At 41.8% G+C, this 72,089-nt stretch overlaps 2 protein-coding genes across 3 annotated transcripts; both read right to left on the bottom strand.

Annotated features, from left to right (window-relative positions):
- Positions 1-28,053: 28,053 nt before the first annotated feature.
- fbxl16 (F-box and leucine-rich repeat protein 16) lies at positions 28,054-59,469 on the bottom strand. Its single transcript, XM_084676585.1, has 7 exons — positions 59,134-59,469; positions 49,685-50,387; positions 47,727-47,969; positions 46,757-47,022; positions 34,609-34,693; positions 33,164-33,227; positions 28,054-29,197 (listed from the first exon to the last, which is right to left on the bottom strand). The coding sequence occupies exons 1-7, from the start codon at positions 59,223-59,225 to the stop codon at positions 29,049-29,051; spliced, it is 1,602 nt and encodes a 533-aa protein (XP_084532711.1). The 5' UTR covers positions 59,226-59,469; the 3' UTR covers positions 28,054-29,048.
- Positions 37,470-41,079, bottom strand: LOC146253688 (uncharacterized). Of its 2 annotated transcripts, none has more exons than XM_084678233.1 (5): positions 39,557-41,079; positions 39,250-39,448; positions 38,968-39,104; positions 38,643-38,846; positions 37,470-38,274 (listed from the first exon to the last, which is right to left on the bottom strand). In XM_084678233.1, exons 1-5 carry the CDS (start codon positions 40,175-40,177, stop codon positions 37,924-37,926), a joined length of 1,512 nt encoding a protein of 503 aa, XP_084534359.1. In that variant the 5' UTR covers positions 40,178-41,079; the 3' UTR covers positions 37,470-37,923. The 2 variants fall into 2 exon arrangements, with proteins under 2 accessions (XP_084534359.1, XP_084534360.1); XM_084678234.1 differs by having other exon boundaries at positions 38,643-38,768.
- Positions 59,470-72,089: the final 12,620 nt, after the last annotated feature.

Genomic DNA, 72,089 nt, shown 5'->3' with positions numbered 1-72,089 from the left:
TACAGTAGAGGCGCTACAATAGTTTTTCCTTAAATTGTCATTGTGAGTGGCTCCGTAAGTGGAATCACTTGTGTTTTCCCAGTAAAGCCTACAGTTCGGATGGATGAACTTGAGAGGGGGAGATTTAAGCCATTTTTTCCAATGCATGAGTACGTCGCTCCTGTATCCACCATGAAGGCATGTTCTCGCCCTTGCACTGTAACTGGTATGGTGGGTTCTTCTCGTGGCTGTAATGAGATAACTGGCGACATCGTTTCGCCCTCAGCCTTCTCTGGGCACCTCTATTGCCAGCCTGCCGCTGGCCCCACGGGCGGGTTTGTTGGACAGTCTCGTTTGTAATGTCATTGTTGTCCACATCCCCAGCACGCAGTTCGTGGATGATTGTTCGTCAGATTGGGGTTGGACTGTGTTTGTCCATCTTGCTGTGGGGGTTGGCCTCGTCCTCCTCCCCCACGGGGTCTCCCTCCACGTTGCATAGGTACACCTCTTCCCTTCCAGGACCGATAGTTGTCATCTGAGGGTACGCCATACCCTAGGATTGTAGGCAGGGTGGTATCTGGGGGGTTGACTGGTGCTGCCTGCACTGGTCCTGGTGGAGCAGGAGGTTGGGGCTGTGGCGGGAACATCACTGGTCCTGGTGGAGCAGGAAGTTGGGGCTGTGGCTGGAACATCACTGGTCCTGGTGGAGCAGGAGGTTGGGGCTGTGGCTGGAACATCACTGGTCCTGGTGGAGCAGGAGGTTGGGTCTGTGGCTGGAACATCACTGGTCCTTTTACCACCAGTGGGCAATGCTGGATCAGGTCATCTGGATCCTCTGTTCTCCTCCCATCTAGGTTGTCGGTTAGGCTGGATCTTCTCCCAAGTCTTCCTCCATCTCTCACCCAACACTGTGGTTGTTCTTCATGTGTGTGATGACTTGAGTGCACGGTCCCTCTGCCGCTGACCCGTTGCCATGCGCTGTGGGGGTTCTCGTTTGGTCTGATTTCAGGTGTTGGCCAGTTTGTGGACATCTAGTCACTGTGGTTTCGTAATTTTGCCTTCAGGTTGTTTATTTCATACTCCATCCTTTGTATTGACTCCTCCCAGTCTTGACATTTCTGATTGATGTTGTCCTCTTCCAGCGATTGCTCTCTGCTGCTTTGTTTGGGGCATGCCCCTAATGTGCAATCTGTTGATGGTTGCATTGAAGGTGCTGCGTCAGTTTCCTCACACTCCTTAGGTTGGACGTCTGGATGGTCATGTTGTCCCAATGATAAGACCCTCTTAAGTTGACTCCACTTCCGTTGTCTAAAAGTGAAATATCCCTGTAGCTGACCTGTCATTGTCTCTCCTTCAGGACCTGTGTTCATGAACGGATACTGTCCTACTCTGAATGGGTTAGTCTAAATATGGGGGTGGCTCCAATGGCCACGCTGGTGCGGTGGGGCTCTGTCCCTGTGCTTCCTTTATTCCTGTCTCTGTTGGATTGGTTATTTTCTCTGTCTTCTTTCATCACTTCGTATTTTCTGTCTTTTTCTTGCCATCTGCTGGCGTCTGTGTCCTTCCTTTCTAACCCAACCTATCACTTCCTTTTCCCTCGTCTTCTTTCAAAACTTTTATGGGACTTTATGTTGACCTCCACCTCCTCACAGCACGCTAAATCAAAGGATCCTCCTTTCGGCCAAACTGAATTGCGAGCATGCCATTTCGTCATGAACTGTTTAATTAACTTGTTGTCGTCTGGGTGGTATCTTTATTTTGTATTACCTCCATTGGAGCTGTCACCTGGCTGTCCAAAGCCTTCCCACAGTTTTTCCCACGAATGATCCCCGTATAAATGTGTTGTGTTCTGCTGACCAAGGACCTGGGATACTCTGGTTGGTCGTCCGTTTTCTTAATTTCTACAAAATAGCTCATTAGTTGTCCCAGTTAGCTCACTGGAGCTAAGTTGGGGTCCTACACCAGCCTCTTTTGTCTATTGCTTAGGGAGGTCTGGTAGTATAATCCTACCTTCCTATCCTCACTTAGCCTACTGGGAACAACGGTGATACTGAGAGATGGATATGTGACTGGCCTGTCCCACACTACTATTGTGTGCCCTACTGGCACTTTTAGATGGAAGTCACTAGGATAGTGGCTACTGTGGTCTGCTCCAACCTGGGCCCGACCTGTAGAGTCAGCCAATTGTGTTACTGTTAAGACACGTCAGGGACAAAATTTCTTCTAGGGCAGAATTTGTTATTAGGCAATCTGCCATGTTTTTAAGTTTAACAGCTGAGCATTCTGTCAATTCTCAGTTTTTTGTTAGTTTTTTTAAATCAAAAAATACTACTGTGTCTGTGTGCACTAATCAAAGTAGAATAAGTAAGAAGTAGTATTTTATATTGCTGTTATCTTGTATGCCAATTTATAAAATGTCACTGTATTCAAAACTGGAACTCTGGGATCCTTAATGTGTTCGACATTAACTTTACTTGTTGTTACTGTTCTGTGTGTATTTTACAATAATCACAGTCCCCTGATACTTCTGATTGCCGTCAGTATTACACACAATCTCTAGTGCTTCTCTTCCTGTCTATCAATGGAGCCGCTTCCTGCTTCATGCTCACACAACCTTGCTTCTAGTTATGAGAGCAGTCGTTCTTTTATCTTTTGCCGGTGGCGCTACTCCCCGCAAAGCCCGTGTCTATCGTTCGGTAACTCAAACACAACTCAGCGAGTAACAACAAGGAATAGAGAGTCACAGAGAGAGGGTGCGAAAGTGTGTGGCAGGGAACGAGAATGAATGTTTGTGTGTGTGTGCGTGAATGAGAGTGAGTGTTTGTGGAAGTATGTGTACGTGTTTGGCACACTCATTAAGGACAGTCCCCTGGTCCAACTTACCAAGTTACATGCCTCCCATTAGACCACTCTAGCGCCACCAACGGGTCAAAGTTGGACTTGTGTTTACACACGTAACTTTTGAACCGTATGACTGATTGTCAAAAATGTACCCTTGGATACCCAAGGTACCCTTGGATCCAAGAGACCCTTGGATTCCCTGGATCAAGACGAGTTCAACGCACCCTATGACGTCAATTTCCGGTTATATAGATTTACCGTTTGCCCGCTACAGGCAATCAAAATGTGCCATTAAGCCAGCAAACAAGAAGTTGGGTCGTATTTTAGCAAATCTTTGATGGATTCACACCAAACTTGCTGAGTGTACTCGATACCCTCTGGTTCGCAATTTTTGGAGGAATCCGCCATTACTGCTTGCAGGTATATTTAGGATTCCTCCGTAAGGAGGAAACCTATTGTTATTGTTAGTATTATTAGGGTTCCTCCGGTAGGAGGGAACCCTATTGTTATTGGTGGTATTATTAGGATTCCCCCATAAGGAGGAAACCTATTGTTATTGGTGGTTTTATTATTTGTAATTCTTGTACCATGGGAGTCAACGGCAGCCCCTAGAACCCTTCGATAACTTTTTGTGAAATTTGGCACACTCATTAAAGACAGTTCCTTCTATACCTACACCAAGTTTCATGTCTCCCATTAGACCACTCTAGCGCCACCAATGGGTCAAAGTTGGACTTGTGTTTACACACGCAACTTTTGAACGGTATGACTGATTTTCAAAAAGGAGGTACCAATGGATTCCCTGGATCAAGACGAGTTCAACGCACCCTATGACGTCATTTCCGGTTTTATAGATTTTCTGCCATTTCCGGTTTTATCAAAAACCTTTGAAAGCCTACTCCTCCTACAATTTTTTCCAATCTTCCCCAGAATTGGCACACATCATCATCAGACCAACCCACACAGAGGTTATCAAAGGATATTTGATTTTCAAAACCGTTTGTCCGGTACAGCCAATCATAATCGGCAACAAAGCAACCAAACAGGAAATCAGATCAAATCTTGGCAAATCATTGAGATGTCAACACCAAACTTGGTAAGATGACTTGGAACCCTCTTCTGAGGATGTCCACACAATTTGGTGTCATGTGATCACTGGGCGTGGCCGCAAGAAGCAAAAATGTGTTTGAGCCAATGACTTTTGATTTGTTTGCCTTTATTAAGTGATTCCTTTGTCTCATGATATCTTGGGACATCCTGTATGTGACTCATAATAATTTGTGATAATAGCCGAATTGATGCGGCTGCCATTTTGAATTCATTGAAAAAACGTTTTTTTCTGTACTCCTCCTACACATGTTGTCCAATCTTCACCAAATTTGGCAGAGATTATCTTCAGACCAAGCCTCATACAAGTTATCACATGGTTTTTTTTATTTTAGAAAGCATTTGCCTGGTACAGGCAATCAAAATGTGCCATTAAGCCAGCAAACAGGAAGTTGGGTTGTATCTCATCAAATCTTTGATGGATTCACACCAAACTTGCTGCTTGTACTCGTTACCCTCTTTTGAGGATGTCTAAAATGTTTTCTGGTTCATTTGACTACTTGGCCACCTCATTGCTGCTTGCAGCGATTTGGTCAGATTTGGTATCCAATTGGTAAGTCTGCGGCATTGGTTTGTCTATACAGTTACAATTTTTCAAGAATATACATTTTTCAATGGTTCGCAATGTTTGGAGGAATCCGCCATTACTGCTTGCAGCTATATTTATTGGGTGTGCTTTGCCTTCGGCAAGGGCACAACCATTGTTATCTCACATATATATTATTATTATTATTTCTTTATGCCCCCCTAAAACTTTGTTAATATTTGGACTACATAGACAACCAAGGTGTCAAATGTTAAGTCTTGGTAGCCATGGAGTTGCTTGTATTGGGATTTACGTTCCGTTGCTGGTTTAAGTAGAAATTACGTTTTTGTTGGCGAAAAGTGAAGCTAACGGTGGCTAACTTGCTAGCCACAGTCACTGATGCCACTAACGTCACAAACGTCACAAAAACTCGCGTGTCTATCTCTAGCAGAACATTTGTTTAGCAGCTCGTTAACTTCTGGGAGATGGCTAGGCTAACTGCTTTACTGCACGGCAGCTGCAGAAACGCCACAAGCAAAGAGGCCTTGGTGATAACTATTTGCTCATTTTACTTTGTGATATGACATCACTATTGTGATGAGTAATGTACAATATAAGGTTATATTATTAAGGAAGTACATCTACTTTCGGAAACAGTGTCTACTATTTCGCTGAAGCATTAGCATCATGACATTAGCCTCTGTTTCCCGGGCAACACATACTACAGCGGTTTATGATGCATCTGTTTTCAATCGTTTAAATAAACATTCCTCACAAATACATTTTCGTTGTAGGATTTATTATGACATTAAATTACAAGTAAACGATGTGTGGGTGAAATTATCATTACCTGTGGTTTTAAACCAGTGTACAGTAGCTCACTGCAACACTGTAGCCTAGTCTAGTAGCTAACAAAAACATACAGGCACAGCCGTTTACAGGAAGTTAAACAGCGGTTCATAATCGACACTACCCTTACTTAAAAAGTCTTTCAATAGGTGAAACTATCTGACAAGTGACTTCTAACCTAAACTCCATTGCCACAGTCTAAACTTGTCAATCTGTTCATGAAAATAATGCATTTCAGCCTAAACCGTACAACGGAACGTTAAATCGAATTCAACCAACGCAATCGCTACCGAGACGAAGTACTCGGTAGTACTGGACTGTAGCTAGTAGTACTACAATTTACCAGGGCAGCTTCTCCACGCAGGGCTATTTCGCGTTTTTACTGACAATGATCACTACCACTGAGCTTTTTGAATGAGGGATTTTCCCCTAAATAAATGTCAAGCTTATTTACGTTTATGGGGGCATATTTTTCAGTTAGCAGATGGTACTATTTGAATCGCGATCCAATCTGAGATAGCTATATGCCCGGTAACGTCGTTGTTACAATAAGCTTCAAAGGGGGTTCTTTATTAATGAATGAATGCAACATGAGTAGGCTAAATGCCTGACAATATCACAAGAAGGGAACAACTTAAAATTATGTTTAAATCATAGAGATTAGGTCCAGTTTTACACTGGTCTGCCAAATGTATTCGTTTTGATTCAACTATGAGGCTTATTATTCTAGAACCATGGAAGTCATTGGCAGCCCCTTTCACCCTTTTTGTGAAATTTGGCACACTCATTAAGGACAGTTCCTTCTATACCTACACCAAGTTTCATGTCTCCCATTAGACCACTCTAGCGCCACCAATGGGTCAAAGTTGGACTTGTGTTTACACACGCAACTTTTGAAACGTATTACACATTTTCAAAAATGAGGTACCATTGGATTCCCTGGATCAAGACGAGTTCATCGCACACTCTTGCGTCAATTTCCGGTTATATAGATTTTCCGCTATTTCCGGTTTTATCAAAAACATTTGAAAGCCTACTCCTCCTACAATTTTTGTCAGATTTTCTTCAAAATGACCACAGATTATTTTCAGACCAAGCCTCACAAAAGTTATTGAAAATAATTTTAATCCTCACAACCGTTTGTCCGGTACAGCCAATCAAATTCGGCAACAAAGCAACCAAACAGGAAATTGGATCAAATCTCAGCAAATCTTTGAGATATCAGAACCAAAGTTGGTATATCGCTGGAAGACACTACATCATGTTACCATGTGAAAAATTGACTTAATATCTTAAAAAATGAAAAATCGAATTGATCGCTAATGCTAAAATAATGCTTTAAACATCCACCGGTCTAAAACGGATACTCTGATACTATCACTAGTTCATATGAAGACTCTTGAGAATGTTCAGTATTAAAATCTGAAAAAAAGTTGAATGTAAGATGAAAAGTAGTTTTTTAGTGAATATTTTAAATATACATGCTTGGCTAATTTCTAGAGCTTTTTTGCTAAATCCTCTCTCCCCTCCTCCTGCCCGCGCGTGCTCCAAATCCCCACACTCAGCCTTCCTTTGACACATGCGCAGGCTTGACAAGACGCACACGCAACATTTCAAGTGAGTGTGGGCTGACCAAGCCCCCACTCATTCCTTAGTCTCTAGCAAAGGTCTTGTGGATCTTGATGGTATTTTATTTCTGATTTTGTATGCCATGGTAAAAAGGTCTCCAAATGCATAAACATTGATACTGAAGGCAAAGAAACACTTTAACAAAAGCTGATCTTGTAGGTATTGCATTTCCGATTTCGTATGCAATGGTAAAAAGTTATACAAATCCTGAAACATTTATATGTATTTATATGTGTATATATATATATATATATATATATATATATATATATATATATATATAAATCTTTATTTCAGACGCCAAGTTCCATATAAAATAACAGACATAGAGCTATAAAAAAGGGAGAAAAAAAAAAAAAAGATAAAACATAGATAATACAGTGCATTAAAAAGTATGAAGACTTTTGTGCCAATGTCGTCTTAAGTTCCAAGTAAATCGATAGCAGCTCTTTAGAAGGTTGACCAGAGCCTCTACTATTCACTTCTCAGACTTTTCCTGTCGACACATGAAACCATACATCAGTTGTCTCAAGAGTGCCTTACAGGTTGGTACGTGCTTAGACACAAACCACTGACGAGCACTATGCCACCTAGGCACATTAAATAGCAATCTAAAAGCATCATTGTAGGCTACTTTCAGTATCTGTATACTCCTTTTCCTGTACATAGACCACAAATGAGCAGTGTACAATGGTGTTATGTAGGTTCTAAACAGGGAATATTTAACTGAATCTGAGCACATAGAAAACTTCCTTAATAACATATTGGCCTGAGAATATATTTTACAGCGCTGTCGATATATATCGTTTTCATCTGTCCAATCATCAGACATGACCCAGATATTTGATTTCCTCACAAACACCAAGGGGATTGCCAGATAAATAAAAGGTAGGGAAGGTTAATTTCCTGTCCTGATTACTTCTGACTATCATTATGTGGCTTTTCTTTGCATTATATTTTATATCATGATCTATGCCATACTGAGAGCACACCCTCAGCGTCTGTTGCAACAGGCTGAGTAGGACCAGATCATCTGCGTACATCAGATGATTGACAACAGATTCACCAACAAGACAGCCTGTATTTGTCTTATTCAGCTGGCTTGATAAGTTGTCCATATACACATTAAACAAAAAGGGAGATAAAATTCCTCCTTGTCGAACTCCGTTACCAACATGGAAAGGAGCTGATACAACATTGTCCCATTTAACATGAAAAGTTTGATTGGCATACCACAACACCAAAATCCTCACAAGAGGTTTAGGGACACCTCTCGCTAGCAGCTTCATAAACAGTTTTTCATGACAAATTCGATCGAAAGCATCTATAAAGCATAAAAATACAGATGAATTAAGACTTGTGTACCTAGAGACAATCTCCTTCAGAGCATAGATACAGAGATCAGTACCATGTTTTCTTTTTAAACCAAACTGATTGTCTGCAGTCAGAATATACATTTCCAATTTCAATAAAATAATTATCTCAAACACTTTAGACAAAATACTGGCCAATGCAATGGGTCGAGTATGCTGTTCAGTTTACCAGCCTTACCTTTAACAACAGACACTAACAGTACTGACATAATAGAGTTCGGTAGAACACCATGAACCATAATTCCAGTGAGACACATGGCTAGTAATGGACTGAGTCTATAACTGACATTTTTTAGATGCTCTGCAGAAATGCAATCCATACCACAAGCTTTGTTGTTGTCTAGCATGTGGATGGCATCATAAATATCTACTGATCTAACTATCAAGTCTGCAGAAATACCTTTACCTTTAGAGATACAATTCTCACTGTGTTACTTTTAACACAATTAAATAGTTTACTGTAGTGCTCATGCCATAGATCAGCAATCTTCTCTGGACAACTGACCCCCTCGATATCACAAGGGAGTGGAGTTCTGTTATTATTTTTGATCTTGACCTCCTTCCAGAAGTCAGTAAGATTGTTATTCTGCATTTTTCTGGCCAGCGAGTCTGCTCTCATTGTGTTTTCATTTCTCTTAATAAAACAAGTGCATATTTAAATCTAGCATTTGTGAGTTTTTTGTTATCAAGCAGCACTCCCTGTCTGGGTCTGCCTGCCTCTGACCAGACTCTGAAGGCTTCTCTAGATGCAGCATGTTGCTCAGACACAAACTCATTCCAGCCAGGCCTTGTGTTAGGGACCTTACTCTTATGACTAATAAAAGGTTCACTGGAAGCATAAAGACATTTGACAATATCATCATACATGGCACTGAGCTCTTCAGCATGATGTTTATCCTTGCAGTTCATATCCGTGCACATTAGGGCATCCCTAGGCAATTCAACATTCCTAAGTAAGCTGTCAGTTAATAGAGAATATCTGTGCATAACCTCTTTGGTCAATTTTAACCAGTCCAGTTTTCTTGAGGGAGCAGCATTACCCTTGTTGGCCACCAGCTATCCTGCCACAAACCATCCTCATGCTGAGATCGGTAGTGGACTTTCCAGTACCATGAAAGTTCTTGTGTAGGGAGTTCAATTTGTCCAGATCTTGCTTGGCCATCCAGGTTTCTTGACGGCAGACAATGTCACTCTCATCCAGCAATGTGTCCACCACCAAACGTCTTGATCTATCAGCAGCAGTATGTCCTACTCGGAGGCCACGAGCGTTGTAGGATACAACCCGTATTAATGATCTACCACGGACCCATCAGGGCAGCTGGCCGGTAGCTGAAGCTCAGTACCCTGAGAGCGGGGGGTTTGCTCTGGTCTAGCTTTTTTGATAGTATAGACCAAGAGTAACTACCATACCACAAATGGCCCACCATTACCCATAGGTGGCGCTACAGGCCACGCCCTAAAGCACAAAGATACGAGGCTTTCTGGAATGGATAGGCTCACCAAGCCCCCTCCCTTCACTTCTTGGCTTGAAATAAAGGCCCTTGTGGATCTTGATGGTATTGCATTTCAGATTTGGTATCCCATTGGTAATTCTGCAGAATTGATTTTTTCATACAGTTACAATTTGTCAAAAATAAACTTTTTCAATGGTTCGCAGTGTTTGGAGGAATCCGCCATTACTGCTTGCAGTTATATTTAGGATTCCTCCGTCAGGAGGAAACCTATTGTTACTGTTAGTATTATTATTGGTGGCCAAGCCGCAAAGCGGCGAAGCTCAGGGAAAGTCCCCTGGTCCAATTCACAAAGTTTCATGTCCCATACTTTGGCACTCTGGCACCACCAATGGGTCAAAGTTGGAGTTGTGTTTATACATGCAACTTTTGAACCGTATGTCCCATTTTCAAAAATGAGGTACCATTGGATTCCCTGGATCAAGCCGAGTGCAATGCACACCATGGCGTCAATTTCCGGTTATATAGATTTTCCGCTATTTCTGGTTTTATCAAAAACCTTTAAAAGCCTACTCCTCCAATTTTTGTCAAATCATCCCCATAATTGGCACACATCATCATCTGACCAACCCTCACAGAAGTTATCAAAGGATATTTGATTTTCAAAACCGGCAACAAAGCAACCTAACAGGAAGTTGGGCCATATCTCAGCAAATCTTTGAGAAATCAACACCAAACTTGGTATGTTGACTCGGAACCCTCTTCTGAGGCTGTCCAATTAATTTGGTGTCATGTGATCACTGGGCGTGGCCGCAGGAAGCAAAAATGTGTTTTGGCCAACAACTGTTGCTTTGTTTGCTTTTATTAAGTGATTCCTTTGTCTCATGATATGTTGGGACATCCCGTGTGTGATACATCATAACTTGTAATAATAGCCGAATTTATGCGGCCACCATTTTGAATTCATTGAAAAACGTTTTTTCTTTACTCCTCCTACACATGTTGTCCAATCTTCACCAAATTTGGCAGAGAGTATCTTCAGACCAAGCCTCACGAAGGCCTTCACACGATTTTTTGATTTTCAGAACCTTTTGCCCGGTACAGGCAATCAAAATGTGCCGTTAGGCCAGGTAACAGGAAGTTGGGTCGTATCTCAGCAAATCTTTGATGGATTCGCACCAAACTTGCTGCGTGTACTCTTTACCCTCTTCTGAGGATGTATAACATGTTTTATGGGTCATTTGACTGCTTGGCCACCTCATTGCTGCTTGCAGCTATATTTACACATCTTCTTCTCCCATTGGAGTCTATGGCAGCCCATAGAACCGTATGGTAAAAAGTTGTGAAATTTGGCACACTCATTAAGCACAGTCCCCTCTTTATATTCACTAAGTTTCATGTCTCTCATTGGAGCACTCTAGCACCACCAACTGGTCAAATTTAGACTTGTGTTTACACACGTAACTTTTGAACCGTATAACCGATTTTCAAAAATGAGGTACCGTTGGATTCCCTGGATCGAGACGAGTTCAACACAACCTTTGGCGTCAATTTCCGGTTATATAGATTTCCTGCCATTTCCGGTTTTATCGAAAACCTTTGAAAGCCTACTCCTCCTTCAATATTTGTCAAATCATCCCCATAATTGGCACACATCATCATCAGACCAACCCTCACAGAATTCATCAAAGGATATTTGATTTTCAAAACCGTTTGTCCGGTACAGCCAATCAAAATCGGCAACAAAGCAACCAAACAGGAAGTTGGGTCATATCTCAGCTAATCTTTGAGAAATCAACACCAAACTTAATACAATGACTCGGAACCCTCTTCTGAGGCTGGGCAGTTAATTTGGTGTCATGTGATCACTGGGCGTGGCCGCAAGAAGCAAAAATGTGTTTTGGCCAATAACTGTTGATTTGTTTGCCTTTATTAAGTGATTCCTTTGTCTCATGATGTCTTGGGACGTCCCATGTGTGACTGTAGGGTAGTGTGGCTCAAACGTCCAGAAAATGTGGGAGGCAAGCAGACTCGGTGGACTCAGGAGATTTGCAGGAATTGAGCATTTAATAACGAGGTTCTTCACTCCTCGAACCATCAAAACAAAAGCAAAAAACAAAATACTTAGCAGGTTCAAATCATAATCAACCAACACAAAATTACCTCGTCGTGGCAGCACCACCTTCCCCCTCATCAAGCAACCCTTCACTGACTTTATAGGGTGGGTCCCCTACCCCTAGCCCTCTTCAGACTGCCCAAACCAAGATGCGGGTGATCTCAGCCATCCGACGCAACAGACACATACATGAATACACACAGTACCCGCCTCCACTTGGTTCAACCCATGATGTCATCTCTGACATCACCTCCACCATAAAATCAGGAAGTGCTGGGCGGCCCCCTCCCAAACCGGAGTCCTGAATGGTGGATCTGAACAAAGAACTGTGAGTGTGCAGAAATGAAACAACATTTGTTCTGTTTATCCTGCAACATAAATAAAAGGTATCATTACGAAACAAAGATTGTAACTGTGTTTGACAATAACTGAAACCAAATACTCCAACCTAAACCAAGTACAGTATGTACAAATGTAACTGGTAAGACTCACCAGACCTCATGGCCCCAACGTGACATGTGGTGAGTCCAGGCATGTTCTCACCCACTTTGTCACAGTGACCCATCATCATTTGTGATAATAGCCGAATTGATGCGGCCGCCCTTTTTACATCATGATTTTGAATGAGCCTGTACAAAGTGTCTGAAATATGTAACCATAACAACAGGGACGCAGTCAAAGCCTCCGTTTACAATTTTGAAAGACTTTAACAAGCTAACATGTACTTACAACGAGTGACTTCAATATTTCTTTTAACCTATTTGGAAAATGTTACTTTTCTGAATTTACTGTGTGTCACATAACCGCTCATCTCACATCACATTCACTATTCCCCTCGCTACTGTAGTCTAGTCAATCTACTTCAGATAGGCTGTGGCCAACACTTTATTCTGATTATTTTGTCCGTAAAAATCTTGATTTGGGGACAATAACATGGCTGGATAGCTGGCTAGTCTTGTTGTCGAACATAGCCCTCAAATTATAACCTTTAGGAGAATATGTCAACTTTGATGCGATCATCTCACATCTGTTCACCTTGCTACACTGTACTGGCTTTCCTGGCACTGTACTGGCTCTTTAGGGCTCTGGAACTGCCAGTCTGCTGTGAACAAGGTAGACATCATCCCAGCGTTTGCATCCCAGGTTTCTCTTCATGCCGTTGCGCTGACAGAGACGTGGATCCGCCCAGAGAACACTGCAACTCTAGCTGCTCTCTCCGTCAACCACTCCTTCACTCACTCACCCCGCTCAACCGGGCGGGGTGGTGGGACAGGTTTGCTTTTTTCCCCACATATTAAATACACATCCACACCACTCTCTGTTACTGCCACATCATTTGAACACCATTATGTGATGCTAACTGATCCTATCAAAGCATGCTTAATTGTTCTTTATCGCCCACCAGGACCGCTAGCCGGCTTTGTGGAGGAGCTGGACATGCTCCTCAGCGTCCTCCCGGATGATGTAACCCCCTGATAGTCCTTGGGGACTTCAACATCCACCTCCAAGGAACGCAGGCTGTCGTTTTCTTGTCCCTCCTGACCTCCTACGACCTGACGCTGCTGAGCACACCGGCGACCCACAAGGCAGGCAAACAGCTAGACCTCATCCTGACATGTAACTGTATCACTGAGGTAACCTCTGTAACCCCACTGCACATTTCTGATCACTACTTTATCCAATTCTCTGTCTCTCTCCCTCCAACACCTCCTACCTCCCCTCCCCTCGTAACTTTCCGGCGCAACCTCCGCTCCCTATCCCCCTCCCATTTCTCCTCTATTGTAAAATCCTCCCTCCTTCCCATTCGACGAGTTCTCGTCCCACCCCACTAACACTGCCACCGACACCCTGTTAACCACTTTAACTGCATCACTTGACTCTCTGTCCAGTCAACCAGGCCTGCACGATCTTCTCCCTCCTGCCTGTGGCTTACGGATGTTATTCGTAAAGAACGGTCCACCCTTCGAGCAGCTGAGAGGAGATGGCGTAAGTCCAAACACGGTCTGGACCTTGATAAATATCACTCCCTCCTTAAATCCTTCTCTTTTCACATAACTGGTGCTAAAACCCTCTACTTTCTGAACAAAATTAACTCTGCTTCAAACCCCCACAAACTTTTCTCTACCTTCTCCACCTTTCTTAACCCACCTCCCCCACCCCCTCCCTCCACCCTGACAGCAGACGACTTCTCCTCCTTCTTTGAGAAAAAAGTCGCCAACATTAGCCATTGGGACCCTAAACCCACCTTTCCTACCCCCTCACCGTCCATGACTGACCCAACTAAATGTCTAAACTCTTTCTCTCCCCTGTCCGAGGCAGAGCTCTCTGACCTCATTCTCTCTCATCGCCCCACCTCCTGTCCCCTTGATCCTGTCCCCTCCCCTCTCTTTCAAACCATCTCCCCCTCTATCATAACTTTTCTGCTCCATGTCCTAAACGCCTCTCTTACCTCTGGCACCTTCCCCTCTGCCTTCATACAGGCCAGAGTTACCCCTCTACTCAAAAAACCCTCCCTTAACCCTGCCGTCCTCCAGAACTACAGACCGGTATCACTGTTACCCTGTTACCCTAACCAACTGTCTAACTTTCTTTCTCAGAACAACCTGCTTGACCCCAACCAATCGGGCTTCAAGACCAGCCACTCCACAGAGACTGCCCTCCTTTCAGTCACCACTGCCCTCCAGTCTGCCAGAGCGGCTTCGAGGTCATCCGTCATCATTCTGCTGGACCTTTCTGCGGCGTTTGATACGGTTAACCACCAGATCCTGCTCTCCAAACTTTCTGAGATGGGCATCACGGGCACTGCACTCCAGTGGATCTCATCCTACCTGTCGGGAAGATCCTACCAGGTCTCCTGGGGAGGCAAACTGTCAGACTCTCTCGCCAGCTCTCCACGGGTGTCCCACAGGGCTCCGTCCTTGGACCCCTCCTCTTCTCTCTGTACACCACCTCACTCGGACCAATCATCACCTCCCATGGCTTCTCCTACCACTGCTACGCTGAAGACACGCAGCTGTACCTGTCGTTCCCCCCGACCGATCCGGGGATCTCAGCTAGGATTGAGGCCTGCCTCGCAGACATCTCCGCCTGGATGACCGAGCACCACCTCCAGCTGAACCTTGCCAAAACGGAACTTCTCATCATCCCGGCTAAACCCTTCATCTCCCACGACCTCTCAATCACCCTGGGATCTGCGACGGTGACCCCCTCATCCTCTGCCAGGAACCTTGGAGTTACCATGGATGACGAGCTCTCCCTCACGGCCCACATTGCTGCGGTCTCCCGGTCGTGTAGATTCACCCTCTACAACATCCGGAAGATCAGGAGATACCTGTCTGAGCACTCCACCCAGCTGCTTGTCCAAGCACTTGTCCTCTCCAAGTTGGACAACTGCAACCCGCTACTCGCCGGTCTCTCAGCATGCGCAACCGCCCTCTTCAGAGGATTCAGAATGCGGCGGCCCGCCTGGTCTACAATCTACCCAGGTGCTCCCACGTTACCCCGCTCCTCATCTCCCTCCACTGGCTACCCATAACGGCCCGCATCAGATTCAAGACCCTGGTACTGACCTTCCGTGCAGTGAACGGGACTGCACCCGACTACATCAAGTCTCTCCTGCAGCCTTACACCCCCACCCGCCACCTACGGTCTTCTTCAGACAACCGCCTGGTGGTCCCTACGCTCAAGACCGCCTGGTCCCAACACAAGCTCTTCTCCTGCCTGGCCCCCCAGTGGTGGAATCAACTCCCCACCTCCATCAGAGACACAGACTGTCTCTCCGCCTTCAAGAGAAGGCTCAAGACGCACTGTTTCGGGAGTACAACGGTACTTAGGAATGGTTTGCTCAACCCAATGCTAGTTTCCTCAAGGATCTGAATGACTTGCTTAGACTGTTGCTCTTGTTGGTTAGTCGTAGCTGATTTAAACTGTTGTATTCTATTTTAGTTAATCCTATTTTTATTGCTTTCCTACAGGTACACTTGCACTTAGAGATTCATGTTGTTTAATTTTAACTTGCTTAACTACATGCTCTTATGGTTTCTTCCCTTTAGCACTTATCTTTTGGTTGTTCACAATATGTACTTCTTGTTTTTGGCTACCCGCAATGCTATGGGGCTATCTTGTTGTTATTATCAGTGACCTAAGCACTTTGTAAAGCTCTCTCTTGGAAGTCGCTTTGGAAAAAAGCGTCTGCTAAATGAATAAATGTAAATGTAATGTAAATGTACTATAGCCTAGTACAGTACTTGTATATGGCAGATACTTTGTTTGTGAAAATCATGATATTGATTTGGGGACAATGACATAGCTGTCCAGCAAGAATCTTCTTGTCAAACATACTGTCAAATTATTGTAATGCCCAGTACACCAAGGTTTCCCTCACTAAAGCACTGAGAATTAGTATAAAAATATAGATTTTATTATAAGGCTCAGTAGTAAATTGGGTATTTAACAAAAGCGTTTAACCGCTCCAGGAAACAGTGACATAGACCACATCTAGGAAACAAACAATTTGAAATAAGACAAGGCAACAATACAAGACATTTAGCAACCATACATAATTAAAATCATTATAGGTAAAACACATACCCAAAACACAGAAAGCCGTTAAGGCGACACAATCAGCCCCGACTACAAACCAACCCACGCACCAGTATACAACATTTACTTGCGCAGTCTTGCATTTGATGACTAACATACAACATTTTTAAGACACGTTAAAAAGACTCAAACTTATGTAACCGGGTAGCTTTAGGACCCAGGAGCTTTTAGGCAGCTCACAGCTGACATGCGGCTTCCTTAATGACGCCCGCAAAGGTTTAAATTGAGTGTACCGGAGGCTATTAATGGCTGGGCGGTTTAATGCTTTACGCATTTGCTATGGGTGGTTGAGCGGTCTCCCCAGCTGAACATTGATGGTGGACAAGCGTCGGTAGTGTGGAGCGACTGCCACTGTTTTCCCCATGTTTTCTTTCTTTGTGTTCTCATTTTTGTCTTTGTTGAAGGGGCTGTTCTGTGCTTATTGTTTTGGGGTTCTACCTCTTGTGAGCCTTGGTTGTGTGGGGCTTGCTAACCTGGCAGATACGCTTGTTGTGAGTGTTATTTATGTAATGTCTACTGGTTGTTGTGATATTTAGATGTGGCTATATTTACATCCCTAAATCTTGTGTGTTTTAGTAGTCCTCAATTTGGGAGGTCAACCAACCAGCCATTCTAGGCCCAAGACTAGTAGGCCCACAATTACGCCCCTGCCCTTAAGTGTTTGCTATTTTCATAGAGCCTACTTAAGCAATAAGCCTAAACCAGCGTAAACCACGGACTTGCGGGGCTTATTGCTTTTCTAAAACTGTTACTACAAATATTTGATATGGTTTCATCAATAAAAACTATTAGAAACAAAACAGTTTAATAATAAACCGTCATTCTTCCGCTACTACAAAGTATAGTTCCTACATAAATCGTTGCCACGCAACAGCCAGATTGACATTTTTGCCGTCTTTTTCAATTTGAAATATTTGATGCACAGTAATATGGAATGTTAAAGAATGTTATGAGGACAATCTGTGAGGTTATGCTGGATTTTACAACGGCATGGAACGCGATATAGCCAATCACAATCAAGGATGGGAACAACCAGTTTTAGAATGTCTGATAACACTGGATGTAATAAACTTTGTATATATTTTTGATACCACCGCCTCTGTAACAGTTCATTTGATTGGACAGGACATGAGTAGGGAACCTAGCCTTAAGTTACAGTATTCTCGACTGAGGGTCTCTCACCCCATTTGTGAGAGGGGCGTATTCGGAAGCACCCCGCCACATGTACATGACAAACAATGTTGCCGGCGTGCACCTCAAGTACGGATGTGACCTACAACCTCACACCCAGTTATATTGGCACAAGCCTTAGGTGTGGCCTTATCGTCACACCCTCTGGAGCCACACCCATATCACATTATATTTACAGTTTGTCAACCGTACACAATGTTATTGTCTTTAAATATTTGTAGCATAACGTTATCATTCTGGCTAATAGCTCAGCCAAAGGAAAGCCGGTATGAGTTCTAAGCAGACTAAAGATATCAAGAGTGGTTAACGTTGAAAAACATTTAGATTTTTATTGCAAAACGCATGAAAACATAAATTGATGTTTGTAAAACTAATTTGTTAGCAAGTGACCAATCTAACCAATTGACACCAAATTCACATATGAATTCATAAAAAAAAAAAATTGGGATCCAAAAATGTAAGGCTCGGAAATGCAGGTTGCTCACATATAAACAGTAAGATTTAGATCCCCAAAATTCAATACAAAAAAATTCAATCTGCAAATTCGAAGGGTGAAATTATATAGCTTGAGCAGTCAAGCCTCAGTGCCAGCAGATGATTTGCACTGTCCTAGCATAGTTTTACTCACAGCTGTTGTCACTTGTATTGAATGAGATTCCAGATGAGATCTACTCAGGCAGAGTTGCCACATTTGCAGTTTTCTTGGTAAATTGGGGAACTTTCGAAATGCGGCCACCGCATTAATGCCTTGGGTGACCTGTGCTTGGAGAGGAAAATAGCATGTTACAGTGATGTGTGTAGGTAAACACTATGGGAAAGCAAACGGTAAGAACACACCTAACCTACACACACTTCCTTTAGTAATGTGTCTCCTCACTTTCATAAAGTAATAAGTACCTCGTCTTTGTTTATACCATGGTCTGGGCAGGGGCGGACTGGAGAAAAAAAGTAACCCGGGAGTTATACTGTCAGACCAGCCCACTCAGTAAACAGCGCGCGGCCCACACAATATACAGTGCGTTGCCCACTCAATGCATCGCACGTATCGGCCTTGGCCTACTTGGAAAAATACACATACACATTATTTTGGATGATTACAAAGAAATTATATCATATATGTTTCATTTCTTACATTGAAATTCCGAGGTTCGTAAGACACTTCAGAACATTTTCGAAAAATAGGCAGCATGAGTGTGAATACAGATCGCGAGGAGGAGTATAAATATCAGTCAGTGATTGGAGCCTACTGAAGGTCTTAGAACAATTTATACGTTATCAAGATGTGTAATATGGAATAGTATGAGATGCTAGCGATGTCAGAGGGAAGGTCGGTTGGTGATGGAAGTGGGGCGATATTTTAGACCATCCCCACCCCGTCGGCCCTCCGGGGACTCCCCCTGTATCCCCGATGGCCAGTCCGCCCCTGGGTCTGGGTATTGATGGCGCTCCTACTGAGTAGTTAAAGTGAAACTTTCTGTTCACTGTTCAATGCGCTGGCTACGTACCATAGGTGCCGCTGTGCGTCAAACAGTTCTGGCCTCTCCATCGTCCCCTAACATATTTGAGGCCATTACAATAATTGGGTGGTCAAAGACAAACATCAGTTTTTTCACATCAGTAGTTATGTAAGAGGTGGGATTTCTTGAAAGGAAAAGAGGAAAGAAGGAATTGTTCTCAGAGAATCTGAACATTGCCTACTCCATTGCCATCACGGTTAACTGATGTCCTGATGTTCAAATGTTGTGTCACTCTTTTCTGACTCAAATTGCGGGTCAGGAAGGAACAATAGAAATAAAAAAATGCAGGACACAGCGTTAATTTCTTTACAACTTTTACTAAAACGGTGCAGACTGGAACCAAAACATCTCAAAAACAACAATGCTCGTCTAACAAGGCACTGCAGCCATAAATCAGAGTTAACCAAATTTCTTGTAATTAAGAAGGAAAAAAATACGTATTATTTACAGAAAAGAATGAACCCCATTCCCCGAGTCCTGCCAAACTAATCCTTTACAACCTTGATGTTTCAAATAATAAATTAATACACCAAACTGATAGTTGTTAGTTGGAGGCAGAGATGTTACTCAAAACAACATGCACTCTACAGCCAAATGTAAACCATCATTCATTTAATGGACAATCAAGGAGGGTAGAATTTATCAAATTACTGCCATGGTTTAAACTTAAGTTTTCAACATAGTGGTTAGTCAGTTGAAATTAGTTTTTGAGATTTCCCACAATTAAGAAACCAATTCATGTGTTAGACTTGCAATAGCGCCCATAGTCTCTCTTCTGCTTAAAAGTACATTTGTTATCTTAAAGAAATCTTTCTCCTGAATTACAAATATACATGCTCATGGTTATTGGCACTCTCCCATAGAGCAGATATCAATCCTTCTCGATGGCTTGTAAGTAGACATTAGGCTTCTTTTATTAACTGGTCCTTTAAATCCAGATTCACTTCATTTGGAAAAAGCACTCTTTATCAGGTTCGAATATATTACTTTGTTACCCCTGAACTCTACCACCATGAAACCCTCCTCCATAAATTTACCAACATGGTTTTGTTGTTAGTCATTAATACAATTTTACCTTTTATGAGTTGGTCTCGTGTAACGTGAAAAATACAGAAAATGCCCTTGAAAAAAAGTGAAACAATGTACACCAGAAACATAAGTTGTTTAACGATGTTAAGGTAGTGAAAGAAAGAGGTCATCCGTTTCAGCTTAGTGGCCTTAACATGGGTTATGTCAAGATTACATACAGGCTATACAGAAATATCCAGTGTCAAAATGGCGATGATGGATTTGAACTTTGGATTTGAATGTTTTTATTAACAATTTGCAAGGCAGACATATGTAGCAGATTTTTAACACAACCTTGCCACAAATTCAGAACCACAATTCAATTAAGTTAATTTGAGTTTTGAGTATCCGGAGATTGGTGCATTGAGACAAGCTCAATATGCGCTTCAGTTTTGTTTCTTTAACTTGCAGCACAGATACACAAACACACACATTACTTTGTGGTAAGCTCTGCCTTTCAGATTTTTTTTGCCCATGTCCAGTGCTCTTTAAAACCACTTCAGTATCTGAATTAAGTTTTTTTCCCACATTGATGCTAAAATGTTACAGTTCATGTAATTAACTCTGATGAAAGAAGGGAAAATGAATATCATGCCTAAATACAATCCCACCACAATACTTCCCAATTTCATCAACTTCACAGAAGATGACAGCCTATAGGTTAGGGACCGATGTGAGGATTTGATGTAGACAAAATTGATTTAATACTCAGATCTTTTGACTGAAAAGCCTCTTCCTGACAATTACGTTTTTTATTTGTTTATTTACCATTACATAAGAATGATACCAGGGGTGCACAATTGGCGGACCTCGGTCGGTTGAGTGAAGGTTCTATCTGGACCTCGACACATTTCTCATAAATAATTGTTAAATTAAATACTGATGAAGCAACCGTTTCTTTCAATGAACACATACTGCGGTGACTCAGCGCAGCAGGGAAAGTCCCAGACAGCGCTCCATACTACGATGTGTTATCCTATTATGTGCATTATTTAAATCACATCACGAATCTCAAGACAATCAAAACAAAAGTTTACAGTGCATGTTAGTAGACAGACAGTGAAAGAAGCAAAAGCTGAAGCGAGAAAAGTTGTAGAATTGTGAGCGCAAAGGTCAGTAAAGTCAATACAGAAAATCAAACTTTCAAAGAAGTGGACAGACAAATATGCTTTTATCCTTACTGCAGCGAGTGTCAATACTTTGTTTATCAGCTATAGGGCCTACATATACAAGAATGACGCCCCAAATCATATCGCACGTTAGACACAGGACTCAAGTCTCACACATTCACCGTGTTCAGACTCATGCATTTCAACCAGCTCAGATCTCACACGCCATATCTTGTATTTAAGTAAGGGATAACTCAGGGCCGGCCCGACCCAATAAACAAACTACACATTTGTTTAGCAATTGGCTCAGGGCACCCCCAAAAAAACATTTAAAAAATTGCCAATCCAAGGGCCCCCTACACTTTTATTTTTCCAGTTTAGGGCCCGCCAAAACCATAGGGCCGGCTCTGGGATAACTTGTACCGCTACATAAAATGTATGGACGAGGCGCAGGCATACAGAGGGACGTTTTCTGTCGAGTTGATAGTGGTCTCGAATTATAGTGGTCTCAAATTATACAGTCAATCAGAAACACCAGCAGTCAATAGACCTCTTTGAATTGTAATTGTGCACCCCTGGTGCATTTGGTATACTGTACATATATTACCAATGAACTATTCATTTATTACTCTTTTTGGAAATGGTTCACTGTCATCAGCTCAAAATGGTGGCAACAGAAGAGTTGAATTAATCCTGGGTCAAGTACCAGTTAGAGTCAAGTACCCATATGATTTACTTGAAGAGTTAGCATATTTGGAACTGTTACTGCAGATGTTGGTGTTCTCTGTACAGTTTACCCTGCTTTGCAATTAGTATTTCAACCATGTCTAAAAAATAAGCAACCATTCAGACCTGTACATATTTCAGAAGACAAACCCCACTGCCAGCCTGGGAAAACTAGCTTACCCATTGGAAATGTACTGGTTTGAATCTCTGAAATCGGCATACACCGTCCGCAAGACATTACACTTAGCAACATAACAAGAACAGCTATGGTCAAGAAGCAGTACAAATACAGTGTCAGTTGCTGTTGAGTCCCATGTACCCCTTGTCAAGCCCATCAGTGATGGCTGATCATTCAAATAAACTACCAAACGCAACATGCCTCAGCATTGACACAAGGTAAAAACAATGCACACACAGTTATTCTGTAACCGGTACACAGCCATCGATTAATTGTTCACTAGCCCAGAGTTGCTAGATACTGATGTCAAAGAATATGTCAAACCTTAAATATCCTTGGTCTATGAAAAACATGTGTAACATTTATGCCTCAATATACTGCTGCAGCTTCAACTCCAGCTCCACACTGAATGTGATGCCTTGTGTACCAAATGTTGGAGTGAGAATGGGTAAGAAGAGATTGTTTCCTTGGCTAGCACCAGCACTTTTTGCCTTACAACACAGAAACCTTGAGATCACTCCAGAACATTCCAAACCCATGACAATCCTGATTTAAAGCAATACATAAATCACATAAATAATTGATTTAATAAATTAATAAATAAATAGTTTAAGACAAATATGCACAAACAAATCATCCCTGATGAATGAGTAAACAAAAAAGAACATTCCTTTCACAAAAACAACCTTGCTAATGGATTTCAGGTAATTTCAGACACCAAGCCTAGAACCAAGCCAAGCATCAGAGGTGTGTCATATGCAACATAGTTAAATTGGGATTAACATTGGGATGTACTACATTTAGATCATACCTGCACCATCAACTCTTTCCTAAACATAACATATTTTTCTATTAACTGTACTTCTTGATGACTGTATGCCTCAATACAGAGTTACTCTCTTAGCCCCTTTCCTTCAGACTAATAGTGGATGCCAACAGAGTACTTAAATCCACATATCCAGTTCCTAAGACTGGCTACCTCAACAAATTCACTTTTAAGTAAATGTTGTAACTGTAACTGTTAGGTAACTGTCCCTGGACCCCTTGTTTGGGAGAGGAAAGGGACCCCTGTGTTGTCTCTACACCAAGACAGCAATAGGACAATGTAAACAGGGACAACTAAGTAACTTATTAGGTTCTACTATGCTGGTCATCATCGTGGGCAGACAACCCTTTGGTAGGAAAAGGGATGGTGACTGGACGTGTGATTCACATAATCAAAATCGAAAACAAATAAAAGAGTCTAGTTACAAAGTATTTTTCCCTTGCTATTCCTATCTCACTCTCAAGGCACCTTTCCTCTGATACACTGCAAAAAATTACTTAAATGTGATGAACACCAAGCTATATTAACAGACTGTATTTAGCTTGACAATATTTCTTGTAATAAATATTCACATTATTAATAATAAACATCTCAAATAATAAAAACAAAACAAAAGAAAAACATTAAAATGTCAGTTATTTTAACAGCTTTCAATGAACGTCTGCTTCTTTAAACATGACTATTCATTTGATATTTGCCACTTCACAATGTTCTCTGGGAAAATGTTTGCTTGATTTCAAATGTTCCCTTAAAGTCTTACGTTTGATTAAATTCAAGCTATTTCATTAAAATAGCATACTGATAAACACTTAAATATTCTAATGATGACCAAAACATTATATGCTTTACTCTATAGAACATACTTTATCAAATCGAATAATAAAAAATATACAGTGTACTGGGGGATCAAAAAAACCATATAAGTCTATAAGTCCCATTTGTAAAAGCTCATTCCAAGTTTCATTTCAAAGTAATGCTTAATGGTCAGTTTGCATTTGGCATACACACAGGTGCAGCAGACATGTGTACAGTGTGAATAAGTGACTGATACAGTGTGTATACAGTGAGGGAAAATATGATTTGATCCCTTGCTGATTTTGTAAGTTTGCCCACTGACAAATAAATGATCAGTCTATCATTTTAATGGTAGGTTTATTTGAACAGAGAGACAGAATAACAAAAAAAAATCCAGAAAAAGGAATGTCAAAATTGTTATAAATGGATTTTCATTTTAATGAGTGAAATAAGTATTTGACCACTCTGCAAAACATGACTTAGTACTTTGTGGCAAAACCCTTGTTGGCAATCACAGAGGTCAGACGTTTCTTGAAGTTCGCCACCAGGTTTTCACACATCTCAGGAGGAATTTTGTCCTACTCCTCTTGCAGGAGATGCAGATATTTTCCAAGTCATTAAGGTTTTGAGGCTGACGTTTGGCAAATCGAACCTTCAGCTCCCTCCACAGATTTTCGCCCGATGGTGTTTTGAGCCCTCACCATCGACTTCCAAGCCTGGAAGTCACGTCTTGTCTCCCACCGGCTGAGCCAATCATAGAACAGAAGCTTCTGCTCCAAAGTTTGTCAGTTTAAAGAAGACATTAATTTGCGATTTGAGTGGGCGGTGGTTTGAATTTGCGATGTGAGCAAAGCAGAGCCAAGCAGCTAGCTGACAAAGGTAAGTTGCCTACATTATCTTAAAATTAAAATAAAATGATAGTAGGCTTAGTGCTTTATTTAAGCAGTGTGTGTGTGTGTACCTATATATCCCATGTGTGATGGTTAGCACTACATAGCACTACTGATGTTAGATAGCTTTTAGCTGTTTTAAACCAAGGCACTTTACTAAGACAATTGGCTGCCTGTTACCTGGCTTCCACAGAGCTTGATAACAACCCATTCATTTGAATATGGTGTGCTGGAGCAGGAAAACATCTAAAACAGGCAGGACAGGGGCTCTCGAGGACCAGGATTGAACACCCCTGGTCTAGATGCATTACAGGTATCTAAAACCAACTGGATGCCTCTGAGTTAACCTGTATACCGACTACTAGGCAGCCTAGCAGTCAACACTACTCAAGATGCCTCTGACTTATCCAAACCTAATGCTAGCATTGGGCTAAATAATAAGATAGTGCAAGCTAAATTAGTGGTGTTAAAATACAACTAGTTGTTTATCCAGATTTGTAGTTATTTGCTAGTTATCCAAAGACAGGTGGCTGCCTCAAGTTATCCTTATACCAAGTCAAACAGTCTCCAAATCAAGTGCCTCACAGGCATCCAAAGACAATTGGCTGCCTGACAGTAATCTAGTGTTCGTAAGCAGCCTGGGAGTCAGCCCCTCTTAATCGGTCTGTCTAGATGTCTTACAGGTATCTAAAAACCAGCTAAATGCCTGTGAGTTAACCTGTATACCAACTACTAGGCAGCCTAGCAGTCAACACTACTCAAGATGCCTCAGAGCTATCCAAAGCTCATGCTAGCATTGCTCTAAATAAGATGGTACTAGCTAAATGAGTGGTGTTAACATAAACCTTGTAAGCAGGTTGAAAACAACGTTTTTTAAGTTAAGTGCCTTGGTTTAAAACATCTAAAAGCTAGCTACATGAAGTGATTTAAAACTGCTAATAGCTAGCTAACATCAGTAGTGATATGTACTGCTAACCATCACACATAGGATATATAGGTACAGACACACACTGCAAAAAAAAAAAAAAAAACTTAGCGTACTATCAAAGTATTTTTTTAAGATAATGTAGGCAACTTACCTTTGTCAGCTAGCTGCTTGGCTCTGCTTTGCTCAAATCACAAATTCAAACCGTCGCCCACTCAAATCTCAAATTAACGTCTTCACTAAACTGACAAGCTTGGAGCAGAAGCCTCTGTTCTATGATTGGCTCAGCCGGTAGGAGGCGGGACGCGACTTCCAGGCAACAGCTGCGATGGTGACGGCTCAAAACACCATCAGGCCATATGGGATTAAGGTCTGGTGACTGGCTAGCCTTATGTGGTTCTTCTTGAGCCACTCCTTTGTTGCCTTGGCTGTGTGTTTTGGGTCATTGTCATGCTGGAATACCCATCCACGACCCATATTCAATGCCCTGGCTGAGGGAAGGTAGCCTGGTCCGAACCTGACTCTCGTACATTTCATTTGTAGAGTCTGGCCTCGCTCCATTGACAAGCGTTGACTTCCTTGTAGGCGGATACTCTGTTGAAGTTTAAAACGATTGGATCTGCCCAGAGCCACTCTGATCTTCCATAACCAATCGCTAGCGTTCGCCTTAGCCAATTCCTTCACCACTACTGTAACAGAGATAACTGCCGTAGCTGGAAAATCAAACTGTTCCCGAACCCCGTGGGGAGGAGGGCCACAACATTATGGCCACCAACAAAGTAAGTAAAACTTGTTCTTGCTCCGGCTTTAGCTTAGGGATATTCAGCAGCGTTGCAACAACGGATCGAATGGCTTCGCTCGCATCTTTCTCCGCGGCCATTATGGAACTACAACACAAGCGCCACTCCCTCTGTTCGCTGATTGACCGGAGACATCTGACTTGCGTACCTCATGGCCAGACCTAGTACAGAAGCAAAATCTAAATTGAGCAGAAGTACGTAGGAGGGCAGAGCCAGGCTAGAGGTAAGGAGGTTCTCACCCAAGATTTGTAGGAACATGGCCTCGTTCATCGTCCCATTGATGCGGTGAAGTTGTCCTGTCCCCTTAGCAGAAAAACACCCCCAAAGCATAATGTTTCTGGGCTGATTCCTCACAGTTCTCATGATCATTGCAACTCCACAAGGTGAGATCTTCCATGGAGCACCAGACCAAGGGAGATTGACAGTTATTTTGTGTTTCTTCCATTTGCAAATAATCACACTAACTGTTGTCACCAATCAGCTTGGCGATGGTCTTGTATCCCATTCCAGCCTTGTGTAGGTCTACAATCTTGTCACTGACATCCTTGCTCTTTGGTCTTGGCCATGGTGGAGAGTTTGGAATCTGATTGATTGCTTCTGTGGACAGGTGTCTTTTATTCAGGTAACAAACTGAGATTAGGAGCACACTGTATAAAAGACACTTGGGAGCCAGAAGTCTTTCTGATTGAGAGGGGGACAAATACTTATTTCACTAAAATGCTAATTAAATGTATAACTATTTTGACATGTGTTTTCTGGATTTTGTTGTTGTTATTCTGTCTTTCACTGTTCAAATAAACCTAACATTAAAATTATAGACTGATCATTTCTTTGTCAGTGGGCAAACGTACAAAATCAGCAGGGGATCAAAAGCATTCTCTCACTAAGTGAAAGACGTTGCGCATGTGTGTGCGTGCATGTTTGCACACTGTAATTAACTGACACTTTACAGCTGTAAAGCATGTGACAATAAAACCAACTAAACCATCCATCCAGGTGTCAGTAAAACCATCCTACTAAAAAAACATTCCTGTGAATCCAAGTAAAATGGTGTCCAACTGGTGAGAACAGCATCATAGCCACACAACAACACATAGGAAACAAAGGTTTAGTTGCCATGTCATCATTTGAGAATTAACATTATTCATAAATATTGAAGTCTGCCCAAAAGCCACTAAATATTAAATTGACACAAAGATGGACTAAAAGTTACTTTTGGAAGAAAGAATAAAAAAGGCCAAGCTTGAAATAAGATAATCTATTGTATGTACAGTTTGTGGCCAAGTCCTTTATGTCCAAAAAGTGGATAATTTCCCCCTCTCTCCTAACCTTTTGCTTTCAACACAGGATCTGATCAGATGACCAACATTTTATTATCTATTGTAAACCTGGAAGGTGGCCGTTGGGACAGAGAAAACAAACTCCCAGTGTTTGCTAGGTACAGTAGCTTCAACAACTTCCTGGTCTGTCTTCCCTTGATATGCCTGGAGCCTCAAATCGAATATGAACCCCCCCCCCCCCAACAAAAAAGTTAATAAAATCACCCCCCCAAAAAATGTCTTTACAAAAAAATTGTAATGACAATAACATCAAACAGAGGTTGAAAAAAGAAATTGCATGAAAAGAAGCAAGTTAAGCGTGCAGCTTCAATGCTTAAAATCTAATTTTTCTTGACTTTAAACATTTTATATTTTTGGATCAGACAGAAAATTGAAAAGAGGTGTAGTCCTGAAAGAGAGGTGTGCGGATCCAAACATGGTTGACACCCAGCCTTACAGCCCCAAAATGTCAGACACATTTTGCGAAATCCCTCATTCATTCATTCATTCATTCTCTCTTCTTTCATTCAATCTTTCTTTCTCTTTCCTTTTTTCTTTCTCTTTCTTGTGTCCGTCAGTCTTGCTTTAATCTTGCCTTGAACCGAGAGAGCTCTACTCGCCTTTCAGACTTTTATGAAAAATAATGTTTACACAGGACATTGGGAACCCCAAACCTAGATTTCATATTGATGAATTACCTGTTTAATTTCCCATGGATGCATGTGGGTGTGTTCACAGTAATCCACAAATCACACTTTTCCCTTTTTTCTCCCATCCGTGGGGTGATCTCTTGATGAAATCCGTATTTGTACTGAACATAAATGCTCACGTATTGTCATCCCTCGTAAATCCACAGGATGTTCCAATTCCATCCCCTTTTTTTTTCTTCCTAATGTAAATTTTATTTGAACAGTGTTTCACAGACACTGACGTTGATTGGCATCCCCACAGTTCCCTACTGGTTTCATAACAGGAGACAGAGCTCCATCCCTTCAAGAATCATCCATCATCATTTGCTGGGGTGAGGGATAAAACATTCACAATCAAGTGATATTCTAAAATATCATTCAATTGTGTCCAATAAAATGATCTGTCTGGCGGTCTTTTTGAGTTGGGCGGAGAGGTGAGGGGGAATGACAAGCCACAGGGGCACAAGGAAGGGTGGTAGTTTGGCTGTCTGTGTGGTTGTCATAAGGTGGAGGAGGAAAAGGAGCAGAAGAGGCTGGTGGGCCTACTCGATAACCATGCAGCGAGGCAGGTGCTGGGAGTAGTACTTGAAGAGCTCAGCCGTTGCCCCAGGACAGTTGGTCAGCTCCAATTCCTCCAAGTCCTGGAGCTGGATTAGACCGGATAAGCCAGTGGTGGTCAGGAGGGGACAGCCTATGGGGGAGGGTGATGAAGAGAGGAAGAGATAACAAGAGAGATATGGTTAGCTACACCCATCTATTAACGCTTGCAACTTCTAGATTACCTGTTTCCAGCATGCAAAACTGGATATCAGCAGCAGGGGGCAGATTTCCTTTCAGGAACAACTGACCTGACTTGACTTTCTAGGTAACAGCTGTGCTACGGTGATCATTTTAAGTCATCCTCAGATCTCAGACTCAAGTGTCAGACTCAAACACAAAGGTGTCAAGTCTCAGACCAAAAGTCGTCAGACTCAGGCAAAACGGTTTCAGTCTCAGAAAAACCTCTGTCATTCTCAGACCAAACGCTCTCAAACCAAACGCCATCATTCTCAGACAAAACGCTCCCAAATCAAACGCCATCATTCTCAGACAAAACGCTCCCAAACCAAACGCCATCATTCTCAGACAAAACGCTCCCAAACCAAACGCCATCATTCTCAGACAAAACGCTCTCAAACCAAATGCCATCATTCTCAGACAAAACGCTCTCAAACCAAATGCCATCATTCTCAGACAAAACGCTCTCAAACCAAACGCCATCATTATCAGACAAAATGCTCTCAAACCAAACGCCGTCATTCTCAGAAAAAACGCTCTCAAGCCAAACGCCATCATTCTCAGACAAAACACTCAAACCAAATTGTTTGGTTTGAAAATGTTACTCAAGCTAACGTTAGCAGTTTTATTGCTAGCTCACGCACTGACATTGAAACATAAATAACAACGTTGTAATGACAAGACAATAAGTAGACATTTGCACTTGCCAACTTAAATTTATATTGTATTTAAGGGTTCTAAATCCAGTCAAGCACATAATGTGACAACAAAAAAAAAAAATTATGACTTGCAAACTCACCATTTTAGAAGGATGCACACTCGGTATAAAGTTTTTTGTAGGCTGTATGTGTCGCATCATGATGACATATCCTATGTTCAATATTAATATTTCATATAATAATATTTAGACAGGCTCTGGTTCGATATATCAGCCTGTGCTGTACATGATTGTTGTGTTGTAGGCCTATCTGTATCTCTACAATAATAATAAAAAAGTCAGAGACAATGCTGTCTGACAAAGGTTTTTCTGATGCCGTTTAGTTTGACGCTGTCTGAGATCTGAGGATGTCCTAAAATGAACACTAGGTGTTCAATTTAGGACATGGTGGAGTTTGTAGTATCCATGGCAACTGGAGGACTACACATGGGTTTACTTTACACGAGTGAACTAGCTTGCAGAAAACAACTATTTTGTATAATATCAAAAGTACATTTTCTTGCTCTACCAGTTGACAGAAATAACACCATGGTATTCACTTTAAAAGCTGCTACTTAAGCTAATTCAGAAAGCTAGTCAACAGCTCCCTCATCTAGCTAGCTTTGATTAAAAAAGTTTAGTTTGAGGGCGTTTTGTCTGAGAATGATGGCGTTTGGTTTGAGAGCATTTTGTCTGAGAATTACGGCGTTTGGTTTGAGAATGTTTTGTCTGAGAATGACGCTGTTTAGTTTGAGAGCGTTTTGTCTGAGAATGACGGAGGTCTTTCTGAGACTGAAGCCGTTTCGACTGAGTCTGATGACTTTTGGTCTGAGACTTGACGCCTTTTCGTTTGAGTCTGACACTTTAGTCTGAGATCTGAGGATGTCCTAAAATGAACACTGTACTGTGCAGGAGCACATTATACTCAAATACAATCACAGTAACGATTATTGATTCTTTATTCATTAGTGTGCGTATGGGTTTTATAACAGCTCTCAAGGGTCACAAGTATTATTTTACGCTGGTCAAAGAAATTTGATTAGTTAACTACTGATTAGTCAGCTGAAAGTGACAGCTTTAAAATCCTTTTGAATTAAGGCCTCAGTATACTCTAGTTTTGTATGTGTACGCATGCACGTACGTAAAAGCTACGCATGTGGCATTGTTCACATACTCCACTGCATTCTTTATGTCTGTGGTTCCCAGACTTTCTGTGCTGGGCCCCCTGCATAAGAAAGAAAGTGTGTACCTACATACGTACACACATACGTACCCCCCCCCCCCCACTTGTCTCCAAGTGGCGTCTTAGCTTGTTTGGCTTCAAGCTGTCACAAGCTAGCACTTTAAGACAGACAACACAGGCCTTTCCTAATTACCAAGCCCAAACAAAATCTGCTGATTTTTTTTCAAATCTTCTGCGGTTATTCAGACTGAAAATCTGCAGAATTCCGCTAGCCTTCCTGCTCTTATGTCGGACCGACCGAAGATGTTCCACAATAGTTTGACGCCAAATATGGTCGATGAATGTTGACAAACTTTGCAAAAAAATATTGATCCATCCTCAAAGATCAGCTGAAAAATCCTTGGCCCCGTCTATTGTAATTTTGGTTGATAAGTGATTCTGTGTCAGTTCTTCAGGGCTGAATTTCAGCATTTTTTGCAAACGTTTTTATATTGGCTGCAGTAGCTAGTCAAACGTGAATGTTGGTGTATCAGTTTCAGGGTTGACAGACTTCCTTCGATTGCTATTACAGACCAACCTACACTGGTGGCAATGGGTTCAGTTTACAGGTTATTTCAAAAGAATAGAGACGTAATATGAATTGACAAGTTTATTTACATTTAGCCTCAGAACAATGCATTTGTATTTGAAATTCTGCGGGTTTTTGTCGGAATTCTGCGCTTGCAAATTATGTTTGGGCCTGCTCATTACCCACCGTTGTAAGCTACAGGTGAAGGCAAACAAGATATGTGTCGTCATATTTTCTAGTCTTTGCCTTGGAAGGAAATAGCTTTGGAAGCACATTTTGCAATGTTTCATCCTCTGCTTTGCGTTGACGTGGGAGCTCTCGTCAAAAACGTGTCCATGTTATGCTAGTAGTGTCATTTATTGATTGATTGGTTCATTCCATCCGCGCCCCCCCCTGCAATGGCTCTGCGCCCCCACTTTGGGTACCACAGCTTTATGTCAACATGGGTGTTTAAAAGCTATGTCCACTAGGAGGCAGCTCAGCAACAAAGCATTTACAAATGTTTTTAAAATGTACGTGACAAAATACGTTGTCAACTACTTCAGATTTTTTACACCAGCAATAACCATGGTGACAGAGGAGGGGTATTATTAATGTATGTATTCATGTCTAATTGCGAGCCAGCTCATGTATTATTACTACTACCACTACACCGTTTCTTGTTTTCATCTTGCAGCACGTCAGAGGATCTTTGGTATACTGCTCCATCATTTTTGCTCATGCGTACATTTATGGGCAAGGGAAACAAGCACAAAGTATGTTCCTGCCGATAGTTCCCCTGTAACAGGATCAGCGTACTTGCATCATCAATGAAGAAAAGGCACATTTGGAACAGAATGCGGAACAGTTATGCTTGATCCGAGTTTTGACTTGATTTTACAGACCTAGAACACAGTCTAACAAGCAACTCAATGTTTGAGGAAGCCCCATTTCCCTCAGTACAGATCCAGTCAGTTTGGATCATAGCAGTGTAGTTGGTTGGATGTCATGAAAGTGAGCGTTTTATTGATATCATAAAGTATGAGATGTTTTTGATACAACGCCTGAATTATAGAGTAATACAGTATGTCAACTGGTACCAAAAGGATAAACTCACTTTTACAGCTCAGAGAGACTCTTCATAATAGGTGGATGAAAAGAGAGTGGGAAATTTGTGTGTGTGTAGAGAAAGAGAGAGACAAATAGACGAATGAAGAATTGAATGCTTGACCCTTAAGTTGACCTGAAGTCAACTTAAGGGTCTACAGTTCATATACGGTATGTCCAGATCTGGACTCTTGGGTATAGCCTAGCAACATATCAGATTTCAAGTGGTGCTGTGCTTCTGAAGAATTTAGATTTCTGATCTTTTAGATCTTTAATCAAGTTAAGGGTTACTAGGAAAAAAATTATGCTCAGGAGAAAGAGAGAAAAAAAGAGATCGAGAAGATACCTGCAAGAGAGAGTAGGCGCAGACTCCTCATGCCAAACAAATGCTGCAGACCGAAGTCCTGTACCTGTACATGAACAGAAACAAAGAACGCAGGATGGATTGATATAGGATGAGGCATCAGCAATTTATAACTTTAACCATCTTCACCTGTATCAGTATCAAACAACTTCTTATTATTTAAATGTTATAGGACTGAATGGTGAGTGTGTGTCTTTGTGTGTGGGCCCAGACTATATACATTTTGTGTGTGTGTGTGTGTGTGTGTGTGTGTATGTATTACGATACATACACACACATTCTGTGCATTTTGTTTGTTAGTCTTGTCATAAAAAACAGTAATCCGGTACCAAGTTGGTAAAAAAACAGTTTGATACCAGAATTTCTGTAGTTACGCTACTACAAAGTACCGGGTCTACCTGGTACCCAAGCAGCTTGCCCCCCAAAAAAAATCTCACCAGAAGTTGCTGGTGGCTGTCTGAAAAGTTGCTACATTTTTTATGCACTAGGGAAGGCGAAAAGTTTTTAAATCTAACGACAAAGTCGATAAATTGGCAACACCGGACAAGCAGCTAATGCTGCAGGGGCTTGACTAAAAGTTGGCGACAAGAATAGTGCAAGAGCCACATCTGGAAATACTTTGGGTGTGAGGCAGATGACAATAAGAACATAGTTAATCACCAGAAACCAATTTGCAAACATCAGTTCATGTCTTTATGGTTTTCAGTATACCACAAATACATAATACTGGTGCATACGAAAGGAGAGGTCACAACAGTGTTAACACATTGTGTTTCTTAGTCTTGTCATAAAAAACAGTAATCCGGTACCAAGTTGGTAAAAAAACAAAAAAACAGTTTGATACCAGAATTTCTGTAGTTACGCTACTACAAAGTACCGGGTCTACCCGGTACCCAAGCAGCTTGCCCCCCAAAAAAAATCTCACCAGAAGTTGCTGGTGGCTCTCTGAAAAGTTGCTACATTTTTTATGCACTAGGGACGGCGAAAAGTCTCTAAATCTAACGACAAAGTCGATAAATTGGCAACACCGGACAAGCAGCTAATGCTGCAGGGGCTCGACTAAAAGTTGTTAAGTTATGTTCAAGTCAAAATGTATATTTTTGAACTCTACAAATGATATCTAAGTCATCTGCTGAGTTTGCTTAATGTTTACACTCAGTCCACACACATTTTTTGCCTTAAGGCCTAACATGCATTGTGATTTTATTAATGTTCTGTTGTAATAAGTATGCTACAACCTTAAATATTGTAGGTGACTGTTACTGTAATCAAATGAGAGTTGTTCAGTAACCTATTTTTGCTTTGGTATCGATAGTATTGAGTACCGTGAAATTTCACTGGTATTGGTACCGACTACTCAAATGTTGGTACAGTGACAACACTAGTGTGTGTGTGTGTGTGTGTGTGTGTGTGTGTGTGTACAGTACCTGACAGCACCAGCGCAGGTAGAGGCTCCTTAGTGAGGACATAGTGGAGAGGTACCCTAGACCTGTGTCTGTGATCCGTACACACCTGTAAAGCAAGTGAGAGAGGAGAGACAAGCAGATCAGTTAGTAAGAGTGCAGTCAGCCATTCTTTTACAAAACACAGATAGCAGGCAGCCCATTTGTATCAAAGAGATGGAAACCAAATGTACTGTATCTATATGGTTAGGGAATTGATGCATTGTAAAACAAAGGTCACTAATAACTCAGTTTTTAAAATAACTTTATTCTCATGATTAAAAGGTAGACTGTTACTTCATCATATATTGAGGAGGAGTACAATACAAATAATGCAAACAAAAATAAAAAGTGGTAGAAGTAAATAGCCTACAAAACATAAGTGGACAAGCATAGGAAATTATGCAAATATGGCAGGTAAAGGGAAATTTGTGCTGAAATTACTTCTTCCTAGCAAAGAAGCAGACAGAATTGACTAACCTAAAATGCTGCCAAAGATAAGATTTAAAATATAGCTGCAAGCAGCGATGAGGGTTCCTCCGCAAAATGGCAAAATATACATGCACACTGTAGAAGACCGTGAGTTGGACAACAAGAGAGCAAAACTACTTAATGTTTGGCCAACAACAGGCTGAATGGGGATTTGAACTCATGAGCATGAGGTTACAAGTCAGTCTCTCCATCCTCTCTGCTACACACCAACCGTTGAGATTGCATGAATAGAAAGAGCAGTATATTAGCTTTGGTCAGCTTTGGGACAAAGGTTAAGAAACGGTTTACATTTCAAGGTGAAATTGCATGAAATTGTGCATGGTATTTCAGAATGATGTCATCCTGTTTAACTAAACATATAATCAAAATTATGACAGGCCAAAAGACAATGGCTGGATTCCAACCTACTACCTTTTACAGGACACCATCCCAGCCCATTGAGCTATTCTCAGTGTTGAATATTGTCATGTTCAGTTACTGTATAAAAAAGTAAGCTGTTTCTCCTGTGGTAAGGGTTGTAAGATTCAGCCAACGTTGAAACTGCTTTAATTCAATCATATTTTGACATATCAAGGTGAAATTGTTTGTGGTACTTCAGAATGATGTAATCCTGTTGAACTAAACAGATAATCAAAATTATGAAAGGCCAAAAGACTATGGCTGGATTCTAACCTACGACCTTATACTTTACAGGTCACCATCCCAGCCCATTGAGCTCAAGTTCAAGTTCAAGTCTTTTATTTGTCAAGTACACAGAACAACACAAGGTTATACTGGGCACTAAAATTCTTAAGACAAGACAACTCAAGCACCTGGCATAACATAACATAAGTACAAGGAACATAATTTACATCTATGCTGAGCTTAAATAAGTCATCGTCGTCATCTGCCGCTTGTCCAGGGATCGGGTCGCGGGGGCAACGACCTAAGCAGGGAGGCCCAGGCTTCCCTCTCCCCGGCCACTTCCACCACCTCTTTCTGGGGGACACCGGGCTTAAATAAGTGAAACTTCCTAAATATACCGAACAATAAATAATCGACTATACCAACCCTAATACTAAAACTTCCTAAATTACAGATAACAATAAATAGTACACTATACTAACCCTAAATGCACAAAAAAACCTGTTTCAACCCTATAACCTATTCTAACCTAAGTGGAGTACAGTACAATAGTGCAAATTTGCAGATCAGTGACTATGTCAATGACCATACAGGAACCTGGTGGCGAGGTACAGTGAGGTACAGTAGTGCAATGTAACTGATAGTGCAACCAGTAGCTGAAAGTGACAGTGTATAAGTGACTAGTGTGCAGTAAATCAATGTCCATATCAGTGTCCATTCAGAAGCCTGATGGCCCTTGGGTAGATCCTGTTGTCCAGTCTGCGTGTGCGCAACCGGATGCTGCGGTAACGCCTGCCAGAAGGCAACGGGGTAAAGAGACTGAAGGAAGGGTGGGAACAGTCTCTTAGAATCCTGTCGGCTTTCCTTAGGCAACATGTGTGGTAGGTGTCCTGTAGGGCTGGGAGCTTCCTGCCGATGATGAACTCAGCAGAACGGACCACACTTCGTAGGGCCTTGCGGTCCCGGTCTGTGCAGCTCCCATACCACACTGTAATACAACCAGTCAGAATGCTCTCTATAGTGCATCTGTAAAGGTTAGTGAGGATGACTGAGTCCATACAAAACCTTCAGTCTCCTCAGGAAGAAGAGGCGCTTACGGGCCTCTTTGACCACCTTGTCCGTGTGAACAGACCAGGTGAGGTCATTGCTGATGTTCACCCCGTGGAACTTGAAGCAGCTGACCTTCTCCACTTCCGATCCATTGATGAGTAGGGGTGCATGCTCCTCCTCCTGCCGCCTCCTATAATCCACGATCATCTCCTTGGTCTTGCTGATGTTAAGAGAGAGGTTATTGTCCTGACACCATGATGTCAGGGTGTCAACCTCCTCTCTGTAGGCTGACTCGTCACTGTCAGAGATGAAGCCCACAATGGTTGTGTCGTCAGCAAACTTAACAAGGAGGTTGGAGCTGTGCGTTGCCGCAAAGTCGTGGGTGAACAAGGAGAACAGGAGAGGGCTGAGCACACAGCCCTGGGGGGTGCCTGTGTTGGTGATCAGTACAGATGAGGTGCGGTCACCGATTATCACCACCTGTGGCCTCCCCGTCAGGAAGTGGAAGATCCAGGGATGCAAACACATGTATGGTCAAAAAAGAGAGAGGTAATTGAATCCCTCGCCCCGTGGCAAATATCCATATAGTTACATTGCCACCAACCCCCCGACATCCCCGGCCCACCCCTATAGGCACAAAGTAAAATGAAATTCTGAAAATCAAAATACACCAACACTAATTTAGAAGTTTCAATTACATTTTTTATTCAGAAACATACACTTTTATTAAAGTATCTAGCACGTTTTACTCCTTCCTCCTCTTCTTCCTGGCCACCTCCTGACGCGTATCCTGGGCCTTCCGTCTGGCTGCATTCATTTTCTGAACAGGAGAGGTGTCTGACTCTCTTTGGCCAGAGCAGAGGTCTTGGCCTTCTCGGCACTCTCACGTGGCACTGCAGCCATACTCCACCTGCCTCTTCTGCTTTGCCTCTGTCCGTCTTGTCCCTTTTCCCTGCAGCCCTAATGTTCTGGCAGATAATTTTATCAACTGGCCCCATGTTGATGTCATCTCTTTTAAACATGCCAATGCCAGTCTTGCCCCTGGACCTCAGCACATACTTCACAGTCTGCACTGCATCAAAGGTGGAGATCTTCATGTTAGACCTTTTAGTGTCCATCACATCTCCCATGAGGCTAAAGGAGGACTCTACCAGTGACAACCTGGCTGAGAGCTGGATACTTCCCCAAACTCATTACATGGGCCAACCACATCACTATGTCATCTCCGTCTTCATACTTGGCCAGGTTGGGCTCCACATTGTATCTTATGATCTCCTGGGTGATGTCACTCTCTAGGGGCACTAAATGCTTCATTATCCTAGCCAACTCCTTCAGCTGAGTAACAGCTTGGGAACGGCCCCTCACCACAGGATCAATGGAGGACAAGGCCTGTAGGGTCCTACTTTTGAGAGGCAGTTTGTTCTGCATGTACTTGCCACAAGCTGTATATGCCTTGGTCACCTTCCCAATAAAATCCATGATTATCTGCAACACATAACATACAGAAACATGTTTATCCTCAGGTTTCATGGCTGCAGCACAATGGCAAGTTTCTCAATACTGTTTTCCCCCCAAAGGAAATAATTTTTACTTTCCTAAACAATTAATAAAAATACATTTTAAATGTACAAGATGTTAAACAGTTTTAACAGTCTACATATAAATGTACAAATCAGTCAAACGGAAAGAATAATTACAATACATGTTCCATTAGTCCCATATGCTGTCCTTTCGCGATTACGCTGTTGCATTTTTTAACCAGTAGGTGGCAGCATGAAGGTATACTGCTGTTCTGAACCGCTAAAACGAAAAGAAAATTTAAAGTAGTAGTAAACTTAATTTAAAATACTAACCGGATGCTTTGGATGGGCTGCAATCAGGTCTTCTGCGACTTTCCCAACATAAATCTGGGAGTGAAGTGTGTTATTGGCCAAGTCCAATTCTAGCAATTTGTTTAGCGACGTCTTCAGATGCTCGGGCTTGATGAAGCAGGCAAGAAAGTTGATGAACACTTCAAGTTGCTTGTCATGAAGCTTGTGAACCAAGGTTTTACTTCCCTTCAATGAACATAAAAATCGAATTTTTACAACTGACTGAACTTCCTGTTGTTTTTCAATAAACATCAGAATCATCTTACTTCTATGTTGAGTTGCATACACTGTATACAAAAATACTCACTTGAAAGACCATGACGTATTCCATCAAAATTGGGAGGACACCAAGGTACACACTAAGATTAAGATCTACTTTTTGGTTTTCCACCCAAATCTTCTTTACAATTCGGGCCTTCCTTTTCTTCCCCAAGTCAGTCATTCCTTTATAAAAAGACAAAGATACAATATATAACAGTGCATACGCATTTAAAGTTTGTGCAATACCAATGGTATACATAAAATGTTGCAAAGATTTTAACAGTATGAGTACTTTTTAGGCTAATAAGATATAATAATAATAATTTACCTGGGACAAGTAATATTTCGTTGTACAGTTCTTGGTCCTGCTTTCCCATAAATCCAAAGTAGAGCACTCTGAACACAGGTAACATTCTTTTCGTGTTGATCCCTACATCATAAGCTGACAACCAGCGATGGGAGACAAATTGCTGGGGATTGGTGGCAGGTATGTCCAGAAACTCTGCTATTTCCTTCAGGTACGCCAACTGTAAGTAAAGACATAACATATCTTAAACTACTAGTAACACTGAAAACAGTTAATAGACTAGTTAGAAACTGATTTTTCATAAAAAATGTAATGTATGTTCAGATACCTGATCTGATGCCCATCGATGGTCTGTGTGTATGTCTGCAAAGAGCTGCTCCAAGTAGTTTTCAAAAGGTTCTGCAAATCTCTTTGCAGCGTTGTGAACGTGATGGCAAGAGTCACCATCCACATCCAGCAGAGTGAGACAATGCTTCTCTCGGATCCTTGTCTCCAGCCCTGATTTGCTCCCACGCATCACATTGCATGAGTCTAGCATTATGCTGATTAGGTTTGACCAAGGAATGTTGTTTTTCTGAAAAAAGTCAAACATCAACCTCTCCAAACTGGCTAAACTGACTTTTACAACTTCAAGGGAGCCCAGGTGTTCAACCACAACCCCATTCAGCTCATCGTTGAAGTGGCTGACGAGCATAGAAAGGACCTTCTTATTACTACTGGAGGTACTCTCATCCACATTCAGAGAGAAGGGGTATTGTCGTAATTTGGAGAATGTTTTCTCCGCAAATATATGGCCCATACCATACACCATTTTGTTCGTAGCTGCAGTGCGGGACAGTTTCATTTGGCTGAGGGCTGCCTTGTCTGCAGCTAGACACTGGCTTAACTCCACCAACACAGGTGCCATTGTCAGAGGTAAAGAGTGCTCAGCAATAACTGCCAGGACCATTACCTAGTAAATAGAGAAAGAAAATTCAAATTACTAATTCATTTTAAACACATTTTGTGATTTGAATTATTTTTGTTTAACTAGTCTTCAACACACACACACACACACTCACCTCTCCATTAGCAATGCAATTACACATAGGCACTGGAAGCTTAACACTTTCCCTGATCTTTTCTGCTGCTGAGGCCTGGTTCTGAGTACCTGGTAAAGGATCTTCCTTACGGAGGAGTTGAGCCACACTTTGAGTTGATAAGATTGAGGTCACTCTGTTTGTGTGTATGGATGTCTGACAGTGTGCAAACAGGGCATGCACCCCTCTGCTACTGTAGTTAATCTCCTTCATGCAGAGAGTGCATTTAGCACTACCCTTTTTTTAAATTTTCTTAAAAACGTCAGAGAGTATGAATGTGTGTTCGACTGCATTGACCTTAATTGTAGTTTCAAGTTTCAGCCAAGACCATTTCCAACTGCTTTTTACAGCCTCTATCAATCTGTTGCACAAGAAGTGCTTCACTTTCCTCAATTTCCCTCATTCTGCAAATTAATAGAGTTGAATATTTTAGGAAATATCATAACGGACTGCAAATAGTTCACTCTGCCCCTTTCCAACGCAATGCTAGCTAAGCAACAGCAAACAAAGTCAAGGGAAATCTAGACGTTAACCATAGTACATCCATGAGTTTGCACCATTTGAAAATAACGCAGCTTGTCACTCAAGATAGGCGAAAGTAGCCAATTTAATATAAAAATGCATGACATGCAAATGACTTATGTGGCTACAGCCATCCATAATTTACCTGCAAGCTAGCACTAGGTCTTTTACAGGTGAACTTTATGTAGCTAAGACGTAATGTTATAGGTTACACACACACACAACATATTACCTACCCAATGTATAGGCCTAGCTAGTTGAAATGTTTTATAAATTACATGACTAGTAGATTTTATAACATTATAAACCAAAAATATCCTTACCTCCAGCGATCTCACCAGTTGCCAGTACGGGAAGGCGCGGCGCCAAACTCTGGTCTGGTCTCTCACGGAGAAATTTGTTGCGGTGACAGATTCACGTGCCAAATTGTAAACGCGCCAAAACTCACGCAAACGTTGCTATGGGACACGGTTGTTGCTATTTGGTACCAGTGTCACACACTGAACAATACAGCCAAGCAAATACAGTAGCTAGTTGTTTGCCAAAATTACACTGAAATGAGGAGTGCTAAGTTTATGGTATGGCTAATGAAACCTTGCGATTTCTTATTTGGTAGAGGCAATCCAGAATTACTGTTGATGAAATTAGGCTTTAATCAGACCCCCCCCCCCCCCTTAAAAAAAAACTCTTCGGATCTGCACGATTCACATATGTCACCCAAACTGCCGTGAAAAAAGCGAGAGGCGCCGAAAGGCGCGCTGTTTGCATCCCTGAAGATCCACTTGCAGAGGGAGGTGCTTAGTCCCAGGTCCACAAGTTCGGACACCAGTCTGGAGGGGATGATGGTGTTGAATGCAGAGCTGTAGTCAATGTACAGCATCCTCACGTATGTATTCCCCTCGTCCAGGTGGGAGAGAGCGGTGTGCATAGGGTCCAGTGTGAGGGGCAGCAAAGAGCAGATGAATGATTTGACTAGCCACTCGAAGCACTTCATGATGACAGAGGTCAGTGCTATCGGGCGATAGTCGTTCAGACATGTGACCTTGGTGTTCTTGGGCACAGGGATAATGGTGGTCCTCTTGAAGCAGGTGGGGAGTACAGACAGGTTAAGGGAGAGGTTGAAGATGTCACTGAAGACCCCTGCCAGCTGGTCAGCGCAGCCCCTGAGGGCCCTACCTAAAATGCCGTCTGGGCCAGGTGCCTTGCGAGGGTTGATCTTAAAGCACAGCCTCACCTCGGCTACAGTTAGTGTAGGCACACCGCTGGCTTGGCCTTCAGGTAGCTACACTGCAAGGGGGTCACTGTCCATCTCAAAACGAGCGTGGAAGGAGTTCAGCTCGTCTGGCAGTAGGACAGAGGACTGGGTCTCATTGTAGCCTCTCCCTTTGTAGTCTGTAATGGCTTTAAGTCCACTCCACATGCGCCTGGGGTCAGAGCCATGGTAGCTGGACTCCACCTTGGTTCTGTAAGCCCTTTTCGCTGCTTTGATGGCCTTCAGAAGGTTGTATCTGGCCTTCCTGTACCCATCAGGGTCCCCAGAGTTAAAGGCGACAGTGCGGGCTCTCAGCTTGGCCCGGACCGCAGCATCAACCCAGGGCTTCTGATTTGGGAAAGACCGTACAACCTTCTTGGGGACAACGTCATCAATGCAGTGCTGGATGTAGCTGGAGACAGTGTCTGAGTATTCGTTCATGTCCCCATCTGCTGCCTCCCTGAACATCAGCCAGTCAGTGGTGTCAAAGCAGTCCTGGAGGGTCGCCATACACTTGTCACTCCATAGGTGAACTGACCTCTGAACCGGTCTGACCTGTAAGTTTTTGTTCATATGCGGGGAGGAGAAGAATGGAGGTGTGATCAGCCTTCCCAAAAGCAGGGCAGGGGAGGGGTTTGTAACTCCCCTTGAATGTTGTATAACAATGGTCAAGGATCTGGTCTCCACATGTGAAGAAGTCAATATGCTGATAGTACTTGGGCAGGACTTTCTTAATGTTTGCTCTGTTGAAATCACCAACAACAATGAAGGCTGCCTCTGGGTGCACATTTTCCAGACCATTGATAATCCCATACAGTTCATCCAAAGCAGCGGCCTTGTCTTCCTGGGGAGAGATGTAGATCGCACTCATGACGACCGCAGTGAATTCCCAAGGTAGATATAAGGGTCTGATTTTTACAGTTAGCAGGACCGGAGAGCTGTGAGATGCTAATACCGCTACATCCGTAGCCCAGAGAGAGTTACCCATTAGCCTGGCTGCCTGCCCAACTTCTCCCGCCCACAAAAAAATGTGTTCGGGAAGTTGGGTCTGGAGGGTCTACAGAAAACCCAGAATCGGGACGGACCAGGGAAATTGCCAGGGCGGGCTTTATACGATGATGGACAGATGATCAACAGTAACGTAATCAACAACATCACGAAAGAGCCCTTGGGTTGAATTCGTTTTCAACAAACAACATAATATGTTGCTCTGATTGGTTGTAGGTCTATCCAATTGAGCGTAGAGGCATTTGTTTTACGGGTTTGGTTGAAACACGCTCCGTACTAAAAGTCCAACGGAGAGTTTTCAGACTCATATTCTGACTAGAATTATGAGTATGACAACGTCAGGCTAAGTTACCCATAACACAGACCCCTCCGCCCCTGCACTTCCCTGAATCAGCTGTTCTGTCCTGGCGGTATATGGTGAATCCCAACGGTGTAACCGCTGCATCAGAGATCTCCGGAGACAGCCAGGTCTCGACGAACGCCAGTACACAGCAGTTCCTGATGTCCCGTTGGAATTTGACACGAGCGTTAAGTTCATCCATTTTGTTGTCGATGGACTGAACGTTAGCTAGTGAGATGGTTGGAAAAGCAGGTTTGAAGCACCGTTTCCGAGTTCGAACAAGAACTCCAGCACGCCGGCCTCGTTTCTTCTTCCTCCATCTTGCAGGTAAACAGAATGGCGGAACAACAAAGGGCCAGCTGCAGTCTGAGCTCGCACTCCGAAAAGTGGAATTAAAGTTCGTAAAATAATCCTTGCCAAGTGACAACTTCATGTCCAGAAGTGTCTGCCGGTCGTACTGAATAAACAACAATATAACGTTGAAAAAACAAGTAACTAACACTAAAATGACAAACAAAAAGCTAGGTTTTTGCGGAGCTTTCGTTGTCGAGGCCATCTCTTAGGGGCACCGGATGTTACTCCTATTACTCCTATTCTCAGTGTTGAATATTGTCATGTTCAGTTACTGTATGAAAAAGAAAGCCGTTTCTCCTGTGGTAAGAGTTGTTAGATTCAGCCAAAGTTGAAACTGCTTGTACATTTACTATAAAAACGGGACAACAGGATGCCTGGGTTGCTGCTGTAAAGAATAGCTTACTCGAAGTTTAAAAAAAACTGTGGGGTGCCATAACTTGTCATGGAAGGGAATTTCGAATCATGCCTAGCATCAGTGGCGATGTGTCCTGGCTTAGGCTACTGAAATGAATTTGTGCAACAGGTCCACCTGAACAATCAATTAACTTCATTAGAGATATTTCGGTTGTGAACCTGACACTACCATGCCTAGACTACAAGTAGCTATCTACAGTGGTGAACCTGGCTTGTTTTGCAGTGGTTTACAGTCTCGCTAAACAGATGATCGGAGTGTTGTGATGGGTTCAAATAAACATGCATTGCTTTGTTTTACAACCGGAGGATTGATCGGAAGCCTAGAAACCATTTTATCAAAATAAAAAATAAAAGACTATGCCTCTGACTGGTTTTGAACCTACAACCCTTTGCTTACCAGCACAAAATCTCAGCCAATTGAGCCATTCCCAGACATGGCTTACATAATGTTCAGTAACTGGATAATAAAATAAGCCGTTTCTCCAATTGCAAGCTTTGTCAAATTTGGTCCAAGTTCAAACAGCTGTATATCTGTCATATTTTGTAGGGCTGTCCCCAACTAAGATTTTCTTTGGTCGACCAAGACTTGACTAAAAGGTCTGAATATCGACTAATCAAAATTTGAAACGCTTTTCTTTTTTTTCACAAAAAAAAAAAAAACGTACAAACATTTTCGCAATCTGACTCAATGGCTGCTGGACATTGCAGATTCGGCCGCTAATAGCCTACTAATAATAAGACTCGTATCACCAGTCCTGTTGTAACCGAATTCCGATGGTATTTAGTATCTCTTACAATATACTACAAATTAAAAATATAGTTTGTTTAACATGAAAATCATCAGAGCGCACTTATCACTGCCTGAACTTGCAGCATGCGAACTTACGTAGAAGCCGAGTGGGGAACGGTGCAACAGAGAAATATTTTGTTGTCTTGGCCGGAGAAGATAATGTCATTCGATTTGGATGCGATTCTTATAGGCATATTCATTTTTCAACCCATCACGTTAGCATGAGCGAAATAGGGCTAGGCCAACTTACGTTTTTCAGGTGGTATGCCATCATATTCAAGGTCAAATTAGTAAGGGATAATGTATAAAACGCTGGTCATTATCGGGAAAATAAGCCCCGACAGGGCGAACAGCACCCCGACGCGAAGCGGACATTAAGATCAACAACAAAGGGGACACAACAATAATTGAAGCAAAAGCATACAGGTCTCAAACAAAAAATGAGAAACCCCACAACCTCTTCATTAAATGCCACCAGCACAACCTTGTAGAGCTAGACTAATCATGTTCTTTCACCTCTGGGCAAGATCTGTATTTAATATTTCAAGCTAGCTAATAACCTACAAAGATTATTATTATTCTTGTGTGAGAGATTTTCAAGAATCCTGTCTATACAAACTTTTCCCCAGATATCCTCCATCTTGTTCATTATATCCAGTGCTCGTCCAAACACCAGGGGCCTCATGTAAAAAGGATTGCGCAGCTTTCATACCAGAAGATGGTGTACGGCCAAAACTCGAAAAGTATCTACGCACAGAAATATTCACAGTTATAAAACCGGTCGTACGGCAGGTCCTGCGCACCTTTCCTTTATAAATCACAATCAACGTAAGATTGACCGCAGGTGAACGAGCCACTGACCCCGCTTTGCCTCCTCCCCTAAATTAATATGCAGATGGACTATAAATGCGCTCCTGAGGTCATTTGACTGAATTACCGTATTTCTTCGAATAAACGCCTTCCTCGAAGAAACGCCGGACCAAAAATGAACGTTAAACGCCGCAGCGTTCATTCGAGAGATACGGGGACTGTGAGATTGAGGTTCTGACAACAGAGGTGGAGGCGAGAAAATGTGTCCTGTTTGGCGGCCTGTCATCAGGTATTAGTGACAAAAGAAAGTCGGCAGAGTGGAAAACTCACTATTTGCGCCCTTTCTTGTTTTTAACCTGCAGCACTTTTATATTTAGCTAAATGTAAAGTGCATTACAAATAAAATTATCATTATTATTATAGGGCCATCAATGCTGTGGGTTCAGAGAACCGGACCATGGCAGAAATTAAGAATAAATGGTCCGATATAAAACTTTAGTGGTGGCGCATCGTAACAGCATGGCAGCTATAGGGTTAGCGTGACATGCATTTCCTGAGTGATTTTGTCGTTCGTTTGACAGCCTCAAGTTTAACAGAAGTTATTAAGTGGTGGCGGTATAAACAGAAGGCTATATAGTATTTCCCGTTTTGGGTTTTGGCATTTTGATGTGATTATCCACATTAATGATCCAACTTTTATTTTAATGTTTTTTGAATAGTCAACGTCATAAACGTACTAGTGGAAACATTGTTTTGTAATGTTTGGTGAGTCTCGGCACTTTTCAGTTAGAATTTGCCATGTTACATAGCCAGACAAGACTTTGCGGACGGTCCGCACATTCTCACGTCAAGTAAATCTTTATACATCACAAAGTGTGCGTGAAAACCAGTGTACGCAAGCTTTTTGTGCGTACACAACGTTTAAACATGAGGCCCCAAATCTTTACCAAAGCACTCACCTGTCAAGCACCAGTTCCTCAAGCTTATGCAGGTCGCAGGCGATATACTCCAGAGCCATGTCTGTTATGCGCGGGCACCAGGACAAGTCCAGACTGCGGAGTTTACGTAGGTTCTCAGCCACTAGTTCCACGCCATCGTCCGTGATCTTGGAGCAGCCAGAGAGGCTGAGTGCAGTCAGGTTGGGCAGGCTGTGCACCATGTTGACCACGCCATGGTTAGTAATCTCCCAGCATGAGTGGAGCCGCAGAGTGTGAGTGGTGTAGCCCTTGATGGGGAGTGAGAAACAGAGTTGATGATTATCTGGACACTATTGATATTATTTTATCCTGTAATTGTTTTGAGTTGGTATTATATCGGAGAGCAGCATTAGAACTGAGAAATTGCATCATGCTATGTCTCATTTATAGACATTTTGACAAATTGTTGTTTCTAGCTAGTTTGAGGAAATGTCTGCCTGCTAATTTAAGCCGTTATTATTAAGGACCAATCTGCTCCAACCAAGCTTGCCAATGGCCAGTGTTTTGGGTCCTACAGTACAAATCTCTCTAGTGATAGCTTTTGCCCAAAACATTTTTAACTCATGTTTTCTCATGTGTTTTCTATTTCAAGGAAAATCCTGTGTGTGTTCTCATCCGTGGACATCCTAAAACAAATAATTATACAATTAACAGTTTTGCTGTAAAACCTTTTTCAGTTTATGATACATTATTTCATTTTAACATTCCCTAAATTACTCAGATTTGCTAAATGGAGAAATTGAGGGATGGACCCACAGGCTTGTCTGGGGTATAAGCCTCATTAAGGTTCTAACATTAATGTATCTTCTGCCTGGTGCAAATAAGCACTTAAAACCTGTATGTAACGGGATTTGGCGTTGCTTATTGGTGGTGTAAGCTTATACTCCTTATTATGACATAATATCTTATTTCGTGAGCGATCAGCATGCAGTTGATGCAAAAATGATCTTACCTGTTTAGCTGTGAAGTAGGCCATAGCTGTGTCGGTGACATGATAGGCTTGCAAGCTGAGCTCTGACAAGTTGGGCAGTAGCTGGGAGATGGCAGCAATGGCGTCATCTGCTACATTGATGCAATCGCTAACACTAAGGGAAGTTAGCCGTGCATTAAGACTAGACCAAAGGCCTGCCTCTGTAAAGTCGTTACACCCAGACAGTTCCAAGTGCATTAGGCCCTGCATCTGCTCCAACATCACCTGCAGAGAAAAAAAAACATCCATAGGATGCACACACATTCAATTTGTTATGGTGTTGTAAATTATTTCAGGTGCACCTTCTCCCAGCTAAGGACACAGACGCTAAAGACAGCAACTGTACATTAACACACTTTCATCTGAATGATGTGGGGGGTCCAACTTTTTGTCCCCTCTTTCACATGTATCCATCTCTTTCCCTTCTCTCTCCAAGAAATTTAGAGAAATGTTAAGACCACAGCACTTCATTATGTTTATTCATAAATACTGTAAATTATCAACATTTAAACAGCAAGCAACCTAATTATGTTTTGGAAAGCATTTTATAAAGGTCTAACCATACTTATTGTCTTGTGCGCTTGCACATATGGCATGTATGGCACATTGCACAATCTATAATTCAAGTAATCTGTGTTAGTGTGTTTCACTGGCATCTTAATCACTGACTACATCTCCGGCACTGTGCACTAGTAAAAGACACTAGCACACAAAAACAGTTGAGCAGGCTGCACTCAAGAGAAAGTTAAGTATAAAGTTTCTGTCCATAACAAGGTATAGCATTCAAGTAGACAGGTGCAGTGTAGAGCAAAAGAATAAAGACCCATTGTTGTTCACAAAACCTTGCTCTAAATCAAGTGACCACCAGGTGGATCATGTGACATGGCATTCCAAAGGGCTAACATAACAGGTAGTGACCCAGCAGAATTCCTCTTATCCAGAAATTGTCACAGCAAGCAAGTTCTGGTTTATCATTTGTGCATGGATGTAGATGTTGCGTAGATGAACAAGACTGGTCGCATATTCTCCCAAAATTGTGTCTGTGCAACCTCAAAATATATTTGAGAGCATTTGTGCGAGTGCAAATAATAGTTATGTGCGACCTGTTTTAATATCTTTACAAAAGACTCGCTAATTACCCGACTGCACAGTATTTGCCTGCTGTGAGCTGATACAGTGGTCCACCATTTAATCCAACGTTACATAACCAATTGTACTTCACCTTTAAATTCTAATCTTCAATGCAGATTTTAGATTTATAATCAAATATTAATATTATCTTTGGATAAACTTTGGATAAAAGCGTCTGCTAAAATGAATAAATGTAAATTATCCATCAGTCACTCCTTGTCACTGCGCTCAGTTGTCACGTGACAGAGAGCTAACTAGCGCACAAAATAAATCTAGAACATAAAGATTTTAGTTGTGGTGCTCCTTTAGATGGGTTCTCCTAACTTTTTAAAGTTAAGTTTTACCACAAGTAAAAAGGTTACATTTAGTTTAGTTTAATCATGCCCATTTGCCAGTGGACAACTGACAAAATGTGTGGCATACAAATGTATGCATACGTTACTAAATTATTTTAAATGTTTAGGTATGAATTTGTCCAGAACAGCAATCACGTGTATGCAGAAAATCAATATAGTGCCTACCAAGTATCTAAACAGGACTATACATATTTACTTAAACATCTGAATATAAGACAACTGCCCCTCTTAAGCCTAAGTTGAATGAACCCTGACATAGTCAGTCTAATTTGCAGTGTTGTGCTGCTGTGTTAAGAGGTTTATAATACACCAGCATAACACAGGGATGTGGTGCGAAACATTGATAGTATATTGTACAATGTTACAGGAGCACCTCAGGACAAACTTTCAATGCATTTCTTTCATTCTCTTCCACCAAACCTTGTCGGCTTCCAGGAACACCACTAAACTCACCTCGAGACCTGCATCTGTTATAGTGGACCTCTTCAGGCTGACTGACTTCACGCCTTTCTTTGACAGTGGGTAGTTGTCGATGAACTCGCATATGTCCAGATCTGACACTCCCACCAGGCAGAAGGCCTGGAAGCCCCTAAGGGCAAAGGCTTGCAGGCTGACAAACTCCTTTTCCCCACTGGGCAGCATGGCATACAGCTCCTTGGCATGGAGGATGGGCGTCACACCATCCCAGAACTTTGGCTGGTATAGCACTTTCCTCCAGGTTTTACACACCTGGGCCAGTATGCACTTTTCAGCCGTGGTGAAGTACCACAGCAGCCGGTTTAGAAGCTTCTCGTCCAGGACCAGCTGGCGCTCCAGGAGTAGGGGCTTGGTTAAGGTGAGGGGCAGCTGGCGCAGCTGGGAGGGCTTGAGCCCCATTAGGGGGCTGCTGCCGTCCAGATCGGCCCCCGGGAGCGAGACAACAGTAGGGGGCAAGGGGTTGAGGGGGTCAAGGTGATGATAGGGCATGGAGGAGGGTGGGGGCAGGATGGAGGGCACCGAGGAGGACTGGCACAGGCGGTTCTTGGCGGCAGGTGTACCCTTGGTGATGCTGGCGCTGCCCAGGCCGTTAGGTTGGGGGGGCAGTTTGACCATGCCGTTTCGAGTCATGCAGGGAGACTTGAGCTCGCTGGGGGTGGACATGTTCAACATTGGGAACCTGGAGAGAGATGGGGATAGACAGAAAGAGCTCATGTATAGTGAGTATATACACAATAGTAGGGCTGCAAGATTATGGCCAAAATGATAATCACGATTATTTTGATCAATATTGAGATCACAATAAATTATCACGATTATTTATTGATTTTAACCTAATCAAATTTGATTGTCACAATGCATTGTACCTGCAGAATGAATGTGAATAAAACTCAAAATATACAATCAATAAAAAACTAACGATCTCCCTCCACACTAGCGTTTTCATATAGTTTTCCAAATGTTTGCCAAATGTTTACACAAACTACAGCAGTGACCTTAGAGAACTACAACTCTGTATTAACTTTTCTAACAAGCCCCCGACCATGGTGCACTGTGGGAAGGCCAGCGGTGCAGAGCGTTAAAAAACGCTGCAGTGTGAACGCACCGTTACGGTGCGTTCACACTGCAGCGGGGCGGGCTTCCCATTCATTTTCAATGAAACCAGGCGTTGACGCCCGCGTAGGGCATTGTGGGAAGGTGAGCGGGGCGGCGACGCTCGCATAGGGCATTGTGGGAAGGCGAGCGGGGCAGCGAAAGTTAGATTTTCTGAACTTTATGTAAATGAGGAGCGTGAAAACGCCAGCGATGGTCAATCGGGTTGGTTTCTTGTTTCTTGTAACGTAGCAACTGTTGGTAATGGTAAACATTTCTAGGTTTGACAATTTTCAAGATGGAAGAGCAACTCATCGTATGTGTCTTCCTACCCAGTATTGTATGATACGTCTATGTTAGATTACAGAGACGTAAACAAAAAAAAAATATGCCTGGCGCAGGGTTGCTGAGGTTGTCGGCGTCCTTGGTTTGTTGTATTTTGTACTTTAATTCAGTTTCTTCACATTACGTAACTTTCTTCTGTGCTAGCTGCATAGTCTAGCTAGCTCACCCGGCACACGATTGACATTCAACGCTGAAATGCTGGCTGGCGGCCACTCGCTATCCATACAGTGAATGTGTAGAGGCAAGTCATAATCTAGCGAATGATTTGCACAGATTTCGAGTAATATAATAAAAGGTTACACATGTCAACGTTTATGTCTGATGCATCTTTTTTTCCAGCCGGAAAAAGACCCGTTACATAGAGTGCGGGTGGCATTTAATCTTTCACTCGGCCTAAAAAAAGTGTGGAAAAAGTTTACCTATTGTGTGCTGAAGATAAGATCATGTCAGATCTAGAAAGCGTGTCGGATTCTTGCTTAATGTGTGTAAAAGTTTTATTTTGTCTGCACATTTGCCATGACATTATAGAACTACAACAGTGATTTAAGAGAACTACAGCTCTGAATGAATCTGTCTGGCACGCCCCCGAGCGTGGTGCACTGTGGGAAGACCGGCGGTGCTGAGCGGTAAAAAAGTCTGCAGTGTGAACGCACCGTTACGGTGCGTGTCCACTACAGAGGAGCAGCACGGAGCGTCGGCTTCCAATCCATTTTCAATGAAACTGGGCGTTGACGCTGGTGTAGGGCATTGTGGGAGCATACGAGAGCGTCAACGCCTGGTTTAGTTGAAAATGGATTGGAAGCCAACACGCCGCTCCACTGTAGTGGACACGCACCGTTAGCAGTGACGTGCAGTCAGGGTAGGCAAGGTAGGCACTGCCTACCCTGCCAAAATTCAAACTTACATTTTTTTATTAAATAATTGTATTTAATAAACTTGTATTTGTATTTTTACTGATTATTCTTGTGATTTATATGTGCAATATGTGTTATTCCAATTGTTTAGACGTTACGATGACAAATGTAGCAGTTACGCATAATCAAATACAACAAGATGGTAGAATAAGCAGTGCTTTTACTGTCCATTCATTGCGGACGACAACGAAAAACGATTGTGTATTCTTTAACATGTACGTCGAAAAGCACAACTCTGCTGTGCCTTTGCACGTAAATATGTTATGCCAGGAATCATCTACGTTACGTATCAAACATGGACCAATTAAAATCGAAATATTACTGGACATTTGCGCAGCTGACGTCATTACACCAGGTAAGCGTAATCCCCGCGAAATTCAAAGTGAAAATGACGGCAGCAGTATCTCCCCATATCGTAGAACTAAGACATTTTTCAAAGCTCGATTTTAATGGCAAAAATGAGTTGCTAGCAAGAGGGGAGGCCTATGCCAACCTTGCCTGAACTACACCAGCAAAAGGGACCAAAAATTGTCCGCTCGTTTTAAGGGACTGGTATGACAAAAAAAGAGCTGTGGCTGTGCTAGCAGTCAGCGGCGGATGGATTTTATCTACAAGTAATCTACCGATTGGTGAGTCAGAAACTATTTTGGGTTTAATTTTGAATTGGTTGAATTAATGCCGACTGCAAGCCATTTGCCTTCATATTCAATTAAGCCTGTGTGTGTTCTCATTGATGCTGACGGACAAACATAATTGGCCGTTGTGCAATAATTAAGGATAAAGATGGTTGCATTCTGATGCTGGACATTGGTGTGTGTGCGTGCGTGTGCGAGAGAGAGAGACTAAGATATGTCACGTCATGAGAGTAAGATATGTCATCCTGATTGGACATTTCTTGATATCAACTGTGCATGTGTGCCGCGCTTGTGCGTACTGTTTTGACGTAGCCTATTAGCCTAAACAATAAATTAGTAATAGTTATTTGAATGCTGAATTCGAAAGGGGAGGCAAAAAAATACACACTGCTGGCTGTTGGATTGTTTTAAAGCCTTTCTGTTCTAAAAAGCTTTTGAAAATGTCATTGACGTCATACACATCGTACAACCAGAGCTACTGCTTGACAGCAAGCTCTGGTCACTTACTTTTTTCTCTCAGGGCATCGACAACACAGCTGACAGGTTAGGCTCTCCCCATCGGTACACATGCTAGAAAGAGTTTTGGCTTGCTAATGTTGTTGCTAATGTTGCTAATGCTCTGACATTCTGATTCCGCTTCGGATGCCATCAAGCAGGAGCTCTGGTCGTATCAGTCCTTCACTAACCAATCAGCATTCATTAGCAGAATGCTAGCGTGTTATGGGCAACTACGACTCACCATGTAAGAAATCAAAATGACATAAGTACTCGTTAATTCAACTTTCGACCTATAATCCATGTTGAACATGCACAAACTACAATCAAATCGGAGATTTTTCAACGACAATCAGGCGAAAGAGACAAATGTAGCCGTTTAGCTCCATAGACTCCCATTCAACATGCACTCGCTCGCGATCACCCCCAGTGGAACTCTGGTGGAACTGCAGCCAAATTCGGTACAATGGGCTTAATAGGGAGTGGCAAGGCTCTCCTTAAATAGGCTCTGCTGACATCACCGCACGTCACTGGTCCCCAGCTGGAGCTGTCCCCGGAAATGTCCCTGGTTTTCAATGTGATCAACAACACACCCAGAACACAAATTTTAAAAAGAGTGAAAGAAAAACAATGACCAAACGTTTAGTCGCGTAGCCTACACGCCACAGGCTCAAGCAAGTAAGCCAGCAGCCAAGGCGGCAATTGAGCTCAGAGCACAAAGATGTTCTAGAATGCCCGTCTTTGTAGTATTTTGATTGGCTATTGAATATGCAGCGCGAGAGATTGTGTCCTTTTATTCATTCAGCCAGTTAGCTCTGACTAATCGAGTACAAGACAAGATTGCATTGTGATAGGTGGTTGACGAACGGTGATTCTTGTAAGCATCATTGCTTATCATCTGTCATATATTATTTAACCTATAATTATTATATAGATAATATGTATGCAGAGGGACGTGCACAGGAATTTTGAAGGGCAGTTGCTCTGGCCTGAAAAAGGGCACCCCCCAAGAACAAAAATAGCCTGCCTACTAATGATAATTCATGTAATGCATAACTTCCATCATTTATTCTTCTTGTTAAAACTAAATGTTTTAGACTAACCATCAGCAGACATGTAGCTTAGTTTTCCTACCAAAAAATTGTGATAATGGGCAGATAGCCGTCTGATTATTTAGGCTAAACGTGGCAAACAGAGCCTGGATTTATGAAGATTTTAATTGATTTCATAAAACTTGATGATGATTGTTAGTTTGTTATACATTTCTACAACTTAAAACTCACCTTTTCTGACAACGTCAAAGCAGTTTTTTATCGACACACAATAAAACAACCGTGACCGTCTCTTAAGTGATAGGCGGTTAGAACCGAAACAGTACTGTTCTGTAGCTAGTGGTACGTGCCAGTGGAGCGAGTGGTACATGTCAGTGCCTCCGCTGGTACATGACAGTAGCTAGTGGTACGTGACAGCGCCTCCACTGGTACATGACAGTCACTGTTCTGTTGATAGTGGTACGCAAGTGTCTTGTGGCAGTTGCATTGGGTGTCTTGCAGCTTTTGTTTACTGTCATGTCAACTAACTGCCCCGCGGCCATTTTAGAATAGGAGAACAGGCTATAAACTTATTTTAAAAAATAAGTTAAACTGTTTGTGCTAACAGACTCCATACCATACTTTTGATATCTCACTACAAGCTCACCATACAAAGTAGTCAATTTAGACATTATATTGCATATAGTGTAATGGTGTGACTGTAAAGCAGACTTGTACACACAAAATGAATTAGTAACAAACTATGAAATTATGAAAAAAACGGAATTTAAGCGTGCACATGAGCCACAGTTGTACTCTCCTAATGCACATTGTTGTGTTGTTATCAGCGCCACCTAGTGCCGTATATAATTAATTGTAATAACTGAAGTCAAAGTATGTACATTACTACATTTGCATTTAGATACTTTTGAGTAAATATAGTTGTTAATAATACTTCATTATTTTCATATGATATATCAATAAATGACACCCTATGATTGCAAATGTACTTTCTGGATTTTATACATATTGGAAACTACAAACTCTCCTGGATACAAATCTGTTTAAATCACTCACTCATTAAATCCCTTAAGATATCTTTATCACAACTGAAGTTACATTTTAAAGTCGACCTGTGTCAAAAAGTGATTTGGGAGAAAATCCTTTTGTTCGTAATGACGTTGTGAATGTAATTGTATAGGGTTAATAACTTCTCAGCAAGTTATTTCATTGATCAGTTGTTATGGGCTGCTGCAGCACTCAAAAGAGCAGGCAAACTAAGCATTTGATTTGACATGGCTTGAAAATCTTGCAAGCTCACATGTCCAAGTAATCATATACTTTTTGTACATTACAATGAAGTTTAGGGTGTTAACAATACAAAACATCAAAAATCTCAATTTTGACAGAAAACGATTTTTGATCTTTTATGGCTACAATGAGCGGCCGCAACATCCACGGGTTTCCGCAGGCCGCCACACATATAAAAAAAATAAAAGTAGCCTGTTCTCCTATTCTAAAATGGCCGCGGGGCAGTTAGTCTACATGACAGTAAACAAACGCTGCAAGACACCCAATGCAACTGCCACGAGAAACTTGCTACCACTATCAACAGAACAGTAACTGTCCTGTGCCAGCGGAGGCACTGGCACGTACCACTAGCTCCACTGGCACGTACCACTAGCTACAGGACAGTACAGTTTCGGTTCTAACCGCTACTGTCTTAAGTGGAAGAAAAGAAGGCTCAGGTGGCGGTTGCGTGCAGTACAGCAGGGTAAACAGTAGGGGGCATACCCCCCTCCCCCTTGTGACTTCCGCTCTTGTTGCCTATACGGGGGCGGATTTACCCATTAGGCAAAGTAGGCAGCCGCCTGGGGCCCCCAGCTGCCAGGGGACCCCTTGAAAGACCATAAAATACTATTTGATCAATAATAACTATAATAATAATAATATAAATCAATTAAAAGTCAAAACCATCCCCAAAAGTATCAACAAAGTACCAACAGATCGTTTATTCTATTTGTGTCAATGCAGGCTTCCCCTCCCACCCCATTCTACTGTGGACTATTCCATCGATTGCAGTAACTGCGCAGCAAAGCACGTAATTTCAGTTGGTTAATATGAGACAGTAGAAGAGTGAAATGAATGCAAAAATCAATTTGCTAAATGAAACGCAACTCCCCAAGCGGAGCACAAAAGAGAAAGACAAAAGAGGAGTGTAAGCAAGTGCTGCTCAGTGAAGTTTGGCTAGCAACAGCAGCTACTGTAGGCTAGCTTGCTCGTTGCACAATTTATCAGGGTCAGCTTCTCCACGCAGGTCTCTATACTGAGACCAAATTTGGCATTGTTACTGACAATGATTACTTCCAGCAAACTTTTTTTGAATTAGCCATTTCCCCCTAAATAAATGTCAAGCTTATTTACGTTTTGGGGGGCATATTTTCAGTCAGCAGATGGTATTGTTTGAATCACGATTCCATCTGAAATACTGCCGGTCACAATGTTGTAGGCTACAATAACTTGTTTCAAAGGGTGTTCTTAATGAATTAATGCAATATGAGTAGCCTAGGCTAAATGCTTGAAAATATCGCTAGAAGGTGTCATAGAGGTTAGCACCGTTTTACACCGGATTGCCCAATATCTTCGTTTGATCCAACTTTTCAACTGAGGCGGCTATAGCTTATCAATATTCCCTCTTGCAGGGGAAATAAGACAACCGTTTCATCCTATACTTCACTTTTTGTATTATGAATTGTAAATGAGCAGCAAAAAATGTATACTTTTAAATCTATGCAATCTCCATAAATAGTATAGGCATACGCATTTTTATATAAAATATACAGAAATATCAGTTGTAAAAATTACAGTTAATAAACGGACCCTGCTACAACCGACGCAAGCACACCCTACAATTTCTCTAGAAATTGTACACTCTCTGGTTATTATTATTTTAATCATTATTATATGGATTGAAACGAGTGAGAATAGGAGTTAAGGGGGCCCCATGCCTGTTTTCGCCTGGGGCCCCCAAATCACTAAATCCGCCACTGTGCCCATAGGCTTATCGATGAGAAGTGAATAAGGCTACTTTATGAAATGTTTCAGGTGGCGATTTTTAAAATTGAGGTGTACATGAAATTCTGCAGCTGTTTAAATTCACTATTATTTATTTATTTTCCTTGGAGGGGCACTTTGACTCGAGGAGGGAAAACGGGCAGTTGCCCGGACAACCTTAGGCATAGCCTGTGCATGTCCCTGTGTATGTACAATTTGTAATAATGTGCATGTCAACAATGTATGTGGCAGGTGTCAGCCGCAGCTGTACTTGCTAACTAATTAACATTAGAGATACTAGCTAACTAAGAGTACTATGACATTTTCACTAGACTGGATTGCTACTTAGAGGTCGTTAAAATGACAAGGTGCTCACGTCAGATGAGCATACAAACACTTCAAGGTTAAAGTTACTTAAGAACACATTATGGGCAGAACAATCTGACAAAAGGTCAGAAGTAAAGGTTGTTACCTTTACTAATCTTAATTTCTATGCTGGAAAAACCTACACCTGTCACCCATCTGTGCAGACCAGTCACTTATCACTTAACAACGTTCTTATCACTGATATTGGTTCTTATTATTTGGATAAAGGTTTTTACCTTTACAAGTCTTAATTTCAGCCACTTTGTGAACAGTTTTAAGTAGAAAACTCTTTGTTTTGACACTTCCTTTGCGATTTATGAGAACAAGGGTATGATAAACTACTGTAGCGACAGTGCTCTTGGTGTCCAGAGTGCACCGCGGCAGGCGGAAGAGCTAAGAAGTATAAGGTTTTACCTTAGTTAGATAAGCATTGTAAAGGAGTTTTATTGTTGTGTTCGTTCTGTTTTGATGTGTATAATGTGATGGTCTGTGGTTTGAAGGGTTTAAGTGTTCACCCTGATTGTGAATGTTGGCTACTTTGATTGGTTTACGAACTGTCCGTCGGAAAAGGTGCTGGTGATAAATAAGAGTCAAGAGCGGTGTTCCTATTAAATTCTACAACGCTTACAAGCGCTACACTATCTTAAGAAAAAAGGTCCAGTCAGTGTCCCTGTTTTTCGTTTAAAAAGATAAATACATTGTATGTGTTGAAGTTGGTGTGTCTCAACTGAACATGTCCCGGAATTTGTCTCAGAAATCTGGTCACCATAATTAGGCTGGAGCTGCAACTAGCGGCCAGCCCACGCTTTTCCCTCTCCTACAACGTTGTTTTCGACAAGCCATTGTTTAAGTAGCCTACTACAGTAAACAATCCATGAGGACATTGCATTTTGCGTTTAGATATTATTATTTTACTGTGCGACACCCCCTTAAAGCTATAGTATAGTTGAAATACTCCGATAGCCTTCAGTCGACTGCTTTTGTGCTAGCCGATAGCAAAGGAACCATCACTGCTATTATGTAATTATTTAGGCTGTAGTCTACATTAGCAACTAACAGGCCACTTGGTGTAGTCTGGTTATTTTCCCAGGAACAAAGCTGGATACCCTTATGTTGATAATAAGATACGATAAAATGTTGAAAACAGACGCACACAATACACAATACACAAACTCCAGTAGGCTAATAACCTACTATTCTGTCATGATTGTGGCGATCTGGCCTACGGGCAAACGTATAATGACATTTCAGTTAAATTGTCTAAATTCACGGCATTGTGATGATTGTGATGACACAATCACAGGGGTTTTAACGATGTTGACCCATCTATAGCCTGAGACAATAGGCTTGTCTATAACATGTAGGTAACGATAATCACATACAAATAGCACGGACAGGGCAGCAGCTCTAGCAAGCAGGGATGCTCGCTCCGCACCACAAAAAAAAAGACGTGCGATGCCCAGTATCGTCTGAATCCGCATTGCACTCCTTACCTTTCAACAAAACCGCTATGGTTCCCAGTGTGTTGCCTCGTATCCAAACGAAACAGGGCTCTATATTTACAGCATCGCCATGACATCAGCATCCGTGGGGAATGGCGGAGAAAAGGATGTTGTCAAATTGTTGCGGTGCGAGTCTGAGAACACTACTAGGTTATAGCGTTGAATGCGACGATAAAAGGAGATATACTGTCATTACTGTGTGTATAATTGGGAACATGGTCTTTCCTCATCCGCACATCATTTCCACAATGTCAGCGAATTGAACAATGTAAGATTCGCCAGCAAGAGCGAACATAAATAAAAGCCGCCATGGGCCTTACCAGCCAACCTTACATCAGCAAAACGGAACACAGAAAGCTCAGAGGGAGCTGCGGTAGCCTTGCCTCCTAACACCGCCTTTCTTAATTGACATACCCTTTCAACCCAAGCTGTGACGCTGGCAGAAATACTAACAAATCGTACACACAATAATTTAAAGTAACACATTTGGACCATTGTTTGTATTAGTCTACTTATTATGTAAATTAATTGTGTTGATTATGTTTTATTGGCCATTGAGTATAGCTTTCTATTTACTTTCGTTTTTAAAAAATGAAACAGCGCTTATGAAATTGTCCGGAAAGCCAACAGAGGGTTTTCACCGACGTCACGTTCTGGGCGGTAACCCGGATGCGCGGCCATATTGGAGGCACTCGGTGTAAACCAAGCCCCCATCCCTCGCCCCTCGCCTTGAAGCAACGGCCCCGGTGGATGTAGGTGGTATTGCATTTACGGTTAGGTTCCCGTGTCTTCCGGTCGTTTTTATTCTATTAACTCCAGTCAACATTTACAAAACTATCTCCCCCAATAATTTGAGTACGATTCTCGAACCTCGCTCATACTAGACCTACTAGCTTTTTCATAGAATAATTTTTCCTGATTTTTGCTAAGATTGAAACCAATCCGAAATGGGTAAACTAGCAGCCCATTTATTTGCTTATGTCAAGAAAAGTTGCCTGCAAATGTGCCTTCAGATACTAACAGGGCACGAGCACAAAAGTTCACATTGGCCGATAGCCAATTGAGCTGAATGAGCCATAGACTTATATTGAATGAGCACAGGGAGAAATGGCTTGAGTTGCCTAACTTATTGTAGCAAGTTTAGCAAATCGTTGTCACACATATTCCCGTTATTTTCAAACAGATTAGATTTTTCGTAAAAACGTTCATGACATGATGGCAAATATATTATGTTAAGCGCGAGCATAGATTGTTGACATGTCTATCTGGAGCAAAGACGAAGATTAATACTTTAACTGTTAACCACAATAGGAAATTATATATATTTAAATAATATTAGTCTAGTTATATTAACTCTATGGTGTAAACAGAGAATGGCTAATATAGAGAAAACTGCCACTCTCGGGAAACTTCCGAGTTCTGAACTTGTTGAAGTTCCATGTGAGGGCGCTAACGAGCGAGTGCAGAATGAATGGAGTTCTATGGAGCGGTACCCCTCAAAATCCACTTTTCTCAGGATATAATTTTTTGTCTAGTAGTTTGAATTCTGAATTCGAAAGGGGAGGCAAAAAAATACACCCTGCTGGCTGTTACATTGTTTTAAAGTCGCCTTTCTGTTCTAAAAAGCTTTTGAAAATGTTATTGACGTCATACATATCGTACGACCAGAGCTACTGCTTTACGGCAAGCTCTGGTCACTTACTTTTTTCTCTCAGGGCATCGACAACACAGCTGACAGGTTAGGCTCTCCCTGCCAATACACATGCTCGAAAGAGTTTTGGCTTGCTAATGTTGTTGCTAATGTTGCTGATGCTCTGACATTCTGATTCCGCTTCAGATGCCATGAAGCAGGAGCTCTGGTCATATTAGTCCTTCACTAACCAATCAGCATTCATTAGCAGAATGCTAGCGTGTTATGGGCAACAACGACTCACCCTGTAAGAAATCTAAAAGACAAAAGTACTTGTTCATTTAACTTTCGACCTATAATCCATGTTGAACATGCAAAAACTAGAATCAAATCGGATATTTCGCAAAAACTACAATCAAATCGGATATTTCTCAACGACAATCAGGTTGAAAGAGACAAATTTAGCCGTTTAGCTCCATAGACTCCCATTCAACATGCACTCGCTCGCGATCACCCCCAGTGGAACCGCCAAATTCGGTACAATGGGGCTTAATAGGGAGTGGCAAGTATCTCCTTAAACAGCAGTGGCGGAACTAGAGTTTTATACATGGGGTGGTCAAGGCTACTTTAGGGGGTCCATAGTCCAGAGTCTTGGGTCACTGTTTTCATTAATATATACTGTGTAATCTGGCTCTATAAGTGCTGGAAAATCCAAAGTATTTTTAGGAAAAAAAGCTCAAGCAGGGATTTATAACAGCATTTATGTGTTACAGAAATAACACAGTGCATAGTTTATTTACAAAACAAAGTGAATTTACACACCCTAAAAAACACTGCAATTTGACTTGACAGGTAGCAGAAATCAAGCAGAAATGGACTGCCCAGCAACATCACACATTTACAGTATAATATTTATGTTCATATATATTATGTTAACTAATAGCAAAGAAAAGTTTTGGAATTGGCCTAAACAAGACAAAATCAAATCTGTGTGATAAGAAACCCTTTGGATGTATAATTTTAGAATATCAGTGTACAAGCTAGTACACAGTGGAGGTATTATTTATTGTACCAACTAACACAGATGAAAACACAATGTTACTGTTAGGCCAAATTGGGAACTGATATCTCGTCTATCTGATTATTGTATTTTTTGGAAAATAAGCCGCATTGTGTATAAGGCGCACCCCCCCAGAATGAGCATTTTGTGTTTGTAAATCGGAGTATAAACAGCATTGGAATACAAGACGCACTTAGAAAGCAAACAACGTTACCGTTGCGCCAGTTAACGTTGAGCTGACCAATGCTCACGATTGATTACTTGCCATCTAACTAGACAACATTCCCAATCAGGGTGAACACTCATTCTCACAAGACCATAACATTATACATTTCAAAACAGAACAAACACAACACTCCAAACAATGTCTCCAAACTATGTCTACACAATTATTTTAGATATAGAATAAGTTTAGCTCGCTTGCAAATCCTGAGGATAGCCTACTGTAGCAGACCTTTCTGGTGATAACGAACACGGGTGTTTTGTCCCACGGGAGTGGCCATAGGCTTGATGCTGACAGCATATGTGAAATCAGTGAGGGCTGTACGAAGAGCGATGTCAAGAAGAGCAGTGGTAAAATACAAGTTATGAAAAGAGACCGCGTTTGTGTCTTATTGTGCAGAAGATCATATACAATTATATCTAAAACAAACTTACAAAGAGCTCGGTTACACTACCAAAGTTGAATTAGTAAGGTTGTAAGCAATGCTAGCGTTATTTTGCTATAGCTAGCTAGCCTATAACATTTCACTGGGTCTACTAGCCATTCGCCTACTTTAGCAAGTATTTCCAAGCCCTGATAGTGTAACTGAAACGACACGGTAGCCTAAATAATTCCTCTTTCAAGTAATAAGCCCCCGTTCAAGTGTTGAGCATTAAATTCGCTGCACGGTCTGTAGAGATCTTGAGACAAAGCCACTTTTTTGTTGTAAAACCGGATTATAAACTGCTTCGAAATATAAGCTGCACAAGCACAAGAAAACTGTAAAATCGGAGTACAAGCCGTGGTTTATTTTCAAAAAATTACGGTAGCCTACTGACAGTCTCAGTTTGTCTGTTATTGGAGTCGAAGTTCTAACATTAACTTACACAGCTAGGCTAATCAACATTCGTAAATAAAATTCTGGAAACCTAAACCCAATGCAAACCTTAAATTTACTTCAAATATTATGCCTTTGTCAATCGCTAAAAGAGCTTGTGGAGCTGTGGAAATATTCTCTATTCTGCTGACTGTTCTTCTTATTCTTCTGTATCTGGCAACAAACGTCTCTCTTCGATTTGAATAATGCACTGCAACGCAGCAAAATAAATGCCTCTCTCTAAGAAGGTCAAGTGAGATGTCAATCAGCATAACATTTCCAATAGCAAATTAAATTTTGGGGTGGCACCTGGGGTGGCCATTCAGATGTTAGGGGTGTCCAGTGCCACCCCGGACACCCCTCCCACCGCTCCGCTACTGTTAAACAGGCTCTACTGTAGGCACGTAAACTAGTTTAGCTTGCTAACGCAAGTGCATAGGTAGAATGTGTGATGATTTAGCCTAGTTAATTGGCAATGGGGCTAACATTATTTCATGTTCCTGACCGTGTTTCATTCAAATAAATAACCCCTGTTTTTATGTCAATCTATAATTCAAGATGCATGTTTGTCCAGATCTATTTTTCAGCAAGATAGCTAGAGCTAACTGAAGCTGAGTTTAATCACGTTAGTTTGTTTGCTAAGCTGTAGTGCTAACGTTAGCGTAAGGGGTCCCATTATCATCCCTCTAGCTCTCGACGCTCATTAGAAAGTTTACCAAAATGTAAATATAAAACAAATTAAAAACGTTATGTCACAGCATTGTACTTTAACATATAGATACACACATATAGTATAACATTCCGGTTTTAAATTCCAATAAGGATATGCCTAGACATTTTATTTTCCTGATTTTAGCAGTTAGCCAAGGGGCCCCATTATTGTCCACCCAACCACTTTCAATGGAGAAAAGTCAAGTTTGACGCTGCTTAAGGCAGATGCTACACATACAATTTGAGAGCATATTTCCATACTCAAATCTTAAAGTAAGAAGCTGTAATTTGGTGTGCAGCAATATAAGATGTGTACTCATCGATGAGTTAATGTATTTTGTTGCTGCTGCATATCTTCTTTAAGAAATTAACAGAAGAAACGGTTGTGGACGACAGGGACATGCACAGGAATTTGAAGGGCCGTTGCTCTGGCCTGAAAAAAGGGCGCCCCCCCCCCCCCCCCAAAAAAAAATAAAAGCCTGCCTACTAATGATAATAATTCATGTAATGCATTACTTGGAGTCGGGCTAGTAATCAGAAGGTTGCCGGATCGATTCCCCGCCGTGCCAAATGACAGTGTGTCCTTGGGCAAGGCACTTCACCCTACTTGCCTCGGGGGGAATGTCTCTGTACTTACTGTAAGTCGCTCTGGATAAGAGCGTTTGCTAAATGACTAAATGTAATGTACTTCCATCATTTATTCTTCTTGTTAAAACAAAATGTTTTAAACTAACCATCAGCAGACATGTAGCTTAGTTTTCCTACCAAAAAATTAGCATTGGATAACAGGCTGGTTGTCTGGGAGGCCAGCTAGCCGTCTGATTATTTAGGCTAAACGTGGCAAAATGAGCCTGAATTTATGAAGATTTTAATTGATTTCAAAAAACTTGATGATGATTGTTCATTTGTTATACATTTCAACAACTTAAAACTCATCTTTTCTGACAAGTTAAAGCAACGTTTTTTTTGACACAGAATAAAATAAACGTGACCGTCTCTTAAGTGCAAGAAAATGCAGGCTCAGGTGGCGGTCGCATGCAGTACCGCAGAGTAAACAGAGTAGGGGGCATAGCCCCCTCCCCCTTGTGACTTCCACTCTCGTTGTCCATAGGCTTATTGATTGGAAGTGAAAAAGGCTACTTTATGAAATGTTTTGGGTGGTGATTTTTTAAATCTAGGTCCACATGAAATTCTGCAGCTGTTTAAATTCACTATTATTTATTTATTTTCCTCGGAGGGGCACTTTGACTCGTGGAATGCAAACGGGCAGTTGCCCGGGCAACCTTAGCCATAGCCTGTGCACATCCCTGGTGGACGATAATGGGGTCTGGAACGTTAGAGAGTTTGAATGGATGATAATGGGGCCGCTTGCTCTACCTACCTAACGGTCAGTGACGTGCGGTGATGTCAGTAAGAGGGTAGGCACTGAGTTATGAAAGCCAAATTACCTAATTTATTGTTTAGGCCAGGGGTCGGCAACCCAAAATGTTGAAAGAGCCATTTTGGACCAAAAAAAACAAAAACAAATCTGTCTGGAGCCGCAAAAAAATTGAAAGCCTTATATAAGCCTTATAATAAAGGCAACACATGCTGTAAGTGTCTAGCTATATTAGCCTTCTATTTTCCATGCTTTATTCAGGGCTGCCAACTTTTGCAAAAACCTTGGAGTGAGATTTGGTATTTGGCCCCACTCGCTATGCGAGCGCACATAGCGCGCGAGAGAATTTTTTTTGCCATTATTGGAGCGCAAAATAGTTTAATTGAGCTTTATGTAAAATAAACATAGACGTTTATCAAAAAACCTTGTCTAGTGATGCCATCACTCCAGCCCTGATCCCATCCATCCTCGCTGACGCGTATCGTTACGGTAGGGGCCCAGCTATTGGTAGCCTATCTGAGAAAACTTTTTGGAAAAGACGGGCTATGGACCCAACCAACGCTATTTGGGAGGCGAGAACTCCCTCACATGGTACAACCCATGCAGAGGCTGCTGTGTCAGAAAGCGAAAACTGTGTAGCCTACTTTAAGAGAAGATAATACAAACGTGAGTCAATGTCAACAACAAAAAATCCTCGACCGGCCAAAAGTGAAGCGGCCCACCGGGAACTTTCCCGATTACCCAGCCCGGCCCTGTTTACAACGTTAACAGGGCAACTTGGTTGGCGTTGCCTTTTCAGCGTGAGATATGCAAGGTGTGGCTTGAGAGCGTGTGAAATGGTTGAAAAGCGTGTCTCACGGTCAATGCGTGAGAGTTGGCAGCCCTGTAATTTATTATCTCCCGGGTTAGAACAAAACTAGCAGCAGTAGTGGAGTTTGGAGATGCAATCCACTTCTTAAATCTATCTTTGCGCTCGTCTAATTTCTCCAGAAGTAATGCAATCGCACTTTTTCTCTCACTCCCAACTGGGTACTCGGCTGCAAATATAGCATGGCTTCCCTGGAAATGTCTTTCCACGTTACTCTTTTTGTTATTTGACAACTTCTCATTACAAAGCAAACATTCAAGCAATCCTTCCGCATTGGCAATGAAAGCAAATGATTCGGTCCAAGAACTGTTGAATCCTCTGTTCCCCTCAGCTGTCTTTCACTTTTTCCCTTTGGGGCCCATGACACACCCGCCGGTTTGTTTGCAACAGCCACCTGTCTGGCACGACGCCGAACTGAAAGAAACGTGTGTCGCAGGCTATGACATAAATCTTTGTAGACAGAACGAAGCAGAAGCAGACAGACAAAGCAGACAGAACAATATTAAAACATTTCTGTTTTAATAATTAAAATAAAAATAAGTTCACACCATCTTTTTCATATTTTTGAAAAATCTCCAGGGAGCCACTAGGGCGGCGCTAAAGAGCCGCATGCGGCTCTGGAGCCGCTGGTTGCCGACCCCTGGGCTAGACCAACTTACGTTTTTCAGGTGGTAGGCTACATCATATTCGACGTCAAACTATGAAAAATAAACCGTTGAAAAATAAACCAGAGTTTGCATTCAACGTTTTTCGAATCACCCGGTACTTTGTAAATGTACTTTAATGAAATGCTGCCATACCACAGATTTCTTTGCCATTTTGACTAATAACACAGACAAAGTAGGCTATGGCGTTTGTAGTTCTGCAGCCAATTGTGCTCGTGCCATGTGCAAAATACCAAAACAAAACAAAGCGCAGATTAACGAAAGGGAAAACAGTAACACCTTTTCTTTTAAATTATATATTTTTTGAGTTTGATTATATGTCTTAAAAAATATAATCTACAATTTCTGTTGAACATTTCGTTAATTCAGCAATGATGACACAAGAGGGAATCAGATCTCACACTGCCATATGGCAGCTCGACTAAAAAAATCTTAGTCGGCCAAGAGCATATCGACCAGAAAATCGGGGAGTGGGGGGGACAGCCCTAATGAGGATATAGTTGATCGGTTTGCTTTGAAGAACGACAACTCAACCGTGACTGTGACTAGTTTTCTTTTTTAAAGGCTTCTCACAGAACAATAGCAACAACAAAACAATAGAGACTGGAGGGTTGGATGCTTTTCAAGCAGGACCAGTCTTGGTATGGCCATCAGTACTAGACACTGACTGGAAAGCACAAGTTTGCCACTATAACTAAAGCTTGTTTGTGGGAGCAGAGATCATTTTGTCATTTTCCTTTTTTAATTCAACTTAATCAACAATAAAGTAGGCTTGTTTTGTCTTAGCTAATGATGGACCAGGGGTGTCGTTAGACCCTTTTTTACTGGGGCACGTGTGCTGTGAGCAAAGCGCACCGTCACTTCATGAGTAACTGTGTACAGGATCGTGAAAGCGACATTATCAGCGGTGGAGCTTACATGTAAAGATGTGTTATGCCAAAGCAGTATCCCAATCAACGCTTGTAAAATCAAAGCATTTAAACCGAAAACTAAATAGCCACTACAGCACGCACACAGAAGTTCAGGTGTCGGACTCGGCGCGCAAGTCAGAATTGAGGTATGCTAAGAAAACATTACATAACTAAAGAAAGTTTCTAAATGATAGGCCTACCAATGATCTTATTTTGACTAAACCATAAAAACAATATTACATGAAGCTAAAAAAAAAGTATTTGCGCTCAAATGAATGCAAAAGAAATGTGCGCGCTCACATGAACTATTGATGTTCCTGCTAAAGCTGATATCAAACTTGTGTATCTGAACTGTTGTATAGTGGGTTAAGAAAGGGGAGTTACTATAGAAGAGTAGTATATTATGTGCAGCAAGCTTGGAAGAAAAAAAGGGATATGAATAGGGGCCTATGCCCCAGGAGAGCTTTATGTCTGACAACGCCCTTGGCATTGTCAATAAGATGCATTTGCACTGATCCAAGTTATCAATTATTGTATGTCTGGCAGAATAATGTCTCTGAGTCCACATCTCAATCAACCTCCTCCCTTGATGTATTGTACTCACTCATCATGTCTTTGCTTTATTAAATATTTCTCAAAAGATTTCTACCAGTGTTTTAGGCCTGTTGTAGATGTTGACAACACCTGTCTGTGTATTAGAAGAGGTACCTTACACCTTAGACTCAGCTCACGATACAATATGTTTCACGATACTGGGTGTACGATACAATACATATCACAATATTTTAATTTTCTTCATTCTTAATTTTCTTTTGAAAACCTAAATTCAATTAACAGATTTATTTCCTAAACATTAAACATTTTCAATAATTGGGTGTGCTTTGCCTTTGGCATATATGTGAGAGAACAAATCTCTCACATATATCTTCTTATTATTATTAGTGTGTTTGCTGAAAGCAAAAACACTATTGTTATTCTGCATACTGATTATTTATTTTTTATTGGTGGCCAAGCCGCGAAGCGTAGAAACACCTTAAGTTTTTTTGTACGTATTCTTATTAGGGGCCGAGCAGGTGGCACCTATTGTTTTAGTTAGTTTTATTATTATTAGGGGCCAAGCAGCAACAGCGAAGCTGCTGTGGCACCTATTGTTTTAGTTAGTTTTATTATTATTAGGGGCCAAGCAGCAGCAGCGAAGCGGGGGGGTATACGTCGTAGTTCGCTAAGCGGATTAGCGAGCTAATTTTCAGGCTAAGATAAAAAAAAACGCCCCTTTTTTGGTTTGTGGAAGCAACTTTCGATAAATCACCATAGTAACAATCAATTAGCACTAACCTGCCCCAGAGCAGGCTAACGTAAGTGTAGCTGGATAAGCTTGCCACACCCCCGGAAAATAATTGGCAGCTCCCTTTTTGAGAGACCCAGTTGACCAAGGAGATATATTGTAGTTCGATTAGCTTTCCATACCAATTAAAGAGTTCTTCGCAATCGCCAACCGAAAAGGACTCATTATTTGCAAGACCTTCTCGGGCTGTGCATTGCAAATATCACACGCCGCAGCAAGCTTTATGAGCTTATACTACTGTATGTGAATATGTAACGCTATGTTTTAAGAAATGTCGTGTCTTATCTGTGTGCCTGTACTTTTTATGTTTCACTGTGGGAGAGTGGGAAACGTCATATCGATTCCTTTTTATGTACTAACATGTGAAGAAATTGACAATAAAGCTACTTGAAACTTTTACTGTGCTTAAGATTCTATGCATAGCCTTGAGGTTTTTTGCGTCAGGTACATTTTTATACAGTAGGCCTATAGGCAATGTAGAAAACATTGGCAAAGCCGCAGCATGCGTTGCTGTAAGAAAAGTGTAGGCTATTGGCACTTAAACAGCTGAGGAATCAATTATTCACTGGCCATGTCCCAGTCAATGAAATCAAAGAGGGATTTAGACATAGGCCTACATGCATAGACACATTTATAGTACATGATATAAGCGCTTTTAGTAGGCCTACGTATATCCTCATAAGTGTCTATGAATTTGTATCAATTAGATACTCTTTGGCCTTGTTTTTATACTTATTCTGAAAGAGTTTATATCATTATTTTCGCTAGCAAGATCTCATTCAATGATTAATTTCCATTAAGCCTACTGCCAGCAGGCACATTTAAAGAATTGTGATCTGATTGATTGGGGTAACAAGGCACTAAAGATGAGCCTATTCATTTTACCAAAATACGCATTTAGTTTATCGGCAATTTTTTTGCCAAGCTGCCTGTCTTGCTCTGGCAGCGGTGGCGGTATTTGACTTAGCCATGATAATATGCTTATTGTCTTCGTAGAGACTCATTATAATAGTTTGCTCAGATGGCAAGAATATCACTGCTCTCTCTTTCGTCTTTTCCGCCATCATACCGTTAGAAAATCACGGTTTTGGTGATCGACCTTTCCTGCCTTTTGAAGTAGGACGTGCTCGTGCACTTGCCCTGATAAGTTTAGCCTGATTGAAATTAACCACATGATTTGGATGCAGATCAGCCGTCGACGAACCGATATTTGCGGTTCTCAGTTAGCTCGCTAATGTTAACGGGCTAAAGGGACAATTGATTAACTTAGCTTCAACCCTTACGACGAACGGGCCCCTGCTGTGGCACCTATTGTTTTTGTTAGTTCTATTATTATTATGGGCCAAGCAGCGAAGCTTTAGCATTTACATTATGTGTTAGTCTATTGCAGCCCATAGAAAACACTTGTGGGAAAGTTTTGAAATTTGGCAGTGATTGGGGACAGTACAGTGGCTCTTGTCACCAAGTGTCATGACAGTGTCTTAAGCACTATAGCGCCACCAATGGGGCAAAGTTGAATGTGTGTTTACATACATTACTTTTGAATCGTTTATCCTATTTTCAAAAATGAGGTACCTTTGGATTCCTTGGATCAAGACGAATTCAATGCACTCAATTGCTTCATTTCCGGTCATTTTGATTTTCCGCAATTTCTGCTTCAAAAAGCTTAGAAATGTTTCACAGGTCACAAATTGTGTTCAATCATCCCCAGATTTTGCACACATGATCTCAAGACCAAGCCCCAAAACAGTTTTTGATTTTTGGGGGGATTTTTGATTCTTTAAATCGTTTGTCAGTTACAGCAAATCAAAGATGTCAACAAAGCCGCCAAAAAGGAACTGAGGTCATATCTCAGGGAATCCTTGCTGCATTGACATCAAACTTGGTACAGGGACTCGGGACCCTCTTCTGAGGATGTCCAAATAATTTGGTGTCATGTGAAGGGAGGGGCCACAGAAAGCAAAAATGAGTTTTGGCCAATAACTGTTTGTTTACCTTAAATCAGTGATGTCACGCACGTGTTAACTTATGATACCAGCCAAATTGATGCAGCTGCCATTTTGAAATAATTTTTTAAAGCTTTTCCGCTACCCTTTCTGTCAAAGTTTGTCCAATCTTCACTGTTTTTGACACAGATTATCTTCAGGAAGTCACAGTACTGACAATAGCTCACTGGGATAACATGGTCTCCTGTGAAGTGCAAGGTCATAGGTTCAAATCCAGCCACAGCCTTCAAGTCTGTCATGATACTGATTATCTGTTTAGTGAAACAGGAATCCAGGCACATCACAGTAGCCGTCAAGCTGTATAATGATAATGGTAATGTTTCATTCTGAGGGGATTTCTACTTAAGAAGAGCCAGAACAATTTTACTTTGTAGATAAGATGCTGCTTGTCAGCGCATCGGATTTCTTGCATCATTTGTTTAGCAAACCTCACATGATAGAGTGAAGTCAGTGGTGTAATGGATGAGACGCATGTATATAAGTCAGAAGGTTGTAGGTTCAATCCCCGAGTCTGCCATTTTATTTTGTATTTGTAATAAATACAATTTATACCTTTTCAACAAGCATACAAGAACAATTAACAACTTTTCTGACATCAAAATCATTGTTACGTTAACCATATGTACTTGGTATATGCAACACTAAAAGAACAGTACAGCATTCAGAATCAGAATGGGATTTATTCGCCATGAAAGTTTGCACAGACAAGGAATTTGCTTTGGCAGGAAGGTGCATACAGTAAACATATCGGAATCTTAAATTTAAATATGTGGTCTAACTATACTAAGAATACATAAACTAGCAGTACTAAGTGGAATACAATTAAAATAAAATAGAATATACAATAAAGTAGAATATAAGTTGCCAATTTACAATATAAAATACAATATAAAATACAAATATTACAGGAGTTGAGTGTAGTGCAAAAAGTTTTTGAGGACATTCAGTCAGTGTGAGCTTTGGCCTTGTTGAGGAGGCCAACAGCGGAAGGGAAGAAACTGTTTGTATGGCGTGAGGTTTTGGTCCTGATGGATCGCAGCCTTCTGTCAGAGGGGAGGGACTGAAACAGGGAATGTCCAGGGTGGGAGGAGTCCTCACGGTCCTCGAGGTGTGCAGGTCCTCGAGGGAAGGCAGATTGCAGCCAATCACCTTCTCTGCAGTGCGGATGATACGCTGCAGCCTGCTCTTGTCCTTGGCAGTGGCAACAGCGTACCAGGTGGTGATGGAGGAGGTGAGGATGGACTCAATGATGGCTGTGTAGAAGTGCACCATCATTGTCTTTGGCAGGTTGAAT

This window comes from Hypomesus nipponensis, chromosome 17 (genome assembly GCF_054491055.1).
Source record: "Hypomesus nipponensis isolate SF chromosome 17, ASM5449105v1, whole genome shotgun sequence".
NCBI classification, from domain to species: Eukaryota; Metazoa; Chordata; class Actinopteri; order Osmeriformes; family Osmeridae; genus Hypomesus; species Hypomesus nipponensis.
This window is presented reverse-complemented; position numbering and strand designations above follow the sequence as displayed.

Excerpts from the sequence above, each read along its gene's own strand:
- LOC146253688 (XM_084678233.1), bottom strand. The coding sequence starts at position 40,177 with ATGGTCCTGGCAGTTATTGCTGAGCACTCTTTACCTCTGACAATGGCA. Across the intron at positions 39,105-39,249 it reads CGAAATATTACTTGTCCCAG|GAATGACTGACTTGGGGAAG; the intron begins GTAAATTATTAT and ends CTTTTTATAAAG. Across the intron at positions 38,847-38,967 it reads AATACGTCATGGTCTTTCAA|GGAAGTAAAACCTTGGTTCA; the intron begins GTGAGTATTTTT and ends TGTTCATTGAAG.
- fbxl16 (XM_084676585.1), bottom strand. The coding sequence starts at position 59,225 with ATGCTGATGTCATGGCGATGCTGTAAATATAGAGCCCTGTTTCGTTTG. Across the intron at positions 47,970-49,684 it reads TAACAGATGCAGGTCTCGAG|GTGATGTTGGAGCAGATGCA; the intron begins GTGAGTTTAGTG and ends TTTTCTCTGCAG. Across the intron at positions 47,023-47,726 it reads CCTACTTCACAGCTAAACAG|GGCTACACCACTCACACTCT; the intron begins GTAAGATCATTT and ends CTCCCCATCAAG.